At 39.9% G+C, this 72,089-nt stretch overlaps 1 protein-coding gene and 1 long non-coding RNA gene across 6 annotated transcripts; one reads left to right on the forward strand and one right to left on the reverse strand.

Moving 5' to 3' along the window:
- Window positions 1-6,860: 6,860 nt before the first annotated feature.
- Window positions 6,861-34,337, reverse strand: PJA2 (praja ring finger ubiquitin ligase 2). 5 transcript variants are annotated; one of them, XM_075181536.1, is made up of 9 exons: window positions 34,200-34,337; window positions 26,123-26,323; window positions 21,337-22,372; window positions 19,541-19,720; window positions 15,756-15,941; window positions 13,860-13,971; window positions 9,438-9,552; window positions 9,009-9,130; window positions 6,861-7,519 (listed from the first exon to the last, which is right to left on the reverse strand). In XM_075181536.1, the coding sequence occupies exons 2-9, from the start codon at window positions 26,319-26,321 to the stop codon at window positions 7,394-7,396; spliced, it is 2,076 nt and encodes a 691-aa protein (XP_075037637.1). In that variant the 5' UTR covers window positions 26,322-26,323; window positions 34,200-34,337; the 3' UTR covers window positions 6,861-7,393. The 5 variants fall into 5 exon arrangements, with proteins under 5 accessions (XP_075037637.1, XP_075037629.1, XP_075037636.1 ...); XM_075181528.1 differs by having other exon boundaries at window positions 34,086-34,329; XM_075181535.1 differs by having other exon boundaries at window positions 34,037-34,329.
- A 16,342-nt stretch (window positions 34,338-50,679) lies between these two features.
- Window positions 50,680-56,750, forward strand: LOC142109245 (uncharacterized). Its single transcript, XR_012680316.1, has 4 exons — window positions 50,680-50,694; window positions 52,997-53,071; window positions 54,779-54,847; window positions 56,456-56,750. It is a non-coding gene; the product is annotated as an uncharacterized LOC142109245 (long non-coding RNA).
- Window positions 56,751-72,089: the final 15,339 nt, after the last annotated feature.

Consider the following 72,089-nt stretch of genomic DNA (forward strand, 5'->3'; position numbering starts at 1 on the left):
AGCAGAAAGGTTCTGTTGTGGAAATACGATTCATGTTTTATAGATTGCATATCTGTGTTGTTTTTTTTTGTGTTTTATGATTTGTGCCTCCTGTTCAAAAATGTGCCTTTATATGGATGCACAAAGGGTGGATAGGAGATTGCTGGAAGTTAGGCATACAGATATGCATCTCTGTATAGAATATTGGAATAGGATTTTTACCACAAGATACGACATAATGTGAAACCCTAGAAAATGTAGAATTTTCGTGTTTTATATTTTTTCACTGTTAGACAGACATGTACTGGATACTGTTATATTTGAAGAAAGTGTTATAGAAATAGACTCCTTTGCTTTTCCCACTTAGTCAAGTAGCTCAATGTGAGGTACTGAGAATGACATGTGAATTAGCAGAGGGAAAATCGATTCATATACATTGGTCTTCAGCATTTTTCTAGTCTAGGGGGCGATGTTGAGGTGACTGAGAAATCGTTTTATAGCAATACCAGCACATGATTAGGACACTATATAGGAGGACTTTATACAGTGACACAGTTACCAACTGAAGTAGCTGCTAGTAAAGTCCACACTTACACACACGACCATACATAGCTGTCACACCAGGGCGAACATAGCTGTCAAATAGACAGCAGGGTTTTATGTGACAGCTAACAAATCTATGTTTTGTTTTGTTTTTCGTTGTATTGTTTTAGTTTTAAAATGTGAACACTTACACACACACATGCACGCATACACATATTGGTTAATATATAAAGATTTGTGTTACCTGAGGAATAAACTGTCTGGAAGGTGAAGAGATGTGGTGAGGAGTCTGGCGGACTCTGGAAAGATGGACAAGGTAGACCAATAGAGCCATCCCATATCCCTCCTGCTGATGGGTTTTCCTCCAGGTAAAACAAATACACGTCATCCAATTACCACCATGCAGGATCCTCAAGTATACACAGGTGTACCAATGAAAAATGTCTGGGTAAAGGTGTATTGAAATGTGTCCAATGTATTACTGTGTCATACTTAAAACTTTTGTTATTTAATGTGATAGTCCTAGAGTTATAATAGATGATAGGGGTATTCATGTTATTGATAATAAAGGTATAATGTATGAGTAGTGGTAACAAATCACATACTTTCAATTAGCCATAAACCAGTGTGAACATAAAGTAGTGGTACTCGGTAGAACGAATTGAATAGATTAAGAGTTGGAACTTGATTGAAGTGACTGATAGCTTCGGCCACTAGTCCTTTCCCGCTACCAAAAGATCACTCTTGGGCAGACTCCTAACCTGTCAGTTTTTGAAATGTTCTTGACCCCCCGTGAGATGAGATTGTAACTGGGAGCCTAGGTTAGACCTTGAGAGAAGGTAAATAGTGAGACAGCAACCAAGAACGTCCAAAACACTGTTTCCTGAAAGGTCACACTAACTGTCAGGATGTTGGATCGGGAGAGTAAGTTGTGGAGCAGAAATTTCTTAGGCTCAGGTTATTTGACAGATAGGTACCAGGTGTAGGCTACCAGCATCACGGCTTCAAGGGTAGCAGAGACACACTGGTGCCCATTCCACCCACTGCAGAGGGGCCAACACTCAGAGAAGGGTCCAAGGGCACTCATGAGTCTGTACTGGAAGGCCTCGAATGCAGTTAGTAGCACCTGAGCCAAAGGCTAAGACTGTTGTCCAGCATGAAGTTGTAGTTTTTCCTGTTTTGTGTTCTCTCATTTCATTCTCTTCTCAGGGCGGTTAATTCTTTTGACTATTAGCAGGTGACAGAGACTGGTTCAGGTAATGATAAGGAGGTATTGGGGAGTAAGAAGTTAGAAGCATAATCAGTCCAGCCAATTACTTTATTCAATTCAGGGGTAAAGGAAAATTTAGAAACCTTGGAGCTTGGAGAAAGTGCGAGGGGCTATTGTCTGAGTAGCATTACGTCCGTAAGTACGGCGACCCCATGGTTAGAAAAGAGATAGACCCAGCGATGCCAGTCCAATAATATTCAGTCTTGAGCAGATATCCTCGAGAATGATTATCATTCTTGAGAGGGTAAGGTTTTAGACCAAACAAAGTGCTGGGCGTGCTCACACGTGCCTCAGTGATTATATCAAGTAGGATTAGTTCTCTTTCCACTAAATATTCTTGAGGTACCCGAACTATAGGCGGGAGGTCACTAAGGGAAAAAGTAGGACACCTAGGTCCCTTAGTCTGAAGTTTCCCAATGCTTTGCAAGCCGCTCACTGTTAAATCTGAGTATTGGGAGACTGGGAAGAACGAACAGACAATAGCCCGCCCACAAGTGTTGATGAAAAGAACTGATGACATTATTAGAAGTGTATATTAACGCAAGCTGAAGGAGATTGTATATGACATTATTGATAGACATAGGATGATGCTATTGATAAACATGAAGTGTTTTAATGTATTCTGAGCTTAAAGACATGCGTTGGACAGAAGAACCTGTTAAACTTGAAGAACTGTAGTAGAGAATTCTGTATAGCTGATACATGTTCTATTGTACCTTGTACCTTTCCAAATAATGTATTAAGTGTTTTATTGCACCCTTGAAGGGCATACAAAAGGTTAACTCCAAGCTCCAGAAATGTACGGTCTATAGTAAAAGAAGAAATCGTTAGAGGATTAAAACTCTCTCTTATGATAACTTGTCTAGATCTACAAACAGCGTGGTCATACACCAAGGGGGATTTGTATTACATAACAATGAAACGTGGTACTGAGATCCTGCATATAACATCTTTAAGGCGATAGTTTATTATACTATCAAAGGGTGGACTGTTGAAGTCGTATAATTGGATGAACGAAAGCATATTGGTTTAATATTGTTTAGCCATGCAAATGCGATCCGTACGCCACGTAACACGTGGCTTGGTGCGTTCGCACGGTAAAATACGCACGCATACACTCGCATTAAAACATTTAGTTATTTATATAATTCGTATTCATATTGGTACCGTTACACTGTAATTTATGAGCAGATAATATTTGGTTTATTATTAGTTTATATAATATGATTATATGTACATTTTAGTGTTATTAAAGGTTTAGGTTATAGGAAAGGTGTCATGCCTGATATCATATTGAAGCCCTAATCATCAGCAGCTGTCCGGTGCAGTCGGCGAAGAGATCGCACATTGCATACTTTAGTTATTGTTATTAGGGAATAATCCTTTGTATGATGCTGGCTATGAAAGGAGCAGACCCCCTGGAGAGACGACCCCCACCTTTGGATTCCTTAGATTGAATCAACCTATTACCTGTCTGCCCTGGACCCACCCAACGTCTGGACCTAGAGAATCAATCTACGTCATCTCTATTGTTCAAGTGTAACACTGTACTGTATATAATCATCGCTGCACACCCTTTAGTTCTCAGTCAACTCTGACACAGTATTCTAACAGATATACTGTCCACCGGGTCCCGTGGGTGCGCAGCGAGCGCATGCGATTGCATTGGTATGTATTTATCTTTTGGTATTGGCTGTGCTGTACTGTACTCGATTATAATATAATATTGTATTGAATTGTTGACTATTTACATCTGCTAAATAAATCACTTTGTGCGTTAGTAACACAATACAATCGTTTGAGCAACGCTTATTTGAAAACGATAAAATTACTTTAATACTTGGTATGCCTGCTACCACTTCCCAATACCAGGTACTCAGTAATTTAGTCGTTGGTACCTACGCCCCTAGTTTTCCCTCCCTTTGTACCCCCTTGCTCTTTACTTCTCTCTTCTCTTGATGGGAGGTGGTTGAGCTGGCCAAACCACATCCTGGGGGTAAATGTATCAAGCTGAGTTTTCCGGCGGGTTTGAAAAATGAATCAGATTCTAGCCATCATTTATTTAGTGCATTCTACAAAATGACAGCTAGAATGTGATTGGTTGCTATAGGCAACTTCTCCACTTTTCAAACCCACCGGCAAACTCTCAGCTTGATACGTTCACCCCCTGGTCTCTTTTCTTCAGATGTCTTGACACTCTCCTTTTTCAGGACTCCATTCTTTTCTCTTCCTGACTCTCTGTCCTGTCTCTTGCCCTCCCCATTATAAATAAAAAAAAAAATCTCAATACGTGTTGGTATTTGATTTATTATCTTGATCTTCATTTTTGCTATTGATGCAGAAATGTAATACAACACATCAGCCATTGATATTGGGTTTCCTAACCATACATGACTCAATTTTGTATGCTAGGTATGTCTAGATTATATTATATCACCCCAATGATTTATTTTCTTTTGTTTTACTGTTTTTTTTGTATCAGCCCTTGTTGACACAAATAAAAAAAAAAAAATGACAAAGTACGTCCATAAACCACCGCCTTTCTAATTAAAGAAAGTAGCCGAGACTGAACATTTACATTAAAATGTAAGGCTGGCACAAATGAACTGGACAACAGATTACAAAATTACAAGGTTGGATCACATTTACTATTCTTAGTGATACACAATAGCTGAATGGACCCTGAAGATTGATGTATTTACACTCACCCAGATTTTATTTGATTACATAGATACAATCCTTGTAAAAGTAACTTGAGCTGAAGAAGAACATGAGCACAAGAAATGCAATGCTATGTATAGTCAGTAATGGCAATCAATATAATTATGGATCATTGTGGTCAGGTGATAATGTTAAGGTCAAATGGAGGGACACAGGATGGAATTGAACAAAAAAAGAAATAAAAAAAAAGAAGACACTGATTTTGTTAAAAGGCAAGAAATAATAATCCCCTCCCCATAACAAAACCTTTTATGAATCCAATGTTGGTGTATCTATTGACTCAAATAAAACCTGACTGCTCCACATGGTGGAGATAGGTTTTTATGGGCTAAACCAATATGATTTATAATTCACTAGAAATAAATGCCTCATAAGTATTGGATCATGAACTACCTCAGTGATGTAGCTTGCTCCTAGTGAATTTATAGGCTGCAATCATGAGTATTGGTTCAGCCTACAAAATGGCTTTTTCCACTGTGTATTGGTCTACCTACTGTTAGGAACCCCTCCAGCCGGCACAACACAACCCGGAGTCTACTCTGCCAATCAGGTGTTCACTGGAGCCCCTGGTGGTGGGGACAGACTGGGCTGCAGACCGACAGAGGGTCGTGAAGTGTGTACCGGCTGGGGAGAACCCAGGCAAGCGGAGTGAGGTCCACGCAGAGGTCAAGGGCCGGCAGCAGGTTGCAATTCCAGTTAACAAGCTGGGGTCAAGGCACAAGCAGACAGAAGAAACAGTAAACAGGCCAGAGGTCAGGGTCACGGGATACACATGCGAAGTCCAAATCCAAGCCAAAGGTCATACACGGGAGGTCAGCAGAAGTTCAATAAACAGGAACAGGAACAAAGCAGGTCAGCAGACGCTATAACCGGCAATGAGGTAGCAGACCTCATTGCCTTAAATAGTAAGCACAGCCAATCAGAGCCTGGCTCTGATAGTACCCAGCCCCCTGCACCTAAATTCATTAGCCCGCAGGCTACTAACTGAAGCGTCCAACCGTTGCCCCGGCAACGTCCTGGTCGCCATAGCGACGGCCGGGACGCAGGTAAGAGAGTCGCAGCGGCTGGGCACCGCCGCGGCTAGTAACACCAACTTTATAGGATGTAGAATGGTGTTTGTCTTATTCTCAAGATTCTATTTACTTTGTCTGTAATTAGGAATGTACATATAGACAAATTACTGGTGGGTTTTCGATTCTCAACAAAATATCCTTATCTTTGGTGGATATGTTAGAATCTATTAGGGGTAGGGTTATCTTAAATTTGACTTGTGGAATGTTTGAAGGAAACCACCTCCGTTTCTTATGCTGTCTTTCCATGACATACAATTAATTTATTCCTGCAGAATCCTTCACCCATCTAGAATGCAACTTGAATTCTAGGCCCATATTAGTTTAATCAAGATTCAATTATATATTCTTGCTCCTACTGAAATGGATATCCACAGATTCTGTAACTTGTTTAGACTCTGTCCTGACTCGTATACCCCTACCGTTTCTGTTCTAGATGTCACAAAGCACGGTTAGTGTGCTTTGTTGGTATAAGGGGAAAATATACCCCTCACTAGTAGCAGGCTTCACTGGCAATACTTACTTGCCCCAGGTACATATCCATATAGAGACTGAAAGGAAAAGAAAACGGTCGACACAAAGAGCTTCAGAGCAAAATATTACGTCTAAAAGAAAAACTAGATTGATTATTAATTTAGGTTTTATTTTTAGTTTATGGCTGCATAACAAATTTCTATGTACATCTCAGTGAGTACAGGCCTTTTAAAATAATCTTGAAAACCAGTGTTCCATTAGGTTTCATGACTGGTCAAACCTTAAGTGACACCAATCTCTGTGTGTAAAGCACAAAAAGTGTAGTGGTAGATAGTTTCATCATATTATTTTTGCTACGGATGGCTGCTAGCTCATGTAAAATGATTACACGATTTACTATTCTGTAATCACAAGGCAGGATTAACACAGCTATAAAAAATACACTTGGTTCCCATTAAAAAATTATCATCATTTCTATAGCAGAAAAAAAAAATACTATATAAATATTAAAAAAAACATTGTTGGTTATACAATATCCTACAACTCCCTGTGGTTAAACTGAGGAGATTTGAGGGATATTTGATCTTCAGAGTCATGGGATGAAGAAGACAACTGCACATGACTTTAAATTGACTAAATTACTGCATTTTCCAAATGGGTTGATACTTTCATGCACAATATTTTGCTGTATTCTATGGCATTGTGCGTAGTCTACAATTGCCCCCTGCACTGGCTTTATCTATAGAAACTATCCAAAAACAAGTAAATACTTATTAATACAATAAAATAAAACAAGCTTTGGAAACATTTCAATATGCATTTTATTTTCGGTGGAATCCGTTGTGTATACTATTGTTATGGACAAAGAAAACATCTTCACATTTGATGCAAACATGAGATATCAGTTACAAATGTCAGTGTTGCGAGTGGCACCTCTCTAACCTTTTCACTACTGTAGGGACAGAGACATGTTGCTTTGCAATGTGTCTCATCCGCCACAAACAAAAGGAAGAAAATGTAAGATAAAACAAAGAGTTAAGATTTTGTAGCATAAGTCTGTAAAGCTCTAACTGCACTGCAGTTGTGAAAACACAAAATACGTTGTGCCACAAAAAGAACAAAAACAGTCAAGCTGAACACGAGCTTAGAGTACATTGCATATTGCTGAGCTATTAACATAAGCATTGCTTACAAAGTCTTCTAGTCTCTCTAAACTAATAAATATTAAGCTTTATGCTTAGAATTGTGTGTGTTCTTTGTGTTGATGTTAAACCTTCATTTGCATATAACATATTTTACAAGAAAAACAAACTATTGGATTTGGTTAGTACGACTCTTATCGGGTCCCTGCTGCATTATGGATTGATGGCGGGCTGTCATGGTCTGACAGGAAGGAAGTGGCTGCAGCGGCTTCTGGAAGTAGAGATGTGAGGACATGACGGCAGACAGGACACGTCCCAGACTGAAAACGAAGCAAATATGGTGTAAGCTTTTGTGGGCCGTGCTTGCTTTTATTTATCTGACACTTTTACTTTGTTACTTATGTTGTTAAAGCTTCGATGTGGATTTATCAAACCTTCTAAACCAATCAGATTCTAGCTATCATTTTCTAGAACGTACTAGATAAATGACAGCTAGAATCTGATTTGTTGCTATGGGCAACAGCTCCACTTTTCCTTTTGAGAAGATTTGCTAAATCTACCCCATAATCTTGTTTCTTTACTGTGCTTGTTCCCAAATGTAAAGTGCTACTGAGCATGCTATGTAATTAAATGTTAATATTAATATGTTACAACTATTGTCAGCTCTCATAATGTACATTTGTGCAATACTTTATATAACCACACATTACTCAATGTAACTCACGCATAATTAAAGAGTAAATAAATCTAGCACATGAATTTATTTATTTTTATGCTTCTACGCTTTTAATAATTTTTCTTTGGGTACCAATACAAATGTTGAAAAACTTCTCAAAATAAAGAGCCAACTTTTCAAGTTTAAGAAAGTAATATCTGCTTAATATACTGTAACTGAATATATGTCAATCATAAAGTGTCTGGAGTAAGCACTGCAAGAAGCACTTTACATTGGATGAATAGATTAAAGAAAAATCCAACTATTTTTTTATTTACTCAAAAATTAAACAGGTTTACAAATAATCAGAGACTTGGAATATGGTTTAACAACACTCGTTGTGCAACATATAAACAGAATTGCTCTGGCATCCACTGAAGTCCAGGTCAGTTTGCTGGAACTCATCAAATGTATGTATTTTATTCTTTTTGGGATTTAGATTCTTTCAAACAAAGCAACATTATTATTATTATTTATTCACAAGGCACCAACATTCTGTAGCGCCGGAGGCAAGTAACAAATAGATGAGGTAATACGTAACATATGAGTGTGAGTAATGCTAAGGGGTCTCACACAGAATGTAGCAACAGACGTAACAGGACGAACGAGGGAGTCAGACAGTAGACAGACGTGGGACAAAAAGGAAAGAGAGAGGACCCTGCCCGCGAGAGCTTACATTCTAGAGGGATGGGTGATGACAGACAGTAGGACCAACTGGAAGAAGATGGAGATGGCAGGTGAGGAAGAGGAGGTGATGGATAGAATGGTTAGGAGCTGGCAGGGTAGGTGAGCTTGAAAAGGTGAGTTTTGAGTGAGAGTTTTTAAGACTGAAGGTTGGGGGAGAGTCGCGTGAGATGGGTAGGGAGTTAAAAAGATTAGGTGGAGCACAGCAGAAGTCATGAGGGCTGGCAAGAGGTAATGAGAGGTGAATTGAGGTGGAGGTCAGAGGCAGAGCGGAGTGGCCAGGTAGGTATGTATCATTATGCATCATATTAACGTATAGATGTCACTGTACTACACCAAAAACATTTTATTGACAATGGATAATGCAGCAAGTAATCAATATACATAAAACATTGATTTGTAAGACTTACTTTTTGTAACCAGAGTGTCACACATGGCTTATGAAAGAAGTGGTGACAAGGGAGTTCAGTTAATACTTCATCTTTGATATACTCACTACAGCATATGGCACAGCACTGTTCTTGACCTACAACTTAAACATACACGAAGGACTTAATAATTTTGGTTTTTTTGTTTTTTTTTAAAGAAAGACACAATATACAAGGTGTGAATACAGAAACCACTTAGTAGGCCAAAACCCACATATTACATTGCTAAGCAAGGATAAACTGGAGAAAGAAAGTAACAGGAGATGAAGAAAAAAAGGTTCTCAAGTCCTATTCAAAACTGGAGTTATGTGATAATTGTATGATTGTGACTATGGAATTCTCAGGTAATTCTCACAGCAAAGTTTTCTTTATTCCAGTTTCATACACACATACTACTTCATGTCCACTTACTATTGTGATCATCTGTGATAATGATCTGAGGAAGACACTCTATGCTTTCCTTTGTAGCTGGAGGATGAGCCTGCTCAATGTCTACTGCCAGGGACTCCAAATGTGCCAAAGCAGTCTGGGAAAACAGACAAATAAAAATAAAATATATCATATTGCAGCTCCACTGCGTGACACATAATTCCAAATTTAGGTGTTTAAACATAAAATTCAGCAAAAATATTAATGATGCTTTCACTGAAGTCAAAGTGTATGTAGCATACAACAGGCACAGTGTGTGATGGTTACAACTGAATGGCACAATTCTCCTGTGATACAGGTCTGTGCGCCCCTATAGGGGTTTGTGAGAAGTGATGGATGCTTTGAGGTGGTGCATCAGATTTCTCTTGTTGCTGGGTTGAATTAGTGTTCTGTATACTTCCCTATGTATCCATTGCAAAACCATTGGTACACTGATTTTTTTTCTTATTTTTTAAATAAAATAATTAAGGCTACAATTAGATAATAACACATACTTGCCAACTCTCCCGGAACGTCCGGGAGACTCCCGCATTTCGCATGAGTCTCCCGGACTCCTGAGAGAGTGTGGCAATCTCCCTGATCTGCCCACTTCCTAGTGAAGTGGGCAGAATACGGTTTAAACGCCGCGATTCACCGGGAATCGCGGCGTTTGGCCCTAAAATGACACACTTTTTGGGGCCCCGCCCCCTACTTGCAGCTCCCGGATCAAAAATATGAAATGTTGGCAAGTATGTAATAACAATCCAGAAAAATTGGCATGTTGGTATAAAAGCTGCACATGGTACACACCTGTACTCTCAAAGTAATATAAGGAAGGTATTGGAAGAAAAATATTGGAGAGATTCAAGGATGACAGTGAAAATGGGATAATTTCTTACTAATTAAACTTCTGAATGCCATGAGGAACACAGACACTACAATTCAAGTCTCTTTTAAAGAAAACAACAACACAAATAACATATTCTCCTCCTAATTTCACAAAAGAGTCTGTTTACACTTAACAAGGGAATAAAACTGATCTACCAACACCTCCGAGATGGATAGAAACCTAGCTGAATAGTTAATGCATCCAGTGACCTGGTGAAAGAATCTAAGAAATGAAGGTCTGCATTCCACAATGACTTTAAAACCACCCCACCCCCTAAAAAAAACAAAAAGCCACCTGGCAAGTAAACTCCCCCTCCCCCCCCCCCCTCCAAGATGTCTGATGCAGGGAAAGTTCATACCAAAACATCTTGGTCAGTAACAGAAACTCAGGTGTATAAGTTTTGAAACTCCAAATTTTGCTTTGTCAAGTTGGCTAGAATCTGGGCAGCGCTGGCATGCCAATGCGAATAAGCTAATCGGATTGATTGGCAAATGAACCTACCTCAAGAAGAGTTTACTGGATATAGTGCTGCCATTCCTTAAACAGATGAACACTACAAAACGCTGACCTATGAGTTTTCCACCTTATATCTACATAAGTGCGTACAGCTCGCACAAGATCTGATGGCGGAAACAGCCAGAGGATGGGGTGTTGGGACAAAATGAAGGTAGCATAGTCTCCCTGGTGTCCATGAAAATTCAACATCAAGAAATGAACATTACAGGTGTAACCTTGTACCTCAGTACAGTGCCATCACTATAACCAACATGTAGAAAAGAAAGGAAATAAACCATCTGTAAAAGAACAGATTGCAGGAGTTTGCGAGTCGGCCCTATCTGAGCAATGATAACACCAAATACACAGGCACCTGGTGTAAATGATACAATATTAGGTGATAGAACAACCTCTGAAAGTGCATGTCCCACAAGCCACAAATATACACTCACACAGGTTTGTGTAATGTAAAAGACAAGTGAAAATGGAGTGCGTGCTTGAAATGGCAGTGTGCATCATCTAGTCTGTGCCCATGAGACATCTCTAGACAAGAATAGGGACACTCCATTTAAAAAAATATGAATGTAGTTACTGAACACTGACACAAGTAACTGGGCACTAAGAAAATACCACATATATGGCATAGATCAGGGGTGTCCAACCTTTTAGCTTCCCTGGGCCACATTGGAAGACGACGAGTTGGTTTGGGCCGCACATAAGATACACTAACAATAACGATATATATATATATATATATATATATAAAATCACTTTTTTTTTCAAATCCCTCTATACTTACCTTTCAATCGCCCTGTTCAAAAAATCCTCTCTAGTTATTATACTATAATCACTTTTTGTATTGTTTCGATGCAATATCAATAAAGTGCATTTACGCCAGGCATTGTATATCGGGGTGCCCTGACCAGGCCTGCGGTACCTGACATATACATCACTGTGACCCCAAATTGTGACCTGTTTTGCTAATTACACCACTATGTTAGTTAAGGGATAACAACTTATAATGGGCCAAAGAGAATAATATATAATGCCCCATTAGTATTACAAGTAGAAGTATGTAGCAGGGAGATAAGGTCCATGATGCTCCAGGACCAGGTGACTTTATATATATTTATTAATGACCTTGGTGATGGTTTAGAGAGTAAAGTTTCTATTTTTGCAGATGACACTAAACTCTGTAAGGTAATAAAATCAGAGCAATATGTAGCTTCTCTACAGAGGGACTTAAATAAACTGGAGGATTGGGCGGCTAAATGGAATATGAGGTTTAACACAGATAAATGTAAGGTTATGCATTCAGGGATCAAAAACAAGAACGCAATCTATAAATTAAATGGAATTAATTTGGGAGAATCTATAATGGAAAAGGATTTGGGAGTGCTCGTAGACAGTAGACTTAGCAATAGTGCTCAATGTCAAGCAGCAGCTGCAAGGGCAAACAAAGTATTGGCATGCATAAAAAGGGGCATAGATGCAAGGGAAGACAGTGTAATTTTGCCACTGTATAAATCATTGGTAAGACCTCATCTTGAATATGCAGTACAGTTCTGGGCACCACTCTATAAAAAAGATAATTTGGAACTAGAAAGGGTTCAGAGAAGGGCGACAAAATTGATAAAGGGTATGGAGTCATTAAGTTATGAGGAAAGGTTAGCCAGTTTAGGCATGTTTACTTTAGAAAAGAGGCGCCTAAGGGGAGATATGATTACTATGTACAAATACATTAGGGGTCAATACAGAGAGCTTTCATGGGAACTTTTTACCCCAAGGACCATACACAGGACACGTGGTCATCCCCTAAGGTTAGAGGAGAGGAAATTTCACAACCAGCAAAGGAAGGGGTTCTTTACAGTAAGGGCAGTCAAGATATGGACTTCATTGCCAGGGAAGGTTGTGATGGCAGATTCAATAGATATGTTTAAGAAAGGGTTAGACAAATTTTTAGCGGAAAGGTGTATCCAGGGATACGACCGTTAATTTAAAATAAAGGATAGTAGTGGATATAGGGTAAAAATTGGATTGCAATATTGAGTCTGGGGGGATTTTCAAAATTGAAACAGATGGGCGGTTGCCTACTCTGGATTAATTTCAAATATAAGTGCAGGATCGCAGGAGATCCAAAATAGGTTGAACTTGATGGACTGGTGTCTTTTTTCAACCTCATCAACTATGTTACTATGTTACTTTTATTCACTGGTCAGCGTCCCTTGAAATAATAAAAAAAATCCCCCTTAACTTACCTTTAATCGGCTTGTTCTCCTGTCCTCTTCTCTTCTCCAATTCTGTGCTGCTGATTGTTCTTCTCGCGCGGGTGACTCCTCTGTGCTGCGCTCCGCAATGGATGTTGGGCGTGATGACATCACGCCCGACATTCACTGCGAGCACCGCACGGAGGAGGAGACAAGGGAGGGAGCCGGAGTACCAGCTGACGTGATCGCGTGACCGCAAGGTAAGTATTTTCTTTTCTTTTTTTTGCAGGATTTTTTTTTCCATTAACAGTGCTGCCCCCTTGCCACAACCAAAACTCCTTCTGGGCCACATTTACAGGCGTGCTGGGCCGCGTGCGGCCCGCGGGTTGGACAACCCTGGCCTAGAGGCTGGGGATACAGATTGGGGAAGCCCCTGCAAACTATGTGAGGATCAAAGTGTCCAATGCAGGCAAGATTTGAGGTCCTATGAGGATGCTGTTCACCCCAATAGCTGTAGTGCTGTTTAACAACTTCTTGCAGAAAATGCCTATACATTTTTTTTTGCTTCTTCAGAAATGTCTTTCCTCCTGAGAATGGCACATAATATTAGTGAACCTGTGTCTCCAGAAGGCTGATGGTTAAAATTGCCTTTTAAAACCTGCCTAGTAGAACAGAAGTGCCACTGTGATATAAGCTGGGGATTTGCAGACACAAAGTGGTTTGCTAATACCATAAATTAATTTTGAAAAACATTCACACAAAATGTTATGACTATAGTTTCTTTATGAATTCTATTCCAATCAAGGTACAAATATAAAAAAATTGTAGTAATACCTCCATGGCTTGTGCAAGACGCTCTTCAAGTGCCATATATGTGAGAAACTGAGGATCCATATAGGACATGGCTTGGGCCACACCAATACCATCACCAAAGTCATCCAGCAAACTAAGAAAAAAAAAAAACATATTAAAGAGAACTGCTGAAATATTTCATAATTCATACCCACAACACACCACTAGTAGCACATTTTGTGAATGCAATTTCATGCACAAAAATTAAAGTAAATGCAGAACTCAAACCAGGATTGGCCAGAGGCTTAACTTCACCGCAATCCCATCAGCAAAGGTGCAGATGAGTTCACATGGATCTGTGCACATATTAAAAGATATACAATTCTCCTTTACTCATCATATCCAGCCTCTCTACAAAATCTTGCCACCTCTACTGAATTACTGTCAGAATATACCACTTACACAAATTGCAGCTAAAGCTCTAATCCACTCCCTTGCCAACTCCAGCTTCGCCTAATGTACCCAGTGTCTAGCTCGCACTCCCCTCACCGGTCTATCCCCACTCTAAATCATCATAAATTCTGCTCTTCCTCTTTCTCTCTCGCTGCTCCACATCTGCTGGTCTCTCCACATTCTCTAGAATCAAAATCCTCACCCACACCTACAAGGCCCTCAATAACACTACCCCTTCCTAAACTTCATGTCCATATATTCTTTCGCATTTCAATCTGCCACAGACTCTCCCACTCTCTAATCAACTCCCACACCTGTCTAAAGATATCTCCTATTACACTACCTACTCACAGACTTCCCTACCAAGCCATGGCAAAACGTCTCTGAACCTCCAAAGCTTTAAACTTTCTCTGATTACCTAATCTCTTAAACCTACTCAACAACCACCTTGCCAACTCCATCTCCAACTGGACACAAATACCCTGCTGTCCCAAACACCAATATCAAAATCCCACTTGTTCCTCAACACTACAGCTATCCCCAAAAGATTGTAAGCTCTGAGGAACGGAGATCTCATTTCATATCCACACTCATCTTGTGGCTACTTTTCAATTCATTGCTTTTTTGTATATTGTTCCCCCACTGTCCAGCACATCACCATAAATACAAATAGAGAATAATAAAAAAAAAAAAAAAGTATCTCAAGTAAACTGTTTTATTTTCCATTAGAAAATAACCCCTAGGACCAGTTTCTTAAAAACTGAAGTTGCATTCATAAAAGGCAAGTGATTATTAACATGTTAGCATTTAATTAGGCCAGTTTCTCAATCGCAATGGTTTATGGTTTAAAGCTTTCTCCAGCAGCCCCTTAGCGCTGCATATTCTTTCATAAAATGGTTGTAGGCCAGGAGTTGTGGAACTCAGACTTATGACACTGTACTACGAACAGAGTGGCTGCTCATGAAAGTGTATCATGGTTCATTGTCCCAGATAAAATAGATAGTCCTTCTCTCCCAAAATCTGTCTAAAGCAAAATCTCCACTCTTTATATATTACACGGATATTCAAATAAGCATAACAGAAGGTAATTGAAGAAAAATATTAGGGAGTAAAGTGAAAAATGAGATTTTTACTTACTAATAAAACTTCACTGACACAAAAACAAAGAAACACACAACCTCCTCCTAATTTCTGCAGAGAAGAGTCAGGTTACATTTATCAAGAAGAGAATAAAACTGAGCTACCGACACCTCTGAGATGCCTAGAAACCTGGATAACTAAGTCAATGTGTCAAAAACAAGCAGTCATAGACTATCACATTGGCTTTAAAACAGAACAAAGTCCCATTGGCTTTAATACAAAATAAAATAAAAAAACTAGCAAATAAAAGTAACTATGCCATTTATATGACACAATTTATATATTTAAAGCATAATGAAGCAGTGTATATAAAATACCTGTGTTGCAATAATAAGCAAGACTTACCGCCATTCAACTTCTAAGTCTTCGCTCATACTTGAATCATCCTCTAAGTTATTATTGCCATCCAAAATGAAAAACCCTGGAGGTAAATAATGAGTGCCAATTTCATTTTCTTCATCAGTGCTGCTTTCTATGTCCTCATGATACTGTAGCCAAGGGATTTCTCCATCTTCTAAAGAGGCTTGATCCCTAAAAAGCACAATATAACAATTGTAAATTAAGTGAAATTCTGTAAAATTTAATGAAAAGGCAGAAAATGTTATTTTTACATTTAGATCCACCAAGACAGCTGTGATCTATAGAACAATAGTCCACAGCTCTGAAAACTTAAACCTTAACATACTGCTGTGCTTTGCACCTCAATGACCAGAGCAATAGCCACACAATATACATTGTGTACGATGAGCGTATAACTGAACTGTGTTTCACTATGCTCACCATTTCATAATAGTTTTTTTTAGAAGCAGTTGGTGTTAGCATACATTTAGACCAGTGGTCAGGGAACAGGGGTAAATTACCCCATATGGGGTAAAAATGAAAATCCTGGGGGTAATGCTGCTGATTCACATGCTCTCAGTTGGATTGTAAAGCCCTTTAAATGTGAAAATGCTGTTGTACCAGAAAAGCCTCAAGGGTTGGCAGAGGCACTTCTTGAGCTTCGATGCAATTATGAAGCACGTATTGCATTTGAAAACAAAGCAGATCTGTCATATTTTTGGATGTCAACAGCTGCAAAGGCATTCAAAATTGCACATGAGGAGGCAGTCAAAAAGTTGCTGCCTTTGCGAAGGATTTTCCACTCTAACGAACATAAAAACAAAGCAGAGAAATAGATTGGACGCTGAAGACTGTATCCAAATTGCTCTGACATCAAAATGCCCCAATATTGATGCTCTCGTATCAAAAGTGAGGCAACATAATTTCTCCAAAACCTGAAGTTTTCAATTTGAAGCTTTCAAAGAAATTTTGAATAGATGCAATAAAATTTTGAATTCCAATAATTAATCATATGATTTCCTTCCTTTCAAATCAAGGGTGGTAATGTCGGCGTATCTAAATATATTTGGGGGTAAAAGGTAAAAAAAAGTTCCCTGACCCCTGATTTAGACAGACAAATGCATAGACAGACCTCACATGTAATGGGCAACAATGGACACATTACTAGCGACAACAAAACTGTATTAACAATCATATTTACTATAAGCTAGACTCCTTACAGCACATCTCTGCCTGTAGTGGGAAACGTCTGGTTTGAAGTCGGTTTTAAAAAGATAGTAAAATACTAATTACTAAGTGACTGTCTGCCAGCCACCCCTGTTGCTCCAGCCAGTTGTAATTATAATTATTTATTTCTATAGCAGCTTTTTGCTTTGATGCATGTTGTCATTAAATATCTCTACGACAGCCTCAGCCTGTCCATGAATGGAGGCTTACATCACCAGTGTCAGCAATCTCTCCTCAGCACCTCCCTCTAGCTATGAATCATGGAAGGTGTAGTCCTGCATCAGTAGTTTTTATCTCAACATACTGCACTCAACACAATATTTTAAGCTTTTAGTACAGTTCTTTAAAGTGCTGGCTTTATATACATACACTTAACATTTTAATAAACAAAAATAATGCATTTTGTTTTCCAATAATTAGATAGAGGCCACAAGAAACATTCTACATCTTGCACATATCAGTAACACTCCTAGAGCCCAATTCTGTATAAGAAATCCAAGTCACTTAGTAAAACTACGTCAGGAGTGCAGGCTGGAAATGGGGATGTAAAAATAAATACTTACAAGACCAATTTCAGACAATGACGTAATCTGAAAATTAGCTTTAAAAAGTGTTCACAGAGCTTTACTGATTGCAATTCCAAACTGTTGCAGGGTAGAATCAGAAAGAAAACATTTTCTTTCACCAGGTATTTACTTAGTAGCAATATAACAATGTATTTTCAATAGTGTCAGTCAGTAATCAGCCACAACAGCAAACAAGACAATCAAGATATACTGATACATTTCCTTCATCGTTACTCCTCTAATTTCACAGTGCCGCCTCCCAGTCTCAATACCTAAATGAAAAGCCAATAGATTGCACATATCCAAGACTAAAAATAAAAAACAGTCATCGCAATAATCTAACGCAGGACAATTTGCCAATGTTTTAAACCGTAGCTGCAACATAATAATGCAGCTAAAATGCAACAGGAGGCTAAGGCTCCTATTGCACATGATGCATCCTAATGAGCTGCTGTGGCCACATAGCAGTACGAACTTGCAGAACAAGTGCTTTAAATGTTATGGAATTCTGACTTGACTTCAGTGAACCAGTTTGGTAGCCACATAATGCACAAAAGTTCAAGTCACCACGCACTTAGCAGGGCCTTATATGGATATAAATATTTTATACTGCCTTATTTTAATATTAAACCGTACAGATTTCAATCACGGTCCAGGGCTGATACCTTTCCACAGCTTCTCGGTCATGGCTGTAAGACGTTATACTTACAGCCTTTAAAGCTGCCTTGGAATTCCTGATTTCGGCTTCACTGCTATGTTCTGCCCCCGATAACGGATTATAATTTGCTACGTAATCTTACAGTATAGCACATTATATTCAGTTTTGTCAGTTGAGAATTGGAGAGTCAGAACCAAGGAACGCCATTAAAGGCTGAAAGCATAACAGTTTACAGCCAGGACCTGGGAGCTTTGCAGAGCCTGCCTGGTGGTGTACTGTCCAATAGTAATATAAAGGCACTCTACAAAGTGGGGTGTACTAGGTAAAATAAGAATTGTAGGTGAAGCACACTTCAAAGCTACTATGGGTATTCTATATGGGAAAACATGTTCATTAGCTGGCTGTAATATAATGCCGTCACACTTGTTGCTATTCTTATTATACCTCTTTGCTTGTTCATGACTCGGTAGGAATCAAACCATAGTAACTGTGGTTACGAGTAACAAGATTTGTATGGCTTGGGTGAGTCATTGCATTCAGTCTTGAAAGAGTGCTTCTATAGTGCAAAAGGGCCCCACTGACAAATGCTTCGCTCTTATTGTTTGTATCAAGGAATATACTTTTTTTTAAGGATAGCTAAATGTCTTAAAGGATCAACTTTGGACTTCAATAGAGTGCTGGAGTCTAACAACTATTCTTCATTGTTACCTATTACCCTATGTGTAAAAGTCTCTATCAAACAAATAATTGTGATCACTTCAGCACAAGTTAGACAAACAAAAACAATGGTCTGATTGGTTATTGCATTATTAATAATAAATAACATCACTTTGTAAAATGTAGTTTAACTTATACATATGATCAATTTTCATTAGCAGGATAGCAAGACAGAAAGGTCCTATGAATCATGTAATCAAGATTTTGAAAGGGTCATATATCCCTGGAGACTAGGAGAAGCCATTTTCAGCCAAGGAGCCTTTACATATAGATGGAGCAGCATTTAATGCATTGAACAGTACACCATGCTTAGGGATTAAGATGAGATTTTAAGGCATACCACTGATTCATTTAGCTGGGAATAGCCTTGCATATTTGAGTTTAATGCAAAAACAGTGTGGTTCACTGCAATAAACTACTCCATCTGTATCCCTAATAGCAGCTATGCCTGCTAACGTAAAACAGCAACAGATGTGCTTGCATTAGTTCACTTTATCGCTAGAGTGTAAGAAACAATAATAGGGAAACTTTTTAAAAAGGTGAAATAATTATAATTGCAATACTCATCACCAAAAGGTAGCAGGAAACCCATCAAAACTACTGTGAAGACGAAAAACACTTACTCAACTTGGAAGCAAAACTCTGAGTTCTCCTCTTCTAGACTGCTGCTGTTGCTCTGAACCTCATGCTCTTCTTTTCCAGGTAAAGTTTCCCAGCTCTCATCACTAGAGGAATGATCTTTGTCACCAGAGAAATATGAAGGTAAACATGTAGACCATTCCCCATCACTGCAATCATCAGAGCTGTAAGAAAGCAACACAAACAGGTACCAATAATGATACAAATCAATTTGTTCAAGTTAAGGGTACAGCTAAAGTCATGCAGTTGGGAAGTCAGAATTCAAACAAGTTCCTTCTTCCCCCCCCCCCACTCAAAAAAAAGTAAAATAAAAAAAATAAACAAATCTTGCAATGCAGCCCTAGGTTTGCAAAGTTGCATCTGACAGACACGCAAGACTTGAACAATGCCCTCAGGATAGACAACAACATTGATTTTTTTGGTCTTAATACACACCAAGCACAGCACTGATTAATTCTATATTTAAATCAGAAAAACACAATTTATGTAGTCATGACCCTTCAAGGTTGCATTTTGTTAATAGAAAAGGAGTTACTTAGTTAGCTAGGCTCATGGTTGTGTTTTCTTTTGTTGTATTTGTATCAGAAAACCTTCAATAAAAATATTTGATAAAAAAAAAAAAACACAATCACTACATACTGTCACAAGTACTTCATACCAATCAACAACCACATTGGTGTGGAGATGAGGAGTTGAGGTTGTTTTGCAGTTAAAGGACTGGGACAGTAGGAGTAGACTGATAAACTCACGGATAATACAGTACGTTCAAGGTATTGCTAATGAAGGTGGGTCTACAAGCTACTGAATCATTTGGTGTGCTTACTTTAATGTACATTCCTTCTTCATGTTGGCTTATTTTTTCTTGAATAAATAATGTCAGTCAAATCTGTTTACCGATCACATGAGATTAGATTAATGAAACTAGAGGATTGTTAATTATGTCCCAATATGTAAAAACACAGGTTTAAGAGAGGATGTACCTTTTTTATTCAGATTACTAAATTGGCGTCATTCATGGGTCTTGAGAAAAAAATGTGCAGCCAATGTGGCGATTGGGGGTTATGCTTTCTTAAGGTCCAAATCAAGTGGTAAAGGAGAAAATCTTGAAGCAGCAGATTGGTAGGGTCGCCAGTGGCAATGTCATCACCAAAGATGAGGGTGGGTATGTAAGGAGAGAATATGTGGAAGCCAGCAAGCAAAATTGTCAAAAAGTTGGGCGGTAGGACGAAGGATTCTGTAAACGACTGAATTTATGAGAGGCCAGGCTAATCAAATTGAGTGGGCTTCAAAAGAGGACAAAGAGCGGTATGATGACATGAAAGAGGGGGAAACAGGTACCTAACACGACTACCTGATTTTTCCCCAGGTCTTGGATAATATGTAAGCTGCAGACATCTCCAAAAGAGTGCTGCCGGTGAGGCAGTGTCTGAAGGTAATAAGATTCAGTGAGGGCCAGGAGGCCAAGGGTTCTGGAGGTGAACAAGTCGTTACAATGGTTTGGTCATTCCAAAATGGCACGATAGGAAAGGGAGAGGTTAAATAGTGTTACAGTTACTATGATATAGCAAATAATTATTTTGGTAAAGGAGATCCAGGAGATGTGATACATTATAAAATGCAAAGGTATATTGTGGCAGAAGAAGCGTGGGTACTGGGGTACAGTATTGACAGCTGAGTACATTTTATATTAGTAAGTTATGCGTTAGTAGCAGGTTTTGCAACTCCGTACCAACAGAAACATTATCTATATAAATTATATGTAAATGTATACATATCCTACCTGCCTTCATCCTTTGTAGAATCTGATAATTTCATACCATAGACTTCAAAATCATCCCAAAAAGTGTCTTCCGCTAAAGTCTTATCTTCTTGAAGAGTTCTAATTTGCTTGTTACCACCTTTTAACTTTTTTCTGGCTCCTTCCACCATTGTGGCGTCTTTAACATTGTGAATCAGTTCATCCTTGCTAGTCTTTTCTACACTAAATAGTGTTTCCCGATTTCCTCTTCTAGAACCTTTGATTTCCTTTCCCATTTCCTCTTTTATCAGCGGATCCTTTTCAGATGAAATGGAAGGAACTGGTTTTCTAATCTTAGGTCGGACAACCGGTTCATTTGTGTGGTCCGTTTTAGTACTGCCTGCATTTATTTCATTACAAATTCCTATAGTGCTCCTCGCTGTCAGTTCAGGGGTATGTTGCTTCTGTAGAGACTCGCAAAGATCCGTATTGGCAACTCCTGTGGCTTCGCCCTCTGACACATAGCTTGTTGACAAACTCCATGGCGTTGTGCATATGTCTATGTTGCATTGCTTGGCTATGGGTGCAGGCTTAACCTGAGATAAACTGTCTTTAGAAAAAGTGTGATTTAGGCTGCACAATTCTGATAGTACACCAGTGGGAGATTCTTTTTGAAACTCAGAGAACATGTGGTTTATAGTTTTCTGATGTTTTACAGTCTCACGTCTTAAAGAAATATCGTCGTGATGGCTAACAGTTTCTTCCCCTTCACTGCTGTCTGGCTCAAAAGAGTCAATATTCACAAATGAAATGCCGTTTTGACGAGAGTGGTGTGGGTACTCCATTGAAGCATGCCTGATGAAGGCTTTTGTGCTTTTTTTACAGTCAGTGCTATTATTCAAAGTCTGACATCTTTTTACGTGTTCGGACATTGAAAAGGGGGATACAGCATTTTGCTCGGCTTCAGTAAACACAGCCAAACTATCATTAGCATCAAATGTTCTGCTCTCTTCCTGCAAATCAGCGGTTAAAACACTACCGATGCTGAAGAGTGATGAATCATGGCTTTCAGTGAAAACTAAAAAGAAAAGTATTTAAAATTAGACTTGGTATTTCCATGATAAAAAGACATCAGCAAGCAGAGGAACAAATCACTATAAATATGGTTGACTTTGTTACAATGATAGGGGAAAGAAAATTGTAAATAACAGTAGACAGCCTAATATTAGTTTATATGGGTGATTTACAGCTAACACCAACCCCTCAAATTAGCTAACAAATGTCATTTTTTTAGGTAAAGAATTCATAGTGGTCCATGCTTACTCATCAAGAAAATTGCTGCAATATGATTATCAATAAATAAAACAATAGGAGCAAATAATATTTATCAATAAGAGGGGAAATTCAATTGACTGCGTTGTTTGTGAGAATAACATGGCCTGCCCTCTATTACGGTAATAGTGCGCGGTATTACCATTAGTACGGTAATTTCAGCGCTGATTTTTGCTCACAGCTCTGTGAGCCATAGGCAAAATCTATGTTAAAATTTCCATACTATCAGTAATAGTGCGTGGGCCGCATTATTCTCGCGAACGCAGTCAACTGAATTCCCCCCCAAAATGTTTTACATTTTTACCAATTAACGCTTTTAAAAAAAAAATTTAAATCATCTTTTCAGTCTAACCGTATAATTGTATACCACGATAATATAATTGTGTGCCCTTCACAGTAGTTTATTTTTAACGCTGCATATTTGGAAATGCAAAACAAAATGTAGATAATATTGATTTAGAAGATTGGGCAGTGGTTGCCAAAAGGTGTTCCGATCATTGTAACATGTTGGAATTTTCATTACATTTTAATATTTGCTATAAGAATGTTCGCATGTGAGTTCCTTTCAACTAACAGAAAGTGTGTGTTGTTCGCTCCTCAGTTGTTCCAAACACAACGTACTTGGACTTTGCAATGTTTAGGCAGTGCCACGTAGGACCCCAAGCTCCATAGAAAATACATGTTTCTTTCCCCTTATGAATATGGCATGTCTAACAAATTAATAATCATGTGTTGGTTAAACTGAAATAAAATATCCCAACCTGGTGAAGCAAAACATTCTAGTTAAAAAAAAAAGTGGGAAAGATGCTTCCAGAATCTATTAAGGCTTCCAATTGGCTGATCAATTTGTTATAATGTCAGTGCAGCCAATAGGAAGTCAATTCAGAGTTTCAATTGCAAGCTCCAGCTGTCAACTGAGGCAAGTAATTGAGGTCTGTACATTTAGAATTCTGTCACTACCAGAAAGTTTCTCAGCTTGGAAACAAAACTGAATATTTAGATAAAAATGTATTTGGATGCATTAATTCCCCTTCGATGTCTATTAGGTGATAACTGCCCAACAGAGTTTTTTTTAGAGAATAAGTACAAGACATGTAATGGAAGAAGCTTTCACTCTGAAGAGCACTAAAATCATCTGGTTGATGGAAGAGAGTTGCACAGCTGTTGGGGACTCGAAGGGATAATGATCCAAGTCACTAAGCTTTCATCTGGATGTAAATTTGAATGCGAACTTCTACATACTCGCTTTCATTATAAACCAGCTGGTAAAAATGGTTTAAAAGCCCCAACCTCTAGCACCTAAATGGTCTGATTAAAATGAATGTCAGGAATTGTAACTGCAGCAAACCTAGCAAAGAATATTTCTTAAATGTGTGCCTACCTAAAATAACCATTAAATGCCAATTTAATTTAGAAACAGTAATGCATAAACATGAGTAAAGCTCTTCTTGTTATAATCATTATGACTATAGAAGTGCCTCACTAACAGTGATATACAATATACAGTTGTTTCCAAAGACATTGGCACCCTTGCACTTTTTTCAAATAACGCACAATTTCCTCTAAACATAACTTGAAATTTACAACACTATTTAGACTCCACAATTCTCTTCATCTGTTAATAAAACAGAACATTTGTTTTATTTTTTTTATTCGGAATATTTTATATCCTTTTAAAACAGAAAACTAAAAGAAATGTCAGTGACAAAGTTATTGACACCCTAGACTTAATATTTGGCCACACAGCCTTTGGTCAAAATAACTGCAATCAACTGTTTCTTATAGCTATGGGTGACCTTCATGCACCTTCCTACTGGCAGTTTGGTCATTTGGTCTGTTCATCTTGTGCAAACAGCTCCAGGTGTCCCAGATTTAAAGGTCTCTCTCCACAGGTGATCTATTGGATTTAGATCTGGACTCATTGCTGGCCCCTTCAGACTAGTACAGTTTCCTGTCTTGAACCATTGCTGGGAGCACTTTGAAGTGTGTTTGGAGTCATTGCCGTGCTGGAAGACCGACAACCTTCAACAGAAACTCAGGTTTCTGACACTTGTTTCAACATTGCGCTCCAAAATAGCCTGGTAAGCTCTAAAATTCATGATGTCAGGCAGATGTTGAAGATACCTACGCCGGGTACAGCACAGCAACCCCAAAACATCACTGAATCTCATCCGTGTTTGACTGTAGGGTAGATTGTTTTTTCTTTGAAAGTGTCATTTAATTTTCTGTAAACATAGGGATTATGTGCTTTAACAAAAAGCTCTAGTTTAGTCATCTGTCCACAAGACATTGTCCCAGATAAACTTGGCTTGTTCAAGTGTGTTTTGACAAATACCAGTTGGGATTTCTTATGTCTCTCTCTTGCTCTACAGTGCAGCCCTCCTGGGCCTCCTACCATATACAAATTGAGTTGGTGGTGGATGGTGCAAGTTCAAATGGTCGCACTTTGTTTTAAAGGTCAGCTTGAATCCGTTTGGCAGTTGATCAAGGTGCTTTCTCCACCATTTGAACAATCCTGTGCTGCAATCTTCGATCACATTTTCTCTTGTGGCGGTGTCAAGAAAGGTTGGCTATACTGCCATGTGCCTTAAACCTGCTTAACAACATTACGTATGATGCTGCATGAAATCTAATGATGTAAGTGCATTACTTAGGGAACGTGCTTCACCACGTGTTTTTTATCCTTATATTCTATGCAACCATTGGGAAAAGTCTGGAAGCAAGATAAGAGGAGGAAAACAGAGGATCCAATAAGAATAAGCCACAAAGACATTGATTCAACAGAACGTAAAGAGATGCCACTTTTGGTTATAGTTCATGTCAACATAATTAAAAACGAACATGATTTATGCTTAGGCAATGGCATTGGATGCATTGAGAGTGCAAAGTGTTACTGTGCTACAAGCGAGATAAACTGGTACACAAAAATGCAGTGCACACATACTATAGCAATAGGACCATGAAAATATAAATAGGTGCACAAACATACCATATGCTCATAGCATTGATGCAACCAGGCAGCACCCAACCCGCACCTATATCAGTTTAAAATGATATCAAAAGGAGGGGGGGGACAACAAAGTGCGACCATAATAGGCAGCAGCCAAACAAGCACTAGCCAACTCCTGAGCGCCTATCCTTCTTATGTATTTAGCCATTTCTAAAATATGTCAATAATTCTGTCGGGCCAATTTAAGGATTTCTGCTTTGAATAAGCTTCTGAGTTTTATTCCACTGCAAACCAAAGAAATATAAAAGTAGATACAAAAATATTCTTTAATGTCAACAATTTTCTGGGAAAAATAGTGCATTATTAGAACAAACTGCAAGTGTGCCAACATTTTTGGCCACAACTGTATTGACTTAATACGTAGTCTTCTTCATTGATTCTCTCAATTAAATCAACTGTGTATTCACTAAGCTCACAACAATCATAATAATAAATAATGTTACACTACTGTAAATAATCAGGAACAAAGAAAAACATATCACACACTTAATTCCTTCTCCTTTTGCACATTGTCCAACTCCAGCCCTTCACTTTCGCTTCCTTGCTGAGTAGAAGTTCTGTTTGGACTCTCCAGAGATGGACGGAAACTGATATAGGCATGCCTTCTCCCATACCTTCGCCCTGTGATTGTCTGATAGCCACCTGATGGTTTAGGCCAGGCATCTTTACATGCTTCCTGACCCATACCTGAAAATCAATAATAAAACTAATAAAAAAAGCAGATCTTTGAAGTGAAGGACACAATGCAAGAAGCTACTAAATAAATCTACAGTTCTTAATGGAAGAGTTGCTTTAAAATGGCAGTTTTGCTGTCCCAGCCTTTGCTGACTGGTAACTGTGATGAATGGTTAACAAAAGTATTCTGACAAGTATGCAGATTTGGCTATCATTAGCAAGAAAAAAAACAAATATTTTCCCGGACCAACTGACAACAGATAATGGCAAAAGTTTTAAATATTAGTACAATTTTAATCATTTAATTGAAGATTTAGAAGAGTTGGTGTTACATAGCAGCTAGATGTTTTCATTTTTAAAATCGATACTATAAACATTAGATACATTGTTATTGGTTGCTATCGGCAATACCTCTTTCTGGAATGCGGTCAACGGCTAGACATTCATTTGGTCAACATTCCAAAAGTCGATATTAGGTCAACATTATTCCATGGTTATATTGCTGTCGACCAAACAATACCGCCCACATTTCCAATGTCGACCTAACAATACCGCCTACATTTCCACTGTCGACCTAACAATACCGCCTACATTTCCAATGTCGACCTAACAATACCGCCTACATTTCCACTGTCGACCTAACAATACCGCCTACATTTCCACTGTCAACCTAACAATACCGCCTACATTTCCATTGTCGACCTAACAATACCGCCTACATTTCAATTGTCGACTTTCCAACCCTGTCTATATTATGGTATCGACCATATAAACAAATATCGATGTACCTATCGAACATATGTATCACACCCCTTTTTCTATAGTTATCAGTAGGAAAGTTTTCATAAACTGTACACGTTTGAGATCTACGGATTTATAGTTCAGTGAGCCTAACATTTGAGACATTTGCTCTGACACATCTGAAAATTTTGTAGACGTAGTGGGAAACTAGTATTGATTGTAGAACGGGGGAATTTACAATGAGGCTTTGCACAAAAAACAAAGAATTAATGGAAATAAAGTAAAGGTTATGTTAAAGGCTAAATATAGATAGCTACTGTATATGTAATTTTTTGATGATTACACATTGTACAAATTGACTAGAATACCATGATATTCATGATTGCATTTGAAAAGTATCAGACTTTTGTGCTTGATCACTAATTGAGTGTACATAGTGTACATTTGTAATACTTTTGCAATTTTGGGATTTTTCGAAGGTTATGTTGAAGCAGGAAAGAATTCTGGAGTAGAAATAAATTAAGTTACGTATATTGATTTTGCATTATGGAACTTTCCTAAGGGAGTCTTAGAAAGTGCGGCAGTAACTCTAATGCTAACTTAAATAAAGTCAGCTAATCTATATAACAGACAGAGAAATATTTACCATGCAATAATACATGGATAAGCTGGGCCACAATTACAAGCCAATTCTTTCTCATGGGATATGGGCTCGGAGGTTAAAAGCAATCACTGGCCAATAGCAGTCGCATTCTGACATCATTAAAAAAAAAAAAACATGTCCGATAATGATCCAACTGAGTTTGAGCAAATTATTTCTGGGAGTTATTTTCAGGCCACCAGTAAAAAAGGCCTAATTACCAGATGTGGCTGAAATAGGTAGGATTGGTGGCACAAGTAACAACTGCTGGGAGACACATATACACTATTCACTATTTTTCCAGTACATCTCTCACACAGGTTTTGGCAGATGTACTGTTAGAGGACTGGGATACAAAACTTAAAATAAATGGCTTCAGGTTTTGCAAAGGGAACCAATATAAAATCTGATTACTATCTAATGGTTATTTCCATGCCTAAAATAGCCAATACATAGTTACATTTATAGATTCAGTAATATAAAAAGTAAAACATTTTAAATTTAGATGATCACTTTGTGGAAACTATTTTAATTTTGGAAAGTTGGTCTCTTGAGATTTATTCGGTTTAGCAAAGTTCATGAAAACATATCGGTACTTTTTTTCCTGCAACTTCTAAATATATACAGAGATACAAAAATATGTGTACATTATTGAAATGTTTGGGCCATGATAAAATACATGTCTAAAGTGTTTTTTTACTTTGACTTTATTTACCTTTTTGTTCATTTCTGCTCTAAAGCATTTATTAACAGCATCAGAGAACTGGATATAATTAACACCCACCCCTATATTACAGCATGGGTACTGTGGAAGAAATTATCAGTATCTTACCAGATCCTCTTTCTTCTACAAGAAACCTGGTGACATTGTAAGTAACTATTGTGTCAGGATATGTATGTGGTTAATGACCTCAAGGTAATTGCTGGCCACATGCATACAACAAGCACCCTGCCCTGAAGAACTCTCGCTCGTGATGTTTCTGTGACCAACAGCTGCAACTAAAAACACTGTGTAAGAGGGTGCAAACTGGTATAACGGCATCCTAAATGTAGAAGAGGCCCAGATGTAGATTCTGCATGTAACACTTCACAATACTAATAATCACAGATATACATATAAGCATCCCTTCTCCAAGCTGAAAAGAACTGAATATATTTGTGACCCTTGAAAGACATTTTCCTTTTTCTTTTTAAATCCTTATTAAAATGATATCCCTGTCATTAAGGGCTTGTATATACTTAGAGGCATACACTGCACTGGCCTCTATAGTCCCTAAAATACAGGATGCACACTGAATGCAGTATATTCTATTATTGGAACGTCTTTGCTTCAGTCATGCAAACTTGGACATTAAGGGGCTTATCCATGGTGGCATGTAACATAAAATCGCCTTGTTTACTGACTGTGTTAATGAATGTCACCAACCCAGATATCTTGCTGCCAAATTTACTACATGTCCTTGAACACAAATGTAAAGTTTTACTCCTGAACAGTAACCAATAAAAATATCATGTACTTAATACTTCAATCTTCTCACTTCCTGGAAATAAGTTTCATCTTCATGTTACAATATAAGTATGTATCATACAGAGGTGTAAAAATTCTCTCATCTCTATCCATTCCTACTACACAATAGGGCCTATTTATTTACAGTATTTTCCCATTAAGTTCCCATCAAAATGACCGCACATCTAAGTAATATGCAAATTTATAAACAGTGCATCGCAGCAGATGATATAGATATCTGCTGCTTTGTATTTTTTTGCCGAAATACATAGCAGTCCCCATAGATGTCTATAGGGACAGCTATGTACCGCTGATTTAACAGGTATTCAAAATGCTTTTACACTTACGGTAATGTACATTATGTAAGTGTAAATTTCCAGGTCTGCACTATGGGGAGAGCATTGCAGTAGAGGGATCTTTTGATCCCTCACCGCATCTTACTGCTCTCCCCTCCGGTCACTATCACAAAAGTGGTCACTTTGCGATAGTGACCATAGAAAAGTTATTAGAGGGGTCTTCACAGGAACAGCAGGCTTTTGTGACTACTGTTCCTGTAGAAGTTTTTTTAATAAATACACACAATCTTCCAATCCTTATCTTTGCGATAAGGATTGGAAGGGATTGTGTTAAAAATTACCTCTTTAATAAATATGCACCTTAGTATTTAATACAACACTGTTCTCAACTAGCTAAAATTCTGAACGTGTGAACATACAGGAGTAGCTTTATCAACCCTCCTAAAAAGGAAAAATGGAGGTGTTACTCATAGCAACTAATCAGATTCTAGCTATTATTTATCCATACTTGCCTATTCTCCTGAAATTTCACGCAGTCCTCAAAGAAGCACCCTCCATGATCCTGAAGGGGGCGGGGCTTAATGACCAGATTCACATTGTCGCGACTAGCCTTTCCTATGCCGTGCATTTTAACATTATATTGTAGGGGGTAGGGCCATGGATCTGCTATGGCATCACAACCGCTCCTGCACATTGCCCCCAGACTTGGTTAGTACATTCTAGAGAACGAGAGCTAGAATACGATTGGTTGCTATGGGCAACACCTAATCTTTTTGCTTTTTTGATGGTTTGATAACTATCCCACAGTGTGCATATTAAAACATTCAGAAGTAGTTTTATTTCCATAGCTTATGAATATCGATTCCTAACCATATATTTGTAAACCTATAGTTTAGAGTCACTTAGATTTGCATTGACAGATAAACGAAAAGTTTAAAATAAAATACTAATATTACTGGCAAGGTGGGCTTGTGTTGAGAAATGTTTCACAAATATGTAGTTACCCAGACTGCTGCCATTCCTTAAATACCAGAAACTAATGTATTTTTCAATTATTGGGTGGATATGGAAGTTAACCATACACTACATTCAGTTATTTCTCTGACCCAACAATCCCTTACACCGGCAATAAGTATAAAAATGTCCTTACTCCGTATGCAAGATAAACTTAGGTTTTCATACTTCCATTACTAACTAGATATCTGCCAAACTCTAACAGTATTGGATTTCATGAACGAGGGCCATAAAGCAGTTTATGCAATTGAAGATTTACAACTTAGACACCACAATCCCTGCTGAATGCTACCAGCAAATGAAGTATGACTGAAGGATACTGGGGTCCTTAAATTGATTTTCACTTAATGCAAATTTATAGGACCATCAAACCCAAATTGAGCTTTAACAATTTTCTATGATGGGGTTTGTAAACTTGTTTACCAAAGTTCACTTAGTACAGTTTCACCATTTTATTTAATTGTGGTGTAATAATCATCTCACAAAACAATATATCAGTGGATCTCAGTTCAAAGCACCCTTCAGGTCTCCGTAGTTTTTTCAAGGCACCCTTAAGCCAAAATATTTACCAATTAGTTCCCTGCCTTGATTAAAAATGGCCCTGGCCTAGGCACCCCAGGGAGCTACGGCACACAGTTTGGGAACCACTGCAATATATTGTATGTGGTCTTATAACAAGGGACAACATAGAGGTTGCTTCTATCCCCCGGATAGATATCCATCTTCTGTCTACCAGGCTTGCACACCTGACAATTTACATTATACGCTCTTCTCCCTGGCTACAAACTAGAGAGTGAGGGCAGGGGAGCAAGGTACCGGCATGACAAAACTCTTCAAATAGATTCCTGCATATAGGTAATAGAAGCCACAAGGTTTACTAACTATGCAGCCGCTATTAAATAATCGCAGTCAAGCCCCACCCCCTTGCTTACATACCAAAGAAGGGGTGATTGAAACAGGTATTAACAGAGTCGGTCAACTGTGTAAGTGCCAGTCAGCAGGATGTAGGGATGACTGAGGGAAAAAACTAGGGTGCCTGACTGCACAACCAGTGGATTATGGGACAAAGGAAAGGGGGATTTAAATTAAAAAATATTTTCAATCTAGGTTTACTTGTCCATTAATGAGCAGGCACTGCAGAGAAACTTTCCAAAATATACCCAGAGGAAGACTGTTTCAGGGGATGTGGCTAACTTTAGTCCTTATCACATACTGTATAGGACAATAATGGGCAACAGGTGTCCCTAGATCTGCATGTGGCCCTCCAAACTTTCATCTGTGGTCCCTAGCTCCTTACTGCTTTATTGTCAGATTTGTTTATTATAGCTTGTAACACTTGTTTCAAATTACACATAGGTATCTCTATCTATGATTAAATGTATTGTTTTAACTTATTGTTGCATTGTTTTAACTTATTACTAAGATTAAGGGTAATGGCCAACCTATGTTTTATGGAAAGAAATCTTGAAACTACCACTGTATCTGTTAATTTCGGGAAGAATGTATTACTTTCACACCAAGGGCTACCATATTCTTTGTAGAAGTCTATCTTTCAACAAAATAAAAAATAAATTGCAAATGGAAAAGTTCTAAGCAGTGGCGATTGGCCACAGATAAAATTTGTACTTCAAACTCAAAGATAGCACCTAGTGATATGTATACAAGAGGTGTTGAACAATCATCTGAGAAGCTCTAAACCTTGCGTTTTATGGGGGAATTCAATTAGCCATGAGGTGCCGCTAGACATCACCTTGACGTCTAGTTGTGAACATTACCAGCCAATACTTACAGAATCTCTGCTCCTATTTTCCTTGCATCTCTATGGAACGCAACGGAAAATTAGTGGAGATTTGAGAAAAAAACATTGAGGCGATGTACCTCCAGGGACTGTTTTGGAGACACATCACGGAACCATGCAGCTAACTGAAATCTCCTTAAGAGTTTTAGAATATTCTCGGTCTATAACCATAGATTATATTGGATGCATTTAAGTTTTAGAAAAGTACTTCTCACTATTTAGCGATTTAAGCTTTAGGGATGCTTGGGATATAAGAATAAATATTAGTGGGTACATGGTAAATATTGTCAGTAAAAAGAGGAGGAAGTGATGCAAAAACAGAAGAATAATAATAAGAACTAAAGTACTTTCACATCATATGAAAAAATACTGTACAAAGCCCTAAAATCAGTTTTAAGCAGTGTCGCAGCAGCAACTGGGATTTTGCTAAATTTTCATACCTGATTTAAAACTTGTACGTTTGTCAAAAGACCGAATATATATTTACCCTCAAAGACAGCAATGATTTAGGCCTAAAAACTGTTGGTCAATCATATCATATTGGTGTAAAAAAAAGAGCAAATATAAATAAATATCTCATTACTGTAAAAGACCTCTCTACTCAGTGCTGTAGGATGATCATGCTCCTTCCACTATCAAGCTGTCCTCCCTAACAAAAATTACACAAATGGACATGTCACCATCTCCCACGCGATCACAACATTCATATCCTAAGCTACTCTATCCTGCTGTGAGCATACTAATGATTTGATGCTGAAACGGATCACAAATTCCAAAGAAGACCATTTTCATTTGTTTACTCCCAAATTCAAATAAACATTTTCAAACAATTCCATGTCCCCATGCTTAAATTTACCAGTCTAAATAAAACATGTTACCTTGAAGACGGTCTCTCATAACTCTGCATGATTTTAATAGACATGGAGTGTATATTTATTATATTACGCTTGGAACTCAGCGTTTCTTAGGTAAGCTGTTTTTGACATGGCTAAAATGTAATAGAATACTATTACAAGCCTATAGAACTGATCAAATTGAAAGCGCATAGGACACTGTGTGTATAGCAAGCAATCAAAAGGTTTACAATATTTACATTTATATTAAGCTCAGTGTCCACACTGTAGTCTCACTTTACAGAGGAATACAACCCGTGGTTCAAGACCGTAAGTATATGTTCCTTTGGGAGCAGCCTCATTTGGGATCCAAGATCAATGGCATATTGACATATAACTTTCCACAACAAGAACAAACTGACACCTGGGTTGAGCACGACTGTATTAAACTTAATTATTAGTGCTAATACTGTGCTGTAAGATATGTTACTGATGTCTCCACAGCAAACCATTTAGGGTAGTTTTCCAAAATCCTGCCTTAAAACATCAATATTAGAATTATATAGTATATTGCAATATTTTGTACAAGACCTCTCACCAGTCAACAGTAAATCCTAACAACATTTTGGTGTAGTTTGAACAGCTTAAGTTCACTTTCCTCATTAGCAAGCATGGTTGGTACAAGGATATTGTAATCATAGATGCTGGAGCAAAATAAAGTAATTGATGTGGTTTTCCAACTCTTGGGAATTACAAAGCCACAGTTGTGTCAGACTGCTGTGACCTATAGTCCCACAACAGCTGGAGAGTCACAGGGTGCATACCTCTGATGTGATACAATCACACAGTATTATTAGTGTGCCAGTGGTAACATGGTAAAGTAACGTGCTGCATACTCAGTGCAATGACTTGTGTTTATATGGTGTCAGTTCAGTGATGCTGCACCTGTAGCTCCGCCCCCACTCTCTGCAGGCCTCAGTAGCGTTCTCCGTTCATACTTCATCACAGACGGATTTTTAGAACGCCAGCAAAACACCGAACCGTGCATTCGTTCTGTACCTTCCTGAGCCTCTCCTCCCTCAGCTCTCCTATACGTGCCGGACAGTAACCCCGGACAGCCCGAAGCCTCCAGCACCACTGACTACACAGGTTCCGTCACTCACACGGCGCGTCACCGGACAACTAGCGTCACCGCCTCATCCAATCACCGTGCGGAGCTTGTCCGGAGCCAACCAATCGGCAAGTGACTGGAGGCAGGGTTAAGATGCGCAGCAGCCAATCATTAATGGAATAATGTTATACCTCTCACAGGTAACAGTCTAGTGTGCGAATCTATGTCGTAACCTGTGTAGGCAGCAACGCAAATATATGCTTCTAAATTACTACTGTTACCAGTGCAAGGTAACCAAAACAAGACTTTGAATAGAATGCATTGTGTTTTGTTTGTAAGAGCTTTTTATACAAATTAACAATAGTTAAACTACAATTATTAACAAAACTCAGCAACATTTTCATTGCACCAGCACTTTGCAGTCTTTGAGACTGAGCACGTTCAGCCAATCAGAAGGGTGAAGGATTACCTCACTGGTTTAAAATCTTTAATAGTGTGAAGGTGACTGGTGCTGCGTGCAATCTTACATGGAGTGTTAGGATGTAATGTGGCACTCCTCTGCCCAGCTATGGTGTCGGTGTGGCATCTGCGACCAGTGGACCCCGGATTCTTGAGTGAACTGTAGACTAGACCATACTTGCCAACGCTCCCTGAATGTCAGGGAGACTCACTGAAATAGGGGTAATCTCCCTCACTCTCTGAAGAGTCTGGCATTCTCCCTGATGTTGAGCCAGTATAAGACATGTTTGGCTTCGCCATCTGTGGCATGATGACACAGTTCAGAAATTGTGTCCTATGTCCATGTATTGAGGCCTATGGTGCTGGCCATTTTCATGGAGACCAAGATCTAATCAACGACTGACAGGTAAGACAACATGATTTCAGTAATGGAGACAGAAATGTAAAAGACACTTCAGTCTCTAGAGATTCATTAGCTGCCTTTCTTTAACGCACAGTTGCCTCCGGGAGACTGGCGAACCTCCCTTCCCCATCTAACTAAAACCTTGGAGGATCTAGTGTCGTGCATGCGCATTGTGATAGGATAGACGCACCCACTTCAATTGTAGCAAAGGAAAAATATTGTATCACTTAGTATCAAGTCTTTTATATATCACTTATTGTTAAGTCAAATCATTTATGCATTGATAATTTGTCACACTCTCTAATGTAGTGTGTTTACATAAAAGAATGATAAAATAGCGCATTCAGAGAGAGTATATAGGGGTGGGGTATGCGATAATAATGAGAAAAATTACAACAAAAGTGAGTGCGACAAAAGAATTCCAATAATGTAGACACGTAGGAAATAGCAACTTACTGAAAAAGGAAAAGAGAACAATTCCAGCAACCCTGCTCTGAACGCCGACTGGAGAACATGCCGGCACTGAGATTGACGTCACTTTAAATGGCGACAGTCACATTGCTAGTATTAAGGGGGCAATGTGAGGACCCGCTGGCTCTATAATATCAAACCCTTTGTAAAAAACATTATAGAGCCGGCGGGTCCTCACATTGCCCCATTGATATTGGCAATGTGACTGTCGCCATTTAAAGTGAAGTCAGTCTGAGTGCCGGCATGTTCTCCAGTCGGTGTTCAGAACAGGGTTTCCGGAATTGTTCTTTTTTACTTTTTCAGTAAGTCGCTATTTCCTAGGTGTCTACATTACTGCAATCGGAATTCTTTTGTTGAACTCACTTTTGTCGGGAATGTAGTCATCGCACTAATGACTACTACAGCTGTTTTCTCCAGCATTTTGGCTAATCGCAGTTTAGTAAATCGACCCTTTAGTCAAATAGTTGCAAATATATAGATAACAATTACATACCCGGTGTTTCTGGGTACAGTAATCCCACAGCATTACAAGTCACAGATTTCCACACATGCTGGTGCACAGTAGGCTGAGTAGTAGAGGTTCTTAAAAGATAACCCCTCCAACAGGAACTCTCTCCTCAATATGTGCACATCAACCCCTACACCAGGAACCCTCTTCCTCAGCCACACTGTTGCTGTCAGCGCTCCCCTCTCTATAGGGCTTTCTCCAGGCATATAACATGACAATATTCAAGGATTGTCTGAAGGTCCTTCACCACTTCTATTCCCTGGGGCTCACCTTTACTGGGGGTCTCTTAGCTTTCTCCCCTAGCTTACTTTATTTGCCCTTGTGGCAGCAGCATCGTTCCCAAAATACCTTGGGAGCCAGGAACCACCTACTCTGTCACCCCCTTCCTCCTTGCAAAAGCGCTGGGCCCCCTTCATCCCTGCTAAAGACAACCCTTCAATATTGTGTGCATCTGTTTCTGGAGCACGAGGCATTAAGGGGGCACCTGTCGTTTCCCAACTGTTCTGGAATTGGGACAAAAACCCTAATCCTTCAAAATGGGACTGTCCCACCTACATCAGGAAGTTGGGAGTTATACCATACTTGCCAACTTTTTTCAGATGGCTTCCGGGAGCTTCGGGAGGGAGGCGGGCGTGTAGGGGGCGGGGCTCCAGAAATCGCGTCATTTTACAGCGGGGGTGGGGCCAAACACCGCAATTCCCGGTGAATCGCGGCGTTTGAACAAAATTCTGCCCACTTCACTAGGAAGTGGGCAGATCAGAGAGATTGCCACACTCTCCCGGGAGTCCGGGAGACTCTCGCGAAATGCGGGAGTCTCCCGGATATTCCGGGAGAGTTGGCAAGTATGAGTTATACTTTGGGTCACATTTACAGTTATGAACAAATCCAGCTAAAGGGTTCAACTTTGTGCCTGGACAAACCATGTTGCCGTTCAAGGGTAGTAAATGCAATTTTTTTTTTTGCTTACTGCCTGCTTTTGCATATAGCACACAAATACTTGGCAGCTTTATTTTTAATCTGCTATTTAGAGTTGATATAGGGTGCACCCTCCTCCCAACTCTAAAGCTATCCACACATTTAAAACGTTCCCCCTGCAGTGTAACAAAGATATAGCAAGCTGCAAAATTGCACTTTTGAGCTTTACACATAACTTCAAATGAGGCCCTATATGTATATTTAACACTGGGCTTTACTTAATAATCCGTTTACAATCTGCAGTAGTACTTGAGTTTTTTACCAGCTCTGAGCTAGCAGAGATCGTGTTTTAACCTTACTTTTAATGGTATGCAGTTTTGCCCTTCCAGTTGCACTTCAGTGAACAAGCGCACTTTGCCCAATGTAATAAAAATCTTCAAACACACAAAAGTGTGATATGTAATAAATGTAGTACTGATGTCCCCTCCATCTTCCAATATATATATATATATATATATATATATATATATATATATATATATATATATATATATATATATATTTTACACATGTGTGTATGTATGTGTATATATATATATATATGTCATAAATTAGGCTAAACTGAGCATTATTTTGGGAGATAACATTTTTATTCGGTGAAAGTGAAGACTGGCAAATGCCTTTATGGATTACTGCTTTAGGACATTCTTGTTTACTTGCATTTTGCAGTGTGCTATAGCCAGGGGCATTATGTTCCATAATGTCACTTGGGGAGTGATAAATATGATTTTGCTAAGCTGACGCCATCTTGTTGCCTTATAGTCATTTTATTCTCTTATAGCTCAAAGACAGCTTAGATACAGCTAGTTTGTAGGAGTTATTCATTGTTTGCAAGAAACTATGCCCATGACCTTGGATATGATAGACAGGAGATAAACCAACCCCCCCATGGGAGAATTCCTGTGTGAAAATTTGAGAATGTAGCAAGATCTGTGTAAAGGAAGCATGAGTGGTTAAAACCTTTTGGGGCATAGTTTTCTGTAATATGTGATTTTGTACTATATAGGTATGAACTTGTAACTAATAACTCAGAGATAATTGCACACACAGAACTCGCGGTGTCTTTTATTCTGAGCTCATAAACTGATAGACTGACACTTACAGGTGAACAATCTGATTTAGATTCGACAGGAGGTCTTTGGGGTGCCTGCTACCTGCAAAGATGATCACTCTCCTACAATGACTGCAGGAGAAGGTGCATAGTAATACGTATTAGCTATGTAAGGATTATAGTGTCTGACCTAGGGAGTCAAGGTACCTAGGAGTTAAAGGAATTAACTTTCCTCCCCCCATACCTCCTATCCTTCTGATATTGGGCACCGTGCTCCTCTCATAACAACTGCAGGAGGAAGCGTACAGTGATATGCCCTGCTGTGCACCTTCACCTGCTGGTTCATGTAGGTGCCAGGAGACAAAGTGAGAACCTTGTTTTTACTGCCCCTAGAATAGTGCCACCTTAGATGAGGTTCTCACTTCAACTCATGGTAGGAACAGTCCTAGTTGTAGTTTTCATACAATTTGGCATACCACCTTTTGATAAATAGACCACTATGATATATTATCATAATATAGCTTTTGTTCCAGGTTCAGTGATCCCAGGCTAACCATGTCCATTGAAAAAATAATTTGCATAATAATTATATATACCATCAAAAAAACAGTTCAATGTTCAGTCTACCCAGTTGGCTTTCTGTAGGTCTCTCTCTGCACTCCAGTGTCTTCTCTTCGGTTCACACTCTGTGTGGCATCCAAAGCCTATAACTGCCATTTTGCCACACTCACGGTTCCAAATAGGTTTGTGGGCCTTTTTATCGGCATCCTAGGCCATAGGCAATAGCCTGGGATTTCTGGGATCGCCTCTCATAACCACCTCTTTTTTCTGTCGGGTTTTCCCATGGTTTGCCAAACTGCATCTTGATAAATTTCAAACTTTTTTTCTCATTATGTAAAAAAAAATGGTACAGCCATGTCTAATGTGGCACTTTCTAAAACATCAACTTTTCGGAGGTTTTTCAGTGGCTTTGCCTTCAGTAAATCTTGCGGTTTGAAAAGCGCAGAAAAAAGCAGAAAAGCCGATGATTTCCTATAAGGCAGCAGCAAGTGCAGCTTCGGCAACCTACGTCTTTTACTAGCAGCTGCCTAGGCTATTTCTCTTCTCATCAGAGCAGGCTGCATTAGTGCAGTTATTTAGGCTGGTCTGTTCTCATTGACACCTTTGTAAATAGAAAATGATTACTCCTCTAGTCTGTGCCTCCTAATTTGCATGCCTTATGCTTATTTCAGGGGAAAGACACCTGTAGATTCTCGCAACCTCCTTCAGAGGGTGAGGGAGATATGTCCTTGCCCCCATCTCTTCATCCTCTTTCAAGCAATGAGTAGTATTGACAGTGTGGTTTACTGTTCTTTAGTTTTGTTTTTGAATTTTTAGTATTATTATTTTATTAATGATGTCTCTTTGTACTTCTTGCAAATGCTTTTTTTTCAATACCTATTGCTGCTGAGCCCCAGGACCAATTTGCTTTTACTTGGGATGTTACTTACTTTATGTTGAGTGAAGGCTGGATGATTAATCCTGACAAAGTACAAGGCTCAGTACAGACTTTTACATTTCTGGGCATGATATGGTCATGACCACTGCGTATTATACCTCAACCAGTTTTGGAAACTATTCAGAATTTGAAGTCTCCAACTACCATGAAAAAATGAAAGTAGCACAACAGATTCTTGGAACAGTTGACTGGAGAGCATTTGTCCCACATCTTGGACTTATTTTAAGACCCATTTACAAAGACTGAATTTGTGTGGACTGCAGGGCAAGAGGATGCCCTGTAAGCTGCAAAGCAAGCAATACAGGCTTATAATGCTTTGGGTCCCATACATCCAAATACATGTTCCTGGATGTCACAGTTACAGAATATTGAATGTCATGGGGTCTATGGCAGAAGTCACCAACTCCAGGAGAAAGAACAACTCCTATTGGATTTTGGGCTTTACAGTTCTCTCCAGCTCAGAGAAGATACTCACCTTTGGAGAAAAAAATACTGGCTGTATACACAGCCCTAGAGCATATGGAGTCGACCACAAAGTAGCACCCAGTAACCATAAGAATTAATTTACCAATTGGTCAGACAAGAAGGACTTGAATCCAGCAGTTGTGCAGAAACCCACCGTACAGAAATGGAGTGGTACCTGTCATAAAGAAATGGAGTATCCTCACAAGAACCCTCTACAAGCAGCACACAACTGGTTGGCATGATTACATTTGAAGCTGCAGAGCAGGAATTACCTCATTTACCGTACAGAAGGTGGAGGTGGACCTGTAACTGTAGTAGAGCTCTACTCCTCTTTGATTGAAGGACAGAGGCATTTGGTATGGTTTACTGATGGTTCAGCGACCTTGACAAAAAATTGGCAAAGTTGGAAAGCTGCACCATATTAACATATAAAACAGAAGTGGAAGTTGCTCAATCAATTTATAGGTTCATAGAAGCTGCTTGAAAGGGCAGGGTTATCCTGAAAAAAACAAACACAGAAAAATTTCCCAACACACTGCTATAACCAGCAAAGTAGCTGCTATTTCTATTTGTACATAAAAATGCAGAACTTTCAATTGCACACATTGGCAAATGTATGGTAATCCACCCGCCCCGCCAAGGCGCTTTTGCTAAGAGGGTGGTTCTAACTCTAAACAGTAAGAGTCCCTATTTTTGGGCCATACATATGTGTTTTTAAATTGAGAGCTAACTTGCCAAGAGGTACCCCAAACTCCTCCAAATAGCAATACAGTAACAGCACTCCCCATCAGCTACTGATGCCAAAAATGCCTCTCAAACACATAAAACAGAAGTGGAAGTTGCTCAATCAATTTATAGGTTCATAGCAGGTGCCTGAAAAGGCGGGATTATCCTGAAAGGAACGAACACAGAAAAATCCCCCCCAGCACACTGCTATAACCAGCAAAGGATCTGCTATATCCATTTTTAGATAAAAATGCAGAATTCGCAGTGGAAAATGTGTGCAACTGAGATTTCTGCATTTTTTTTATGTAGAAATAGCATCTCATTTGCAGGTTATAGCAGTGTGCTGGGGGATTTTTCTTTGTTTGTTCAATATCAACCTATACAACAACTGATCTTACATGAGAGTGGAGAAGGTGGATCCAGCCAAAATGCAGAATTAAAATCCGTTAACATACTGTATGTCTTAAAGAAACAGATGGTTCTATAGTTATCTATACAGGAAACAAGATGAATGGAGAGTCAATGGCAAGTCAATTTGGAGAGGGCCTGATTTATGGACCAATATATGGAATCAGTGTAGCAACCGATCAGTCAGCATCAGACATGTAAATGCTCTTGCAGGCTTTGAGCAAAATGATATTGCAGATGCTCTTGTGCAAATGAAAGCTTTTAGAATTTTCCCCAACAGATGAGACAGAATTATACAATGTAGGAGAGATCATGACTAGAGATATTGTACAGAAATGTAAAACCTGTCAGCAACTGAATTACAGAAAAGCATTGACTGGAGATTTAGGGTCCATTTGTTGAGGAAAATTCGCCTGTCAAGTATTTCAGATGGAATTTATAGGATCGTTACCTATAGGTGAAGGCAAGGTACAGTATTGCAGTACAGCAGTAGATACCTACTCTGGAGTACTGCTGGTGTTACCCACTGCCCATGCCAACCAAAATGCCACTCTAAAGATGCTGGAGTACATTTGCAAACATTATAGCACACCTTCTGAAATACAAACAGACAACGGATCCGATTTCACTGGTGGCAGAATCGGACAGTGGGCCAAAGATAAATATGTATACTGGGTGTCCAACATTCCCTAGTATCCTCAAGCAGCAAGATTAATAGTAAGAACTAATGGCCTAGTGGTTTAGAATATAAGCATAGAGAGGCGGTGCATTTCCTTCCTACAGAAAGCATCAAAGGTAGATGTACTTGGGTAGATGTTCTAGAGAAGGATGAGTTAGGAGAATACTTTCCATGATTACTGGGCTCTAAAAGATGATGCAATAGGAATTATAATCATCATTCCAGACGCTACATTCATAATCACAAAACAGGTTTATGATATACCAGATGCAAAGGTCTGGATATTGCCTGCTGGCACCCAGACAGCAAAAAGGAGAAGACGTGACGGCAGGACTCGGATAAACATATTGGGCCTGATTCGGGCAACCAATCCGAACGCAACCCGGGCTGAGTATTGTGCTGAGTGCTGCCAGGCTAGTGCTGGTTGTCGCAAAATCGGGTGGAGAAAAAGATTGGAGTCCCCCAGAATTCACAAGAAACAGCACTAGGCCAACCAGCCAGGGCTGTTGGCACTATAGCAGGAGGGCACAGGATGACAAAGCAACCCCAGGCTGTTCAGTGTGGGGCTGGATTCCCTGGGGAGGGAGGATCCACAAAAAAAATGTGCAGGCTTCCCCCTCTAGGAATATTCAGCCTCGTGCTGAAAGCACTAGGACTCTTCCTATACCCCTGGAGCGGTAGGAGCAGGCTAATAAAGTATAAAGAAAGAAAGAGTATAAAATACCATTTTACTTTGTGAAACTACAAGTCCCAGCCAGCCTGGGCTGCCATTTATAGTCTGAGCATGCTGGTGCTTGTAGAACTACAAGCATCAGCATAGCCATGTCAGCCAGATGGTTTCCAATGGCAGTGTGGGAATCTCCCCTACTGTATAAATAGACCTCATGTCTGTTCATATTTCATTCTGTGGTGGATGGTCTTCCATAGCAGTCCAGGGTGTGTTTGTTCTTGAGGGTTTTTTTTATGTTGCCAAGCCGTATCCTCTGGATTATTTTGGGGTCTTTTAGACCAAAGAAAAGAAGATTATTTTCAAGAACATCTGGATTATTCTTGGTTTGTTGTTTTTTTTTTAATTACTCCTGGACCTGTGAAATATTATGGGGTTTTTTATGTTTGTTTTTAAGCCTAATGGAGTAAAAGATTACAAGATTGGTCATTTACAGATGAAGACATCAGATGGTAAGCATACTTGCCAACTCTCCCGAAATGTCCAGGAGACTCCTGGATTCTGGGAGGGTCTCCCGGAGAGTATGGCAGTCGCCTGGGTGTCGCCCCAATTTTGGACCTAATTCTGCCCACTTCACTAGGAAGTGGGCAGAATTAGGTCCAAAATGCCACGATTCCCTGGAAATCGCGACATTTGGCCCTGCCCCCCGCTGTAAAATGATGCACGCCCACCTTCCCCCGGCAGCTCCTGGATACCAACAAGAAAAAGTTGGCAAGTATGATGGTAAGTATCTGGGGTCTTATTATTTTTAAGAAATATATGTAGTTTAAAAGAGGTGTCTGGTTTGTTTTAAGGGTTTTATTAAAGTAATGTGTTTAAAAAGAGGGTTGTGTGTTTTTTTTTATCGAGGTCCTGGGTGTCAGGGCATGCTGGTACTTGTAGTTCTACAAGCACCAGCATGCCCAGGCTATTAATGGCAGCCAGAGGAGGGCTCACAAATTTTAGCCTGGGGTAAGACTCAAGTTTTTAAGGGAAAAAAATGCAGGTGACCCAGCCCAAGATAGCCCACTATGCAACCGACCTGAGGGACAGATGCCCCCCTGCCCCTGATGTCAGCCCGGGCTGAATGGAACTTGTAGTTCCACAAAGTAAAATGGAGTTTTTCACCTTTTTATTTTATTTCTTTCACTTTAATACCTTACAACCACAGCCCCAGGGGTGTAGGAAGAGCCCTAGTGCTTTCAGCATGTGGCTGGGTCTCCCTAGAAGTGGGACCACACAATTGTTCTGTGGACCCCACTTCCAAGGGAATTCAGCTCCATGCTGAAAAGCCTGTGGTTGGTTTGCTTCCCCCTGCTATAGTGCCAACAACCCCGGCCTGTCGGTGATTGAAGTCACCATTTGTACTAGACTGCATTGAATTCTGATATAAATATCATTTACATAGCTTTTTTTAAATATATTTATGTCGCTGCACTGTGATGTTATGTCAGGTTGTCTGTAGGGTGGTCTGTCCCAGCAGCTATTATTATGTTTGGCTTTGAATTAGTGGACAGCTATATTTAGAGGGTGAAAACTTGCATCTGCTGGTGTTTCTTGAATCCAGGACAAAGATTATGTCCAATAGGTTTGGTGCCCAGGTTTGGCAGGTATGACTTCCCCTCATGAAGGACTTATTTGACTATTTTTACAACGTTGTGGTGGGGGTCATCATTTAGAGCCATTTTATCATACCGTTCCCTATGCACCAGGGGGGCACAGCAACTACTACTTCAGCAGCTGAACAGCAGAAACATCGGTGGTAAGTACAAAGCTCGGCTTCACCTTCAATGGCAGCTGATGACTTGTATTTCACGCTGTTTCTCCTGCTCATCACTCCAGGATTAAACTCACAACTCATCACTCCTCTTTGATGCTTATTGTTGGGCTTGCAGTTGTTAATAAATGTATGGCAATGCTTGAAAATTTCTCCTAACTGGTCTGCAAAGATGGTAGATACCAACCAAAAGCTTTTATTGTGACAATTTGAGTCTGTCATCTATTAACAGAGTAATTTTCTTATCTTGTTTTCCATTTAGGTCATGTGCAATGATCTTTTAAACATTTTATGACTTTGCTCGGGACCGCTACATGGAGACAGAGGAAACCATTATATTCGTTTGGAAGAGGGACACCCAGGGTTGTGCCACGCAATGGATTTGGTGGAATACACAAAAGACTTAAGGGATTGTCCACATTCTTCTCTTATTTTACATGGGAAGATTACTCTTCATTTAAAAGGATAACTGGGAGTGCATCATGAATGCTAAGTTTGTGCCTGTGTCCTCTCTGGAGGTTCCCTGACACCAACAGATTGTTTTAATTACAACCCATTAAACCACAATACAGCTTATCGCCCAAACTGCATAGTGTTATTTGAATAGCAAACCTAGCATTGCCCCACTGATAATATCTGTCCTCAAATTATTGTGTTTGAGAATTTAGTTTCTCGAGATATGGATAAATTGTTTACCAATAACCAACACATTAAAAGTGACAATCTCACCAGAGAAGAGAGGAAAAGAGGAAGATCCTTTCTGTAATGGAGAAATGGGAAGATATAATAATCAAACCATCAGACAAAGGTGATAACATAGTGTTATGGCCAATTATCATGTATAAAAAAGAAGCTCTCCGCCAACTCAATGACACTTTTTGATATAAAGTGTTATTCAATAATCCCACAGAGGATTTTAAAGGCCAATACAATACTATGCTTAAAAGATCCCTTGATCACGGCACTATTGCCAAGGGGGAACACGATTTCCTTACGGTAGAACATCCAAGATCCCCTACCTTCAATCTCCTTCCGAAAATACACAAAAACAAGACAAACCCACCCTCGACAACCTATAGTATCAGGCAACGGGTGTCTCACAGAACAAGCAAGTATCTTCTTAGACACTCACCTTCGTAAGTATGTGTCAACTCTTCCATCTTACGTTAAAGATACGAAAGATATCCTCAAGATATTAGATGGAATTATCCTTGAAGAAGACACCTGGTTGATTACTGTCGATGTAGAATCATTATACACCAGTATTATACATGAAGTAGGAGTACAATCTGTTAAACACTTCTTATAAAAAGAAGACAATGTAGACTTCAGAGATTTCCTTATTTGCTTACTGGATTTTGTACTCGAGGAATTTTTTCACTTTTGGAGACAAGTTCTACCTACAGATTCGTGGAACAGCTATGTGGGCGGCCTGTGCCACCACTTTCGCCAACCTCTACCTAGGTTTTTGGGAAGGTGAGACGGTTTTAGTGATGATCTCAAGAAGTATACCGATTATGGTACTACTCTGGGCAAGATATATTGACGACATATTAATTCTTTGGCAAGGTGATGAACTAACCTTTAAAATATTCTTGAACATCCTGAATATCAAGACCAACAACCTGAAACACATATGCCATGAGTAAGGACCAGATTGATTTTTTAGATCTCACTATCAGAAGGGGACCTAACGGTCATGTTGAGACTGACCTATACAGAAAATACATATCGACAAATAGCATATTACATCATGAGAGTTTTCACTTTCCGCCAACTATTGTTTATAATCCCAAAGGAGAATTTCTTCGTACAAAACGAAATTGCTCTGATTCCAATACTTTCCACAATCGTTCCAGGGAACTACAGACCCACTTGCATAATCGAGGTTACAGCAAGAGACTTATTAAGACAGCGTGTGCTGAGGCACATCTCAAGGATGGATCTGAGATCATTTACAACAAGAAAAAAACAGAGGACAATGAAACCATCAGATTTGTCACTGACTTTTGTCAGGACTGGAAAAATTTGCAGCAATTTATACAAAAACATTGGAATATATTAACCTCAGATGACACTCTCAAGGAGGTCCTAGGCAATAGAGCGAACTTTAGTTGGAGAAGAGTAACCAACCTAAAGGACAGAATGGTTAACAGCCATTTCATTGCGAAACCAACTGCAGACAGAATTAAAGGGTCCTACAAATGTGGCAGATGCAAAGTCTGTCCACATATAATCAAAACCCTAGATGTAGTGGATAAGTATGGGAACAAGCATATGATACAAGACTACATCAATTGTGACACCCAAGGGGTTGTTTATTTTCTTTCCTGTCCTTGTAAGAAAATATATGTCGAGAAAATAGTTTGTACACTAAAACATTGCATTCTGGAGCACATTGGGTGCATCCGTAACGTTAACAAAGACGGTACGGATGAGACAAATATCCCCGGTGGCTAATCATTATTTAAAAGAGCACGCCATCTCATGGCATTTGGAATAGAACGAATAGGAATGGGTATCAGGGGGGGCGACTATGAAAAGATTCTCCTGCAGAGAGAGAATAAATTTTTCTCATGAATGCTTTGCAACCAGTGGGATTAAACGAAGGTATAAGCTATGCGTGCTTTTTTATAAATAAACACTCTCTGATTGCCCATTCAATTGTACACTTTGGTGCTGTGATGTCCCCTCCTGATTCCATAATTAATCCACCTAATCACTTTTGTGTCGCTCTTTAGTACTATCCTTTGGTTCATCCTACTCTCATTGCCCGTCTTTTACTAGGAACTATTTCATACATCTTCATAAAAGGCAATGACATGTATGATGATTAATATACAGGCATTTCGGTAACATAATTACTTAACGGCTACAACATTTTGAAGTATGACTGTATCTAACAAGTGTTTAATATATGTTTCAAGCGTTTTTTTGATGACGATATATATAAGTATCTTATCCCTTTCTATATCCGTCTCTATGCTATCCGTCAGCATGTATATATTTGCCTTTACCTGCAGTGCTTATACACAATGCACTCTTAAATTAATACACTATAATTCATTTGCTATAATTTGTATGCATTGTATGAGGCATATTAGTCTCTCTAACAAACAAATTGCCAGGACGATTTTTATCTAACCCGTCATCTTATTCCATTTCATCGTTACCGCTACCTGCAAAATTATCAGATATGTATTTGTTTTCTGTAAACGTCACTTCAAGCCTGATAATATTTATTCTGATCTCCGTTTGGGTGATATCTCATTGGCAATTTCCCAGCCGTGTTACCATGATATTCTGACAGTGGATACCCTCAATGAATGACGTAGAGGGAATCCCTGCCTAAAGAGGCGTTCCTATTGGCTGACTCTGACATCTATCACATACTAAACCCAGAAGAAGGCTATATAGGATTTTCGTATGACATTTCCGAGTGATTCCCTTGAAGAAGCAAGTGGTTTGTGAAACGTACGTTGGGACGTTTCACTCACTGAGGGCTCTTTTTTCCTGAGTAGGGATCTTTTTCCCTGTTATATATCTAATCCATCCAACGGATCAGCTAGGCAATCGCAGCATTAGCAAATGATACAATACTAGTTAGAACCTAGACCATTGCCTATCGTGGACATTATGGGGCACATTTAACAAATGACGGTATTGCACTATCGTGCACTTACCGTGAAAATAGGTGAAGGAAGTCTGCAATTGATATTTATGACAGCTCCGTTCGACTGTTCAATCTCCCAAACCATTAATTTTCGCTGCAGTTCATTTTTTCTAACAGTCACCATACAACAGTATGGTGACTGCTCGGGGCCGGCATTTAACAAGTTCCGAAAAAACAAATTTTTCGGAAACTTGTAATGTAAATGTACGCCAGCTGAAGCTGGCGTACATCATCAGGACTGTAACATGTTCTTTTCTTCCTCGTTATGTCCAGCTCTGCTCCGGAGAGCAGAGCTGGACAGCGCATGTGTGGAGGGATCACATGATCCCTCCCTGTCACTCACAGCTCAGGGATCTGTGTGCGCATGTCCAGTTCTTGGAACTGGATATGCGCACTTGAAGAGTGAGGAGAAGACCTGAAGACAGCGCTTCCGAAGAGGGGGGTAAGTATGTTTTTTTTTTATCACTGAAACAGCAGTTTTTCGGAACTGCTGTTTCTCTGCACGGCTGTACATAAATGTGAGAAGTAGTTCAATCCTTATCATTGCGATAAGGATTGAAAACTACTTTTCACTTTATGTGAATAATGATAAATGTGCCCCTATATTATTTAGTCCGAGAAATAAATATAACGTAGCAATTCGTCTAGGTTCCTTCGTAGACTGATTGTCACTATTTGATACAGTATCAATCAATTTGAATAAGCGCCTACATTTGATCTAACACATCCCAGCAGATTAATTCTGGCATTGCTACATTATAAATGATAATAACGTGAGTTATTGCAAATTTCTGTTATTAAGGAACAGCGACCATAATATGAACTGTTAGCTTTGAGAGAAGCAGTACAACGGCACATCAGCCTTTGATATGAACAGTTTTGCTAGACATAAGCCCCTGATTACATCAAAAATGATGTTTAAAGATTAACAAAATATCCTTTGTCTTAGCTAACTCTTTATAAGTTATTACAACTACCACGTGTGGAATTCTACACGTGCTTTTCATAGTGTAACTAGGATTTTTTATCCACTTTTCCCAGTGCGTGGGATATAATATCAAGCAGCTCACATACGATAATACCATAAGTGGAAGAGATTTTAAGTGTATGTTTAGCACTTAACAAACTTTTAAATTACAATACATTATGGCAATTAGTACCCAAATTTGCCATGGCTGCTAAACCTACTCTTTCAATACACACAGTGTCTTGAGATTAATAACATATCCCTTTCCACAGTTCATTACAAATTTTGTTACCATAACCATATTTAGGGAGCTCTACGTGTGTTCTCTCCCAGTTCAATTTAGTTTCCACTTCATTCCCCTGTCATAGACCTTTGATATATTTCGCGAGTGGATACTTCCATGTAATTACCCTGTACAGTGTCGGACTGGCCTGCCGGTGAGCCGGACAATCCACCGGTAGGCCCCGACGCTGGTTAGCCACGCCCCCCGCTTGGTCCGTTAGCCACGCCACCGCTGGGTCCGTTCTCTAAATTCATCGGTGAGTCACCGGTGACACAGCCAGTATTACTTAGTGATGCAAAGTAAATCCTTCACTGCTGCAGCTAACCCGACAAAAGTTGCTTGACAGTGTGACAAACCTGCAGAAAGCCGGGACTTCAGTGCAGACCCTTCACTCCTGAGTGCACATGACTTCAAAGTGCATTCCAGGAGGAGATTTATTACAGAGGCACACAGGGGACAGCGCAGAGTGCTGGTGCTGCCGGCATGTTGCTTCAACCAGGGATCCTGTCACATGTATGAGAGACACACAGATCTGAAGGTAAATCATTCTAGTGTCTACACAGGTATCGGCATGCTGATCGGGGCTGTTTTTTTTTTCTGTCTGTTTTTCTCGTAGTGTGTACCTAGCTTTAGACGTAGAGTAACTAAATGTGGTAGATTGGAGAGGATTGCTTCCACACAAAAAGACAACTGTTTATGTTTATATAAGCCATCCTAGCATGCAAACACAATGACACATCCATGGGAAGAACAGTTCCTCTTTTTCAGAAATCCCCATCCCCTGACTGTCAGTCTTTCTTATTGAATTCTAGTATTTTATTTTGTTTGTTTTAATTTGTGCTTTATAGTCATTTGTGTCTGGAAGTCCGTAAAATATGCACTAAGTATGGTGAAGCAAAAAAAAATTTTTTTGGAGCTTATCTGATACAATCCTGTAGAGATAGGTGATTTTGGTTGTATTTCATTTAAATTCTCCACTTAATAAGATAACAATTGCAGATGTTTGGAGATCTTTAACATGGCAGTTTTGTTTTTGTCACGTGCATGCGACAAAAATGCTTCATTGCTTCCCTTTTTGGTTGACAGGCAAAGTATTTAGTGTTTTAATTAATTGATAACGTGCCCTGATTTGGAAACAGGAGGAGATGGTTTAAGAAGTAATGATCAGTCTCCAAAGGACCAATGTATTCTAGTGCTGCTGAACCAGCTCATGACCCTGCATGGTGAGTGTGGCACAGAGTACTGCAAGAGAGGTTTCCTACAACACCTATCTTTGTGGACTGGTTGGAATTTTCTAAATGTAAAATGTTTTCCAGATAGGGCCCCCAAAATTCCAGGATCCAGACAAGCCGCAACTAAAAAAAAACAGCAGCCACAGCTGGTGACAAGAACAGGTAGGACAGTCTGTCAAATGTTCTGAGTCTAGTGGGAAAATCCTGATTTATTTATTTTTTATTTTTTTGGTGACTGTTCTGCCCAATCTATGGGGCAGGTCAAGACTGTGTACTCTTTATGTACACACTGCATTCTTTTTATACTACACTAGGGTGCTAGCTGTCCTTTGTGGGCTGATCACTCCCCCTCTAGTTTCTGGTCCCGCCTCTTTGATGGCTGGCCACACCCCTTCTGGTGGGCCCCTGGCGTTGCAGCCCCTGGTGGGCCTTTCATGCCCCAGTCTGACACTGACCCTGTATCAATCCAATATTCAAAGAGGGACGTCTTTAACATCACATATGCTGCTCTGTGTCTAAATGTAGCTTTGTCTTGCTACTGCAACAAACACAGGACATTTATTATTATTTTGTGAGCAGCTTCACTGTGTGACACCATCGTAGCAGATCAATTCCGCTATTACATTTTGCCGATCTGTAATTATAATAAACATATGAAGCACCCGATATGGAATAGAATATTCCTATTTGTATGAATGACCATCCGGCATACCGACTAGCAGATAGATTTTACTTCTATATATGGAAGCAAGTAGACTTTCTGTATCAGTGAACTGGATGACTATAACATTAGTCTACTGACTCCTATGTGATTTATCTCCTTTATAATATTATTTGAGCATGAATAATCTTTATAACAAATCATAAGAGATCAATCAGGAGATCAAACATTAGCTCATACTAGCTCCGTTACCCGCTCAGGTGGATCTAGACGAAACAGTCTCTTATCAATTATAACTCAGGACAGCTCGATTATTGGGCAGAATATAGCCCATTGTTACTAAGCTCATTGTGGCAATTATAATTTCACATGCCACAACAATTTTTGTAGTACGCTACATTTCCCCCAGTGAGTGTTTTTATACAAATGTCTTTGTGTCTATGTTTGTTTTTAATATTTCACACAATTTTTCTTGGTTAGATGATACTTTATTTTCCTTTTAACCATAATTAATAAAAGTTATATTTTAGGGTGGAGTGCTGCCCAGCCTTTCTCTTATGGAAACTTCTTTGATTTTTTTTCCTTTTTCCCATACACCCCAAAACATTTGTAGTGGTGTAGCTTCTCAGCTGCAGGTACTGGGATCATTATTAGAATGAACGGAAAACAAATAGTGCAGATTAGTCTGTGAAGCTGCTAGATAGGGACAAAAAGTTTTGTGTTGACTATTGACATAGTAATGTTTTCTTTTGGTTTCCCTTTAGGGAATGTACAGGTTGAAAAAAATTGTTATTTTGGTTAGATTCAGTTATCCTTGGTTTATTAACCATGATTTCAGTTAATATGTATAGTGTTTGAGATCAGATGACAAATATACAGTCAAGTTGGGTTAAATTCAGTTATTTTTGGTTAAAATTTGTTTGTTTTCATTTTTTTGCATAAATGTGTATATGCCCAGCAAAGACATTCACTGTTAGAAATGCTATATACGCTGGCAGGGCCTGCAAGATAAACTTTGGGCCCCAGAACAGCAGCTTATTGAGGCCCCTCCCATAGCCACTGAAGGGGGCATGGATGCATCAGGTTGGTGGCTTCTCCTACTACATTGGCAGGCCATGCCCCCAGGTCCCTGGTATTTCGTACTTGCTCCACCTTCCTCCCACTGCCCATGTACGCTGGTACTCAATGTAAAGAGATCTGCAACATTAAATGATGAATTTTGTAATGCGCTTTCTTATACGTTTCATTCTAGTTTCTGCATAGTAGGACCTGTTATTGTTATTGTAGGGGTTTATGCAAATTATTTAGGATTGATTTAGATATGTATATACATAGTATTGTCCACTTACTAAGCTGTGACATGGTGGATTACTGCTAAATGACAGTAAACCCTATTATTCTATTCTCATAAAACCAATATAGAACTAAATGCACTATAAAGAGCAAACCTACCATTAGCCATGTACCTGAAAAACACTTGTTGTGGTATAGCATCTTGTCATCAGGGATTGGGAACATTGGAAAATAAAGGAAATAGATAATGTAAAGTAAAGGTAAATATTGTCAGAGAACGTGTTTAGTCTGCTAAAAAGTTGAAATTTAGAAGAGAATTCACTTTTCAGCAGGACAATGATCAATTCCAAGCAGTAAGCCAAGGCAACAATGAAAATGTATGGCATGACTTGAAATTTTCTCCTAACTTGTCTGTAGAGCTGTTAGATACCAACAAAATGTTTTGATTGTGGCAATTTAAAAACTGTCGTCTATTGACATAGTAATCTGTTTATCTTGTTTTCCATTTAGATGATGATAAATAATCCTCCAAAACCCCAAAAATGTGGGAAATCATATGATCTGGGACGGGATCGCTATATGGAGGTAGAGGAAACGGTTATTATGGTTCGGAAGAGGTACACACACGGTTGTGCCACACACTTGGTTTGGGGGGGGGAATACACAAACTCAGCAAGATTGCCCACATTCCTCTCTTATTTTACATGGGGAGGTTACTCTGCATTGAGAGGGATAAATGGGAGTGCATAACGCACACAAGAATTGTGTCTGTGTCCTCTGGAGGTTCCCTGGCAGATCTAGACTGATCTGGTTAAGATTTAAAAAACAGTTTTGAGGTCCCATAAAACCACAATACAGTTTTATGACCAAATATTAAAGCGTTATTTGCAGTAGTCGAAGTGGAAATTTAGAAGTTGTGGTATGGAAAATTCAACTGAAAAGCCAATGTCTGCTGAGGCTCCCATGATCAACATTTATATACATAGCACCAGCACATTCCGTAGCGTTTTACCATGGAGAAGATGCACAGTCATAAAACAATACCGGGTAATACAGGCAAACAGAGCGATAAGAGGGCCCTGCTCACAAGGTTACAATTTAATAGCTTTAGGGGCTTTGATTGTTTTTTTTAATTCTGTAGTAACATACAGACATGTAAAATTATAATAGGTAACTGTTTTATTAAAATAATATAGATATATTAATATAGGAATTCCATTTAAGAGAGATAATGTTAGAAAACCTACACAATTCCAGTCTTTATGTGTAGTAACTCCTTGTTGGTAACAGTAACAATTTTGTAAATATTATAGCCTTTTTAAGTGCTGAATCAATCAGTGGTAGTGAGTAAATTGTATCCAAAAGAGGTACTTTGTAATAGAACGTGATGCTGAGGGAGTCAAAAAAGGCAAAGGTTAAGTCTGAGTTAGTGGTTCTCTGGTTCATTCAATAGATATAATTCATATTGGATGTTACAACTGATGTCTACGGACAAGATGTTTAGAGAACAAAGCCAGTTACTTACAGCTAGTTAATTAACCTGTTTATAACCAGCTGGACCTCAGCAGGAAAGTGGAAAGCAGCTCCACACAGATTATTCAGTGAAGAATGTAGCACAGTGCAATTGACTCTCCCTGACATGCAATAGCAGAGGAGTCTGGGCAGTGTTGGGTAGTAGTGAAGAAGAGGTCTGTTTAGGAATTCCTTGTGTGTGTTTCTCAGTTCGGCAGCAGGTTTGGACACTGTGCCACCAGTTTTAAAAGCACAATGATCTGTGAAGTGCCAGACGAAGATCAGTTAAATGCTCTGTGTTGTACCTTTACAGTATATTTTGACTATTGTTAATGTTGAAGTAGGGGGCAGGAAAAAGCCGCAGTGAGTTGGATGATATGGAAAAGTGGTGTTATGGCATACCGTTGTATACCAGCCCACTTCTGCCCATTTAAGCACATTTCAAACCTAACATTACCCAAGCACATTTCAAACCTAACATTACCCAGGCACCCGAAAACATTTGTGGTCCTTATAAAACAGATAATGTTAGAAAAACTACACAATTCCAGTCTTTCTTATGTGTAGTAACTCCTTGTTGGTAACAGTAACAATTTTGTAAATATTATATCCTTGATATGTAGCTTCTCATCCGCAGGGACTAGAAACATTATTAGGATGAAAGGAAAACGGATAGTGCAGAGCAGTCTGCAATGCAGCTAGATACCAACAAAAAGGTTTTTTTGCTGTAGTTTTGATTCACCTGTTGTCTAGTGACCTTTTACCTTGTTTCCCCTTTAGGGAACGTACAGAACTACTTTAAAGGACCATAATCGCCCTAAATCTTTTCACCTGGGCCGCAACATACAGGTATAGTATTTGAGACCAAACGACAAATACACATTTGTGCATAAAGGGACAGGGGCAGAAGAGTGTATCACATGGTCCCATAGTAAAATTTAGGTAGGTGCCAGCGATGTCGCTCCAGCCCCTCCCGGCACCCCACATGGACCAGCTCACTATAGGTGTTCACTTTGCTCTTTTGAGATCAGAGCAGTAGCCTTGTTTGGGGAGGGGGATTGAGGCAGGGGTCTTGTAGGTGGGGTTATCCCACTATTGTCAGGCCTCTCTCATCTCTGTGCCCTATCCCGGCTGCACACCCTGTAGTATTACTCTTGTGATGGGCTGTATGCCCAATATAAACTTTCACAGGTAGATGTGTTGTATGTACTGGTTTTCCATGTAAAGAAGACTGCAGCATGCTTTATTATTTCAATCTATTTTCCAGTTCTTTTTATTATTGTCTTCTCACTAAGCAGTGATATGTTAGATTATTAGTGTATCACAGCATGTACCTATTGTTCTTCTTACTAGAATGCAGTGTCAGTGCATAATGCTGGACTAATTTCACAGCAGCTGGAGAGCCACAGATGGATTAAGCATAAGTCAGTTTCAATATCTCCATCTTTGAAATTGCCCCTGACTGCATCCAGCCATTGGGTATTGCCCACAGAACTAAGCTGGGAGCCATTAACTTTCTCCAGCCACAGACTGTACCAGTTAAGGCTGGCAAGAACCTCCCAAGGTTGTATGGCTGCAGTCTTACATGTTCCCAGGTGCAATAGGGAAGAACCCTCCACATAGGGGCTTATTTAACTACCAGTTAACCCGTGCATGATACTCATGCATTCTAGTCAAATCAAGCTACTTAAGGTGTTAAAAAGGTTCTTGTCATGCATTTGGGCCTAGCCCAGGCCTCAACCACCAACCACTCCCCACTGTCACCCCCGGCAACCACCAACCACTCCCAACTGTCACTTCTCCTTCAAGAAATATATATATATTTTTTTTAAATCTTTATAAACACTTTTAACAATTAACAAATTAAATTAACAAATTAAAAATATATTAGTATACCAAATTTCAGCCCTTTCTGAAATTTTTTTTTCCCACACACACTAAGAATTTAGTAGGTCAGTGTATAACTCCGCCCAGCAGGTGGCGCTGCAGCTTGGTTTTATTTTTTTCACACACACACAGACAGACTAACACACGCCACTAGACATTTATATATTAGATGTTCTACTGGATTATGTTGGGGGTCCTAGTTTGGGGGCCATTTTATTATGCCTTTCTCCAGTGTTCCAGGAGGACACAGCACTATCTAGCTTCAGGAGCTGAACAACAGTAACATTGATGCTTTGTTTGAAATTCAGCTTTGCTTTTGAAGACAACCGTCTATTTCACGCTGCTTCTACTGCTCATCACCGCAAGCTTTCTAGGTTATACTCACAACTGATCACTTCTCTTTGTCAGTTACTGCAGGTTTGTTAAACAAATGACTCTGCAATAATTATCAAAGAGGAGAGATAAACAGTATTGATAAAAGCTGCTTCTTAGTAAGAGGATACCATAGTCACTTGCACTACAGTTTAGATTGGACTTGTATTTACTCATCTCTTCTTCTTTTACATTTAGATAACACCCGAACAAGATTTAAGAACTTGTGGTTTCTACCCATTTTCCACCAATACCTGCAGTTGAAACATCAAAATCAAAGCCGTTACCTTTTTATTTTCATTGCCCCTGTCTATTCCCGAGGAGGAGCCTTTCTTAACAACTGACAGAGGGGAGGAACGTGTCTACAAGTAGCTCATTGGCAGCTGGTCCCAGGCGAGGAAAACAATGATGAGAAATGCCTTCTTTAGGACATACCTATTAATGCTATAAGGGATGAAAGTGAAAATGGACATAAATAAACTTTCATCATTTAGTACTGGAGTATTGTAATTGTCATTGCAATGGTATTATTGACATAATCATGCTGCATAAAATTTAATGTACGTTTTTAATAACAATTTCTGTTTCTTTTTGAAGTCTCCAATTCAGGTGCATAGGACAGAAACTCAAAAAGCATTAATAGGGCATTACAAAGTTTTCAGAACCTGTTCAGTAGTGGGGCTAGGATCTTCAAATACAAGATCTGTGAAATAAAGCCGAAATGCTTCCCACGGTTCCAGAATTTTTTTCGTACAGTTCAACAAAATCGAAATCTGTCTATGCTTAAAACTGCTGAAAACTAGTATATACACCAATCAGCTACAACATAAAAGCCACCTGCCTATTATTGTGCAGGTCCCCTTGTGCCGCCTAAACAGTTCTGACCAATAGAAGCATGGAATCCATAAGACCTCTGAAGATGTTCTGTGGTATCCGGTACCAAAACGTTAGCAACAGATCCTTTAAGTCATGTAAGTTGCGAGGTGGTGCTTCCATAGCTCATATTTATTTTTTCAGCACATCCCACTGATGCTCAATTGGATTGAGACCTGGGGAATTTTGAGGCCAAGTGAACAGCTTGACCTCTTTGTCATGTTCATCAAACCATTCCTTTAACAAATTTTACTGTGTGGCAGGATGCATTAGCCTGCTGAATGAGGCTATCAGGGAATATCATTGACATGAAGACATTGGTCTGCAACAATGTTTCGGCAGGTGGTATGTGTCTAAGTAACATCCCCATAAAATACCAGGACCCAAGTTTTCCCAGCAGAACATTGCCAAGAGCATCACATTGCCTTCACGGGCTTGCCTTCTCATAGTGCATCCTGGTGCCATCCCTTCCCCAGGTAAACAATGCACATGCACCCAGCTATCCACATGATGTAAAAGAAAATTTGATTCATAAGACCAGGCCACCTTCTTCCATTGCACCATGTTCTGGCACTCACGTGCCCATTGTAACACATTCGGCAGGTGACGGGTCAGCAAGGGCACTCTGACCGGTCTGCATATGCAGGAAGATGCAATGTACTGTGTGTTCTGACACCTATCTATCATAGCCAGCATTAACTTTATGTCACGACTTTGAATGATTTTGTAGATCCCTTGCCTCTGTCTATATAGAACTTGCCCGGGAGTGCGGAGTCTAACGCATAGGAGGTATTCACCAGGGATCCCCGCAAGGGAATATGGACTCCGCTGCTCCTATTCCGCAGGTCGCGGTCTCCCAGACAAGAACTAACAGAGGGTAGTGGAGGCAACACACAATGAAGCAGAGGATGTTGATATCAAAAGATTAAAAGTTCACGGCTCACAGGCTTAAGTAGTAATAGTAATAGAACACTGGAGATAGTAGTAATGCTGCAGAATAATGTATTGACTGATGGTACAATAGAAATAGAAGAATATATATATATATAACGGCAGATACTGAACACACGGCTATTTGGACAACAGGCAAAATGCAGATCACATTATGCTACTTCATAGTTGGTAACTCTTGACAACTGCATGGGATGAGTAAAACAATAGTTCAAACGTAGAGATGATAAACGGAGAATGCGTGGATCCAATAACATAACACACAGCAGATAAATGTGAATCACTGGTACAGCAATAGTCCCGACAGAATGATAATGTAGAACTGCTGATCTGAAGACAAAGATGACTCTACGTAGCAGGTGGGTTACAGGTATCACAATAATTCTCAGGATGGAAAAGCAATAATCGTTGAACTAGTTGGTTCTACAGGTAACAATCCCAAATGATGAGAGTGAACAGAAAAAACATCAAACAGTTTGTTACCTAGAAGTAGCAGAGGAGCGAAGAGTATCCAAGCCGTGTGTGGAACTACAGATGACAGGTATCTTCAGTAGTAGACTTATCAATGAAGAAATAGCGCTGTTGGATCAGCCGAAATAAACATAGAAACTTGAGCCGTAGAACTAGCCACAGATGCAGCAGACAACTCACAGAAGAAGTTCAGCATGCAGGTAACAGCGGAGAGAAGTATCCGATGAGCCCAATGTGGAGCTGCAAGTGACAGGCACCCTTGGCTGCAGACCGTAGTAATTCAACGTGCAGATTAACAACGGGAAGAGTCTCAATTGAACCCAGCATGGAAGTACAAACGACAGGTGTGCAGGAATGGCCACAGGTGCAGCAATCAACTCACAGTGGAAGTTCAGCGTGTAGGTTTGACTGCAGCGAGGAGTCTCCGATGAGGCCAGCGTGGAACTACAAGTAACAGGTACTTTAGCTGTAGATAGCAGTAGTCCAGCGAGCAGGTAACAGCAGCGAGAAGTTCAGCAGAGGAGCAAACGGGAGGTCAAGTAATGGCAGCCAGGACCTAATGCAGACTGAGTAACACGAAGAACATGCAATGAGCCAAGGACCATGGATAGTTTAAATAATTCTCCAGAACCAATGAGAATCGGGAGGAGGTCTAGAACAAGGTAGCAAGGAACACCTGTGTAAAAGTAGTGTCTCAGAAACAGGAGTAGGCTCAATCACAGTTCCTAGAGGAAAGTCACAGTGCCGGAACCTATCTATGGGACCGGCGTGTGACACTTTATCAACAATTTGTGCTACAGTAGCTCTTCTGTGAGATTGGGCTAGCCTTCACTCCTCAGGCACATCAATGAGCCTTGGGCACCCATGAGCCTGTCACCGGTTCACCGGTTATCCTTGCATGGACCGGATTTGGTAGGTACTAAGCACTGCATGCCAGGAACATCCCTCAAGACCTGCCATTTTGGAGATGCTCTGATCCAGTCGTCTAGCCCTCACAATATGTCTCTTGTCAAAGTCACCCAGATCCTTATAATTGCCCATTTTTCCTGATTCACATCAACTTCAAGAACTGACTGTTCACTTGCTGCCTAATATTTCCTACCCTTTAACATGCCATAACTAGATGATCAATGGTATTCATTTCACTTGTCAGTGGTTTTAGTGTTGTCACTGATTGGTGTATACACCAAGTTACATCCTCCAGTGGCTTGGGAAAAAGTTTACAAACATGGGAGGCTGAAAGATGGCTCGTGATGTGTACATTTGATAACAATTACCCATGGAAATTGAGTTGCAATATATGTTGCAACATTTTCACTTGAATCCATATTGGAATTTGTTGTGTCAGTGCAGAAGCCAATACAATTATCACAAGGTAACTTCTGCACTATGAATAGACTGTTTTTCATTGTCAGAAATGTAGATTTGGGGCTTGAGTCAAAAGCTGTCACAGGATCTAACGCATCACTTTGCATTTTCATAAATATTGGTTAATCTCACAAAATTACTGCCTCTTGTGTAGGTGTACTATAAAGTTACAATGGCACTTTACAAAGTGAATATGTCACAGGATTTTTGAAAATTGGCTTTCAGAGCTTTGTAAAAAAGTTGATGAAATTAACATGTAATCAAATTGAAATATTTTATTACGGTGTTTTTTCTATTGGGTAATCCCCTGTAAATGTAATCCCACATTTGGCACTATACATTTTGTACACATCCCCATAAATCTTACTCCAGAATTCACATGCTTATGGGATTCAGTATAACAATTCAACTACCTAATCCTTGGTCTGACCACTACACGGTCATTGCTACATTTGCACTCCTGAACAGTACTTAGAGGTTGCTGTTCCTGGAGACTGAACGAGTACCTGCTCAAGATCCCTCAATTCAAAGAGCAATTCATATGCTCAACTCTGAGAATATTGTGATATAAATTTAAACTCAGATTCCTTACTCCCCACTGTGTGGGAAGCCCACTAGTGGTCATTAGAGGCAATTTGATCAAATACGCCTCGTTTTGCAAGAAACAGCAATCACATAGATTAGTCCCTTACCATCAGACTACGGCAGCTTGAGCACATTCTTAAAAAATAAATCACTCTGACTCAGTCTATAAACAAATCCTCTCTGTTAGAGGGAAAATTCAATCAGTCCTTGGAAGAAAAAAATGAAAAATCCCTCGGCTGGTTGATCCAGAAATTCTAGGAAAAAAGTAATAAATCCAATACTATGCTTGCAAACAAGTTAAAAGCTAAAAAAGATGTACAAGCCACCCTGACCATAAGGTACAAAAAGGAGAAGATTAATTATGATGCTACTAAAATTAACAAATCTTTCCACCATTTCTATATTTCTCTCCATAACCTACAAAAAAATGCCTCCCTTTTCCCCATCACACCTGCTGTTATACAGCAGTATCTAAAAAGTTGCGATCTACCTAAACTAAACAGAACTTTAGCTAATAAGATGAGTTCAGATATAACTGAGGAATAGGTGAAAGAGGCGCATAAGGCTCAGAAACTCCCTAAGGCTTCCAACATTGATGGCTTCCCAATATCATACTATGGATTCTGCTCACCTATTTTAATCTCTTGATCTTTACTTTTAATCATATTCTTCATGGAGGTAAATTTCACCCAGATACTACACACTCCACCATTATAGTCATTGCCAAGCCTAATAAAAGATATGTGCTAACTATCGTCCAATCTCTTTACTAAAATCTGAGCATACAGACTGAAAACTCATCTAACTTATCTGATTGATCCAGATCAAGTTGTTTTTGACCCCATGAGACAAGCTCTTGACAAAGAAGAACAGAGAACCTGATTTCCTATATAAACCAGTCGTAGGATCCCTCTCTGCTATTGGCATTATACGCAGAGAAGGCTTTTGATAGGCTCACCTGGCCATTTATGTTTCAAACACTCAATAAATTTTGATTTTTTTTTAGCAACTTTCGCTAAGCCATTCAGACCGTAACCCATCATCTTCGGTCTCGAAAGGTTTGAACTCCTCCGCGTTTGGTTTAATCAATGGAACTAGACATGCCTGCTCCTCTTCACTCTAATTTATGCACTATGTATTGAACCACTCACCACTAGGGTAGACTGCATCCAGATGTAAAGGGAATACAGATTAACTGACAATATAAAATCTCACTCTTTGCGGACGATGTACTTTAACCTTGTGCTTGCCTCAGATTTCTCTCCCTAATTTGTTTGTAAAACTTAAAAAATTTGGCTTACTCCAAATCTGAGGCGCTTGCCCTTTACCTACCTCATCACACTGTTTTATTGGAGGATCATTACTATTGTAACCCCCCTGTCCTGCTGTGCAGTGTGAGGTTCACAGGTTAAGCAGTGCTCCTCCGTCTTGACTAGCTCATGGGCATGTGTGTAAATTACCAGAAGGTCCCTGCACAGGCAGATATTTTACTACAAAGTTTCTTTCTAGTTGGTGAGACCCAGGTGATGTAATCTGGTGGTGCAGTGCAATTAGATGTCATAATTTGGGACCATCTCTATAAGCAAAATATAACATCATAATTTACACGCTTTCTTCACTTTAACTGTTGCAATAATAAATTAAATATATACAGATCCCTTTCTCCTCCTGCAAGGGTCTTAATGTTTACAGTAACCACTAGGGCAGTGGGCTGATCATTACTTAAACACTTAAATTACTTATTCCTCCTGCACATTACTTCCACACTCAATTCAGCCTCTCTCTGCTCCCTGTCTGCATGCACATTTTGGCCTGTTTCTCTATATTTCTCCAGCATCCTTGTTATGCAGGCTGCAACACACTTAGGGGTAAATTTATCAAGCTGTGAGTTTAAAAGGGTGGAGATGTTGCCTAATGCAACTAATCAGATTCTAGCTGTTATTTTGTAGAATGTACTAAATAAATAATAACTAGAATCTGATTGGCTGCTGTAGGCAACATCTCCACTTTTTCAAACCCGCAGCTTGATATATTTACCCCTTAAACTCAGCCGATTTCACCCCCTCACTCCCTAGTGTTCTGATAGGAGAGGGATCTACCTCATAGCAGCAACTACTCCATATAATCTCAGCCCCCTGCTTCCCTGTCTCAGCTACAGGTTCAATTACTTTCTTGCAGACTGTCCTCACTATCACTATATCTGTAAGCTGGCTCATGGCAACAGTTTTTATTTGCCCAGCCTGTAATGGACAGGCTTTCTGTTTTTAGCACTGACCCCCCCCCCCCCTTTTTTTTCTCTGGCTTGGGGGTCTCCTGTTTGTTATTGGGGTGTTGTACATCTCCCTGGGGTATCTACTGGGGTTCCTTTACAGTTCTGATGCCTTGTAGCATATATTGAGTTTCCCCATAAAGACCCAGGACCTCCTTCCTCCTCCTGGGTCTTGGTTTTTCCTGACCTCCAACACTCATATGAGCCTTTTTGCTAGGCAACATTCCTGGTTTGTCTTCTCTGGGTCACAGTGCCGAGCCACACACTCAGTCACAGGGAGGTGTCAATAACAATACTAGAGGGGGTGTTACACTATCAAAATGAATGTCTTGCCCAAGCTACTGTATCTGTTTCAAAAATTGTCAATAAAAGTCTCAGATTCTTTCCTTTGCTCCTTCCAATCCCTATGCAGCAAATTTGTTTGGAATGACAAAAAGCCTAGACACAGTAAAGCTTGCCTAGATAAATCCATACACAATGGAAGTCTTGGTCTTCCACTATTTGAAAAAATATCACTCTATCCAATTAAGTCATGTCATCTCCTGGCAAGCCAGATTCGGTGTAGAACAGAACAAAATACCATGAAACAAGAACATGCTAAAGAGTTGTGCGCCTCAAATTTTATCAGTATGTTATTGCAAACATTTTTACTTTTTAGAATGGAGTGGGAAGTGTGTGAGTGTATAGGGGGAATAAGGGAGGGTGTTGCGTTGGGGGGAACTGGTCAACACGTGTCAAAGATAGTACCTCTGAAAGGTATGTAATGTGAAGTTCTGGTGAGGATCTCAACTAAATATAATAATGGCCTACTCAGAGGGTAACTGGGAAATATAATGCTGATGGGGAGGAGATTGGGATTAGGATTGCAGGTATAGTCAGGGTGTCTGGACCTGGTGGAAATCAGCAGGCAGCAGCAAGAATATAAGAAGCCAGTTTTTATGATTGCTTATCAGCACCCTGAAGAGAATAACAGAATAGGAAGGACCATGGGTCCTTGCAGACAGGACACAATAGAAGCAAAGAGAGGAGAGTTTGGACTTTACCCCAAGAGGAGGAAATTTTTGGGCATGATTACCAGATATGTATGACATACCCTGTTGTCCTCATCCTGCCAATGGAGCAGGCTGGTGGTGTTGGTGTAATGGTGAGGGGTAGGTTTTCTTGGCACATATTAGTCCCCTTAATACCAATTGAGAATTGTTTTCATTCTGAGTATTGTTGCTGACCATGTGCATCCCTTTATGGCCACCGTCTACAAATCTTCTAATGGCTAAGTCAAGCAGGATAATCTAAATCCAATAGAGCAACTTTGAGATGTGGTGGAATGGAAGCAGCATGAACATGCAGCTGCCTGTAACTCCTCTGTATGAGGCATAGGATTAGCATCTGTTACTGTTACTTCATTCAGCTTCCTATAATCCACACAGAAATGTGTGCTACCATCCTTCTTGGGCAGTAACACGGCCACAGATGCCCATAGGCTGTTGGAAGGCACAATGACTCCCATTTCCAGCATCTAATCAATCTCTTTTGTGATCATAGCTAACTCTTAGGGACCCATCCTACGCAATCAGCCAGGTCTCTCCAGTGTTATCCTGATGGGCTACCACATTGCTATGTCCAGGTCTGGTGGTAAAGTGGGGTCTTTAGATCTTCAACACCCTCTGCATCTGTTGTTGTGGAGGTCCAAGGGGAATTGCCTCTACACCTACTCTCTTTTTAAATATGACCGGTATGTCCAGGATAGGGTCTGAGTCTGGGTGGTCCATAGGTGTGGAGCAGATGGCTACTGCACCTATCTCACTAGTTACATAGGCCTTTCAATTTATATGGTACATGCTCAATCACTTATCCAAGGCAACCACGTAGTTCACTTTTCCTTGTTGCTCGACAATTTTATTTGGATTTTGTGCTTGTGTGCTTGGACTACCACAATAACCCTTTGACCAATGGCCAGCTCCCGTATGTGTGTATGCCTATCATTATACCAGCTAACCTGGGGTTCCTCCATGTTGTCACAGATCAACTTCATCAATCATTGCAGACTTTCCAGCAACTTCTCCACATACTCCAAGACAGGAACCTCCGATACCTGAACTGTGTCACGGTTGGCTTACAGGTAATTGATCCCTAGGCTCTGCTGAACATGGCTAAGCCCACCCACAGGCGCGGAGTCTAACAGACAGGTGGTTTTCACCAGGAACCTGCAAGGAGGTATGGTCTTGGCTGCACCAAGTCTGCAGGTCGCGGTCCTGTGAGTCAGTGTACAGCAGAACGATGTGGGGGAGCCAGGTGAAGTGGATGGAGACGATGGAGTCCACAGATGAGTGGTATAAATACAGACACAACAGTAATATAAGCTGATGGTCAGCAGCCAATGAGTCACTAGGAGAATAGGTGCTCTGTGGTATACAACGAGAGGACAGAGGCTGTCACTATGAAGTACTCTGGAGATGGTAATGGAAGTACTGGAGCAGCAATAGTTCAACACAGCCAGAGGCTGAAGGCTGACTGGCGTGGTGGAGGTAACTCGTAGTAACAGCTGATCAGTCCCAGATGAAATAGCAGCTCTGAACGGTAGTGATGAGAGAACTGGAGCTGTCACAATAGAGTACACTGGAGATGGTAATAGAGGTACAAGAACAGCGATAGTTCAACACGACTGCAGGCTGAGAGCAAACTGGAGTTGTGGAGGTAACTCGTAGTAACAGCTGATGAGTCACAGAGAGAATAGCGGCTCTGAGCGGTAGCGATGAGAGAACTGAAGCGGTCACGATGAAGTACACTGGAGATGGTAATGGAGGTACTGGAGCAGTGATAGTTCAACACGGCCAGAGACTGAGAGCAGACTGGAGTAACGGAGGTAACCTGTGGTAACAGCTGATGAGTCACAGATGTAGTAGCAGCTCTGAGTGGTAGTGATGTGAGAACTGAAACTGTCACGATGATGTACACTGGAGATGGTATAGAGGTACTGGAGCAGCGATAGTTCAACACTGCCAGAGACTGAGAGCAGGCTGGAGTAGCGGAGGTAACTCGTGGTAACAGCTGATGAGTCACAGATGTAGTAGCGGCTCTGAGTGGTAGTGATGAGAGAATTGAAGCTGTCACGATGATGTATACTGAAGATGGTAATAGAGGTACTGGAGCAGCGATAGTTCAACATGGCCAGAGACTGAGAGCAGGCTGGAGTAGCAGAGGTAACCCGTGATAGCAGCTGAGGAGTCACAGGTGTAATAGCAGCTCTGAGTGGTAGCGATGAGAGAACCGGAGCTGTCACGATGAAGTACACTAGAGATGGTAAGAGCGGTACTGGAACAGTGATGGTTTAGCACAGACCACAAACTGAGAGCCGACTGGATCACAGGCAAACCACAAGGAGAACAGGAACCAGAACCACAGGCTGCAGGAAGTGAGCTTGAAGAACAGGCATCAGACAGGTGAATCCAGGAAGTTTAAATAGTGGTCCAAAAAGTGCTTAGCCAATGAAAAGAGGGAGGAGGTCCTGAAGTGCAATAGGCTTGCACCTGCACAGATCTTAATATAGCTGAGTGAATGAACTGGAGAATGTCTGATGCTGGGACATGGCAGTTTCCAGATGAATGGACTGCAGGTAAAGAGACAGGTACTATCTGTGGGACTGGTGCGTTACAAACTGTATCTCTCTGTATGCTGTTTAGATCTGTTCTCCCATCTGTCACACTGAGAACTTCCCTGGAGGACCGTGACCTGCAGGGTGGGAGCTGCTAAGTCCAAATTCCCTTGCGGGATGTGGAAAGAGTAGCAGCAGTCAGCGGTGTATGCAGAGTAGCTTTAACGGGCGTTGATCACAGCAATTACCACATGTGAGTGGAACAGGTGAGCAGAGATCAGTGAACTCCGAGTATGCAGCAAACGATGACTCACGGATTACCACAGGGATGTGGAAAGAGTAGCAGCAGTCAGCGGTGTATGCAGAGTAGCTTAGCGGGCCTTGATCACAGCAATACCCCAGATGAACGGAACAAATAAGCAGAATAGATTCAACGGGAACAGGCAGCTGAACCAGGCCAGGTGTAGACTTCAAGAACCAGCAAGGATAGGTGAAAGTAGGAGCCTTATAAATGAGGACTGGCCAATAATCGAATTGACTAAAGCCACAGGTGAAGTAATCACAGATGTGAAGCGTGGCTGATAGCCTGTACCAAGAAGAAGTGTAATATGAGAATCAGTGCTTTGAGGCTCAGGTGGAGATACCCGGGGAGCGGAGTGTGACACAACTGTTCCATAATATTAATGTCAGATAAATGGGAGAATGCACATGCTATCCTGCCAACCACTGAACGTAATTTCTCCTCAGATTCCTTGCAACTCTGTTTCACCTTCCCGTGTCATGTTTCTGAACTTTACCCTATAGGATTCAGGGGTGATGGCATAATATGCTTTCAATGCAGTCTGTATTACCCAGTACTGAACACTTTCTTCAGGGCTTAAATTGTGATATGCTTCCGGTGTTTTTCCAGTTAAACTGGGAAAAAAATATCTTACCCTTTCAAACTCTTCCACTTGGTGTAACCTCTTTATAGACCCAAATATATGTTGAGCATTGTCAATGTCAGTGACAGTCTCATTAAATATGGGCACATCTTTATACCCTAATCTTGGTACTGACATCACAGGATTTACTGGAGCTGGGGGAAAAACAGGGACCCTTAGTACTGCCTGCAACATTGCCACTCTCTCATGTAGGGGTAACGCTGCTGAAAGTTCATCAAGAAACTCATGGTTTGTACTGGACTTCCCATAACAGCCCCAACAGTCGGAATACTCTTGATAGCCAATGTTTGATTGGGTACTGCTTCCTCATTCTCATACTTCAATTTTTCGATCTCCATCCAGGAATTCTCAAGGTCCCAGCCGACTAACTTCCCGATCAGAACAAATTGGGTCTCAGTTGCCAAGTCTGACTGTTAAAGGTAATGTATATGTGATCCTCAACTACTAGAACTGCTTCTCAAGATGTTCACCTGTAGCAGACCCCTTTCCGAGGATATGTTCCACAGTACTCAGTTGCCCCAGGAGCTCTGGTCGTAATAGTTGCTAATTAACAATTGCCCAGTGGAGTGGACAGACCCTGGTAGAATTTTGTGAGAAACTAGATGGTGTAGTGATGCAAATTGAGAATCAGACAGGTGGGGGTTACTGCAAAAGTCAGGAGTTGGAGAATACAGCAATTCATTTAAACAAGCCAGGGGTCAGGGCAGGTAGAGATATATATGCAGATCCATTTAAAAGCTAAGGTCAGGAGTGAGAGAAGACAGTAGTACCTTTAAACAAGCCAGGGATCTGGGAAGGTAGATATATATATATATATATATATATATATATGCAGATCCATTTAACAAGCCAAGGTCAGGAGTGAGAGAAGACAGCAGTTCCTTTAAGCAATCTGGTACAAACTTGGAGGACAGGTCAGGATACAAGGCACACTAGGTCAAGCAGGAACTATCACCAGCATTGGTATGATGCAAGAAGGAAGTTTGTAAAGGCAGCAGCATCAATCAGAAACTGAAGGATGATTAGCTCATGAGTGTATTAAGTAATTGCACAGCTGACACTGCCAGGATGAGAGCTGAAGAGACACTGGTTGCTATTTACCTAGCTGAATCAATGAAGCCCCGGCTGCATAGGCAGAGAGGATGCTAAGGTGGTTATCAGGCAACAGTTCTAAGTGCAGCGGTGGGCAACCTGCCGACATGGAACTTAGTATAACCACTGCCGTTAAGCAAGGAGAATGCTGGTAACTAATCGGACATGCAGTGGATATTGCTGCATAACTAAACATTATCACCAGCTGTCAGGAGGCAATGCTGGTTACAGAACTGACCATTAGCTGTACCCATGGTACTTCATGGTGGAATCCGCTGCCGTCTGACAGAGAAAGTACACCGGTCTACCAACTGTCCTTAATCTGGTGGGGCAGTCCTGAATTTGGATGACTATCTCGCTTGGTCAGGATTTGGTCCGACTGCAAGGACAGTTGTGAGGTATGTCCTGCTTCACACTGTACTGCTTGTGAAGGTAGAGCTGCATGTATCTAACAGTATTGCCTGTGTATTTGTCTAAAATGATAACCATGTTACATCATAGAGGCCCCCTGTCATAAAGGCCTTAATGAAGCTCTGGGCCAGGGTGTCAGATTGACACCTAGTGCTTTGCTTCTCCTTCCAGTACCACCCCTCATATTATTTGGTTTTGGTTAACCCTAAAACAAATAATAACCATATTATTATATAGGATAAAGCAAAAACAAACCCTTTTGCGGGTAAAAACATCATGTTTTTAAAGCATTTTACATTTTGATAAATCTGCCCATGTCTTCAGTACTGTAATGGAACATTATTATATAATCTATTACTATAATAAGATTTATACCCCATTATAATCAGCTAGGTATGTAAAAAAAAGTGCTGTAGGGAGATGGAACATATAAAATAAATTGCAATAGAAAGTGAGGTTTCTTTGATCCATTATTTGTTTTCATTATTCAAGATTTATTATTTATAATAATAAAGTATCGCTGGGTTAAGCAACATTAAAATAGCCTCTTTTTATATTGATAGATATATATATTGTACAGAAAACCACCTTTTAAGGATGAGCCGCTACTTATGGCCTAGTGCTGTGTGCTTGCAACCCGGGCAAAATTCTGCCAGCCAGCCCCTGCTTTAAGTCTGCCAGCCAGCCCCTGCTTGAATTGATATGTGTACCTTTTGATAATTAAATTCTTATGCATCATCGTTTGTATAAAGTTAATAATTGAAATCATGATGTAATGAGGTCTCCCACAATTTGGTACACAACCATCAGGCCTCTAAAGCTGTCTTTCCACTGCAGGCAAAGAAATGAGTACGTTTACTAACTAAATACTAAATAATAGTCTTATTTTTACACTGAAATTTAAAGTTCATCTAGGACATGTCCAACCCCAACTATAAATCTGACATCACATTATAAATTTACCTCCCCCTCCAATGCAACATGGTTTTGCCAAGGTGAAAAGTTACTCATTTTTTTTTGCTTTACTTTCCTTAATGAATAAGTTAAGGTTGAAAAAAGACACAGGTTCCTCAAATTTAAACTTTCATGAATTCAAATTGTGTCTGTCTTGAGGAAGGCAAGACAAATCCCCCCAATTTGACAGTTGCTAATTTATCCTCACAGCAAAAATCATTCTGAACACCAAGATGGCAAAATAAATTCCCAGTATCAGTCAACCCCCCATAATAAGGACAGCATGGAGGTACAGTGGTTGGTGAAGCCCAAAAATATATTGGTAGATTAATTGGTCTCTGGCAAAATGTACCCTTCTCTCTGTATGTGATTGTCTGGTGTTGTGTAGTAACGTCCTCCATTAATTACAGCTACAGAAAACATTTCTTTTAAAAATGCATAAAACCAAATCTTAAATTCTGTTAAGAATTTTCCATTATCACCTCATGCAATAAGGAATTTCACAATTGAAAATTCATCGTCCTTTGTAAGACACTTGAACCAAATAATTATTAGAGAAATCTTTCACGGCCCCCAGGGGCATCGCAAACTGAGAGATATCTCACTTGACTCTCGTTGAATCTCACTTTATCAGTGAGCAGCCACTCTACCTACCTGACAGAAATGTCTGAAGCTCGGGTCCAGGGGAGAGGAGGAGAGAGAGAGAGAGAGAGAGAGAGAGATTTTCTCCTCTCCAAGGTATTCATATGTTAATGGATCCCAGTGTCTTCAAATATGAGCAGGAAGAAGAAGATCAGCGAGAGAGTGTATTACCTCACAGAAACATGTTTATTAAACATAAAACATCCAGTAAAACAACATAGAATAAAATGCTCTTTAAAATACAGAAGTCCAGTGTATCCCAATTATATGAGAATAAGCTGCCTACCTGAATATCAGGATCTTATAGCTCTCAGCGTGTTTTTGTAATGGGCTCCCCATCAGCTATATACAAATAAATTCCAGGTAGAGAAAGGGATTCAGCACATCACAGGGAGTCCTCACCGACGCGTTTCGATCCATCTGGATCTTTCTCAAGGTGTATACTATCTATAACTTCCAGACGCTCTTTTATAATCAAAAAGCCTACCCTTTAAAAACTCTCTAATTTCCATATTATCACATATACATAAAGTAAACACAACTTACAGTTTATTTCCACATATCATAGGATCAAAAAACAATCAAACCTTGCATGTTTAATATTTAGTAATTGTTTTTGAAACTACCGATCATGTGCCCATTCTTTATCTATACTGTTGCATCTTAACATCCCCTGAAAGGATTGTTCCGTGCATTCTTATATGATTATACTACTTTTCAGCTGATATAAAACATTTAGTAATAACCGACAATTGCAAGCTTAATAGGAGTATCCATAACAACTTATGCGAGTAGAGGGAAAAACGATTACCTGATCGGATCCTACTGTTGTTATTCAAGTGGAGTTTTGGACTATATCTGGCCAAAAGGGCTGAAGAGTCAGGGATGGATGGGTGGGCGGGTAAACATGTACTAAGTGTCTCTAAGTAGCATTTGAGCTTATACCACAAGGTGATCCCTCTGGTGTTAAAATAAAGTTGTGGAACTACAAGTCCTAGGATAAAAATAAGCAAGGATACAAGCTGAGGATTTACAGTTGTTGCTACAACAGGGTTTTCATACTGTGACTGTTGTACCTTACTACAAGTGATTGAAAGACCCATAAAAGCTGCTAACATGACACTTGGGGGTAAATGTGTCAAGCTGAGAGTTTCCCGACGGGTTTGAAAAGCCAATCAGATACTAGCTATCATTTATTTAGTACATTCTACAAAATGATAGCTAGAATCTGATTGGTATAGGCAACATCTCCACTTTTCAAACCCGCCGGAAAACTCTCACCTTGATACATTTACCCCTTGGTGTTTCCATGCCAAGCAGGCATACATACAGAAGAGCCCCAACTTGCAGTGCACTGCTTCATCTGTGTGGTGGGTTTGATTGCTGCCGGTGTGTGTGTTTGGCAGTATATTGTACAATAGAGATATAAGTAAATATATATACATTCATCCCTTGAGGTAATACCATACTTGACAACTCTCCCTGAATGTCAGGGAGACTCCCTGAAATAGGGGTGATCTCCCTCACTCCCTGAAGGGTCTGGCATTCTCCCTGATGCTGAGCCAGTAGAAGACGATGTTGGCTTCACCATCTGTGGCATGATGATACAGTTCAGAAATTGTGTCCTATGTCCATGTATTGATGCCTATGGAGGTGGCCATTTTCATGGAGACCAAGATT

This window comes from Mixophyes fleayi, chromosome 1 (genome assembly GCF_038048845.1).
Source record: "Mixophyes fleayi isolate aMixFle1 chromosome 1, aMixFle1.hap1, whole genome shotgun sequence".
Classification (NCBI taxonomy): Eukaryota; Metazoa; Chordata; class Amphibia; order Anura; family Limnodynastidae; genus Mixophyes; species Mixophyes fleayi.

Coding starts and splice junctions, on each gene's coding strand:
- PJA2 (XM_075181528.1), bottom strand. CDS start 34,188: ATGCACGGTTCGGTGTTTTGCTGGCGTTCTAAAAATCCGTCTGTGATG. Junction 9,131..9,437: donor TATCACAGATGATCACAATA/GTAAGTGGACAT, acceptor TGTATGTTTAAG/TTGTAGGTCAAGAACAGTGC. Junction 7,520..9,008: donor TGACACTCTGGTTACAAAAA/GTAAGTCTTACA, acceptor CTTCGTTTTCAG/TCTGGGACGTGTCCTGTCTG.